Here is a 72,089-nt window from a genome sequence, read left to right on the forward strand (position 1 = left end):
TGTTCTATACTTTTGGTATTTACATCAGGACTAACCGAGCCTTCCTGCAGTTCCTCACAGCTGGGATCAGTCTCAGTTGTCCGTCCTGTGATATGTTGTAGGCCTCCAGGTCCAACACATCCAGAACCTCCTCTGACATCTCTAGCATGTAGCCCAGAGCTGAGCAGTGGATATCAGAGAGTTCATTCACTGATCTGTTCTCGGACTTCAGGAACTGTAAGATCTCCTGATGCACTGACTTGTCGTTCATCTCCACCAAACAGTGAAAGATGTTGGTGCTTTTGTCAGGAGAGGTATTGGATATGGCCATCTCCTTCAGGTTCCTGATGGCTCTCTGGATGCTGTCTGGTCTGCTCTCTGTCTGACCCAGCAGGCCTCGTAAGAGTCTCTGGCTGGACTCGACTGAGAGGCCATGAAGGAAGCGGACAAAGAGGTCCAGGTGTCCATTTTCACTCTTCAGGGATTTGTCCATGGCTGTCTTCAGGAAGACATCCAGGGATTGGTCATGGTGTTCAGATCTACCAAAACCGTTTCCCAGGAATGTCTTTAGTACCTCCTCATTGCTGTTTGTGTGACAGTGGAACATGTAGACAGCAGCCAGAAACTCCTGAAGGCTCAGATGGACAAAGCAGAATACCTTGTCACCTTGGTACAGCCCACACTCCTCTTTAAAGATCTCCGTGAACACTCCGGATGTCACTGAGGCTGCTGGTATATCAATGCCACACTCTGACAGGTCTGCTTCATAGAAGATCAGGTTGCCTTTCTCCAGCTGCTCAAAAGCCAGTTTTGCCAGAGCGAGCATCAACTTCCTATTATCTTTCTCAGTTCTCTCATACTTGACGTTCCCCCATTTGGACTGAACCACCAGCAAGTGGATGTACATCTCAGTCAGGGTCTTGGGCATCTTTACTTTCTCACTGGTTTTCAACAGATGCTCCAGAACTGTAGCAGTGATCCAGCAGAAGACTGGGATGTAGCACATGATGTAGAGGCTTCGTGAAGCCTTGATGTGGGAGATGATGTTGCTGGCCTGCTCATCTCTGACTTTCTTCCTGAAGTACTCCTCCTTTTGATCGTCAGTGAAGCCTCTCACCTCTGTCATCACGTCAACGTACTCAGGAGGGATCCGATTGGCTGCTGCAGGTCGTGTAGTTATCCAGCGGCGTGCAGCGGGAAGCAGATTCCCCTTGATGAGGTTTGTCAGCAGCCTGTCCACTGAGGTTGACTCTGTAACATCAGTCAGGATCTTGTTGTTCTGGAAGTCTAGAGGAAGTCGACACTCATCCAGACCATCAAAGATGAATACAAGCTGGAACTCGTCAAACCTGCAGATTCCTGCTTGTTTGATCTTATTAAAGAAGCAATGGATAAGTCCCACCAAGCTGTATTCCTCTTTCAGCAGATTCAGCTCTCGGAAAGGTAACGGAAATATGAACTGTATATCCTGGTTGGCTTTGTCTGCAGCCCAGTCCAGAGTGAACTTATGGGTTAAGACTGTTTTCCCAATGCCAGCCACTCCCATTGTCATCAATGTTTTGGTTGGTTTATTTCCAATAGGTTTAAAGATGTCTTCACATCTGATTGTTGTTTCTGATCTCTGGTTTCTGGATGCTGCTTCAATCTGTCTGACCTCATGTTCAAAATTTACCTGTTGACTCCTTCCCACCGTGAGGTAAAGCACTGTGTAGAAATCATTCAGAAGTGAGTTTCCTGCTCCACCAAGCCCCTCAGACACACACTGAACCTTCTCCTTCAGACTGGATTTGTGTTGATGTTGACACGCAGACAGAGTTTCTGAATTAACAAACAACAGATGAAATAAATGAGAGGTGAGTAAAGAATAATACAAACATTTCCTGATAATTGACACATTCCCAACTCCATGGACTCTATTCAGCTCATTACTGGTGGGTGGACAACCGGCTCATTTCCAATAGGCCTACATTTCCGGTATAATCCATTCTGCTTTATGATCACTGTTACAGTAACGTAAATCCACGGATTACAAGGTCCGGTGTTCTGCCAAAAAGTGAAATCTGACCAGTGACCATAACGTTAGCTGCAGCTAAATAGTGATCGCCATGAAGCAATAAAGTGATTCGTTCTCCACATTTCCTGTGGCTAACGTTATGGGACGATGACAGTGTAGTCAGTAAACTAGTGCCACGTTTTCAATGAGTTTTATCGGGGGTGCGTTATGGATAAGCGTGCATCTGTCTCGTGTCGTTACGGGAGCGCATCTCCACCAGTCAATTTTCGTGATGAGCTGGGAAACTTCCGGTTAAAACTTTAAAAATAATATTACTTAAACAAAAGTAAATAGCTTATTGATGCACGTTGGATGAGAAAAAGGTATTTCAACGAACAAAGCAGCAAACCTTGTATCAAAATACTCGTGATGTTAAGATTACGAGTGAAACTGTGGCTGTAAACTAAAGCATTACTCAAAATTAATATTAATGCCAATGTTACAATAAGGGTTTTATTTTGAAAGCCCTAAAGCAGATGAGATACTTTTACATTCTGGCTGACTTGACGCCCGTGCAGTTATGCCTGTCTGAAACACAGCCATGCGGATCCACATGTGACCAGCATGTGGCACATGACATGTCACATATCATGTGACATGACATGTCACCCCCACTGCGGGTGGGGGGTGTACCCGAACCCCCCCACCCCGTGGGGGGTGGGGCGAGTACCCGAACAGCGGAAACATTACTCGAGTACTGACGTTATGAACGAGTACTCGATTACCCGAGTACTCGCGCCCATCCCTAAGTCATAGGCGCCGAATCTGTGGGTGCTCCGGTGCCCGAGCACCCCCAGAAGAGCCAAAAGAAAGAGCCGAGTATGCAGAGAAGAGCCGAGCACCCACAGAAGAGCCGAAAGAAAGAGCTGAGCACCCACAGAAAGAGCCGAGCACCCACGATTCCTACTGTACTTATCACGATTCTTTTTCATATTTCATACAAGTACAACCAAACTAATTTTCTAGTGTATGTACACTGAGGCATATACTGTCAGGGTGTAAGGTCAGTCTCTCACAGGGGCGATACACCTGGCGTCACAACCAGGTGTTGAAATGTTTGGCAGCTGCAGTTGAGGAAAAGCGGCTAGAAGTAAATTCTCTAGTTGCTAGCAAAGAGACTAGACATATCAAATTTATACGTGAGGGAGAAAAGATTAGACCAATTAAGGTCAGGCACAAGTTAGGGCAGCTAAGTGTAGGTGGAGCCTGGGAAATGAGGGTTGACTTGAATGAACAGCTAGTCATCCCAGCATATATAGTTAGCACCCGGCTACGTCCGGACTTGTTACTGTGGTCTGAGGTAGAGAAGAGAGTTTATTTTATCGAACTCACAGTCCCGTGGGAAGATCGAGTTGAGGAGGCTTATGAGCGCAAGAAAGCTAGGTATGCTGAAATGGCAGCAGAGGCAGAGCAGCGAGGTTGGAGGGCTCGAGTGCGGCCTGTAGAGGTGGGCTGCCGTGGTTTTGTGGCAAAGTCCGTTATTGCCTTACTAACTGAGTTGGGCATTCGGGGACGGAGCCTGAAACTTGCGGTTAGCAACATGTCTCAGGCAGCAGAACGAGCAAGTGAATGGCTGTGGATAAGGAGGAAACATGCTAGCTGGGGAGCTCGCTAAGGTCAGATTGATTGTTTGTTGTTGGTCATGATTAACGGTCCGCATCAACAGGGCTGAATCATTGACAGTGGTGGTGTAGTTAGGGATTGTTTGTTGTTGGTCATGATTGACGGTCCGCATCAACAGGGCTGAATCATTGACAGTGGTGGTGTAGTCAGGAATATCATACCGAACCGACCTGGATAGCTAGGCTTAGATAGTGAGGTAATATGCAGTTGTGCGGTCGGTGGTAGCATGGAGGGAGGTGTTTCCAGGACGCTGGATTACACCGTTAAGCCTTCTTGAGGTGTCGTGGGCCTAACTTAACGAAACGTCGGTGAAGGAAGGTGCCCACTTGAAAACCCCAATGACATGCTTCATACTGCTGTTGGCTAGGTTAGGTAACTGGTGATTTGTGTCTTGTTTATTAGTTTGTTAGCCTGTTAGCTTGTTTTATTCTGGACTGGGCTTCTAAATGTGTTTTTCCTCGGATTTTGGCACAAGGGATAGTAACATCTTGTCCTGTGTATTAATTAATACAGGGTTCGTATGGCCATGAGAAACCTAGAAAAGTCATGGAAATTTAAAATACAACTTGTTTTATAAATATTTTCATGTCGTTCATTTACGCTGAGTTTCCAATAATTCATGTGCTAAAAAATAATGTTCACAAGCATGCAAACACTATATCTATCTCTTGGTTCATTGTTTTTTACAGTAGGGTTGGGCGATGGGACGAATACATATTGGCTATCTGCGATTGAGTTGCAGGATTGTCAATTTGCTAATTTAATGGAGAGAGAGAGTGACAGACAGAGAGAGAGCGTGGGGACAGAGCAGAGACATGCGGCTCAGCACACACACGCACGCACGCACGCACGCACACAAACACACACACACACACACACACACACACACACACACACACACACACACAGCGTTGAGCAGTGAGAGAGAGGCAGGGGGGAAGGAAAGAGAAGGTGGAGCAGAAACGCGCTCTCCTGAGAATACGAGGCAGCAGGATGAGGGCAGATTAGGAGCAAATATGCGTCCTCGCATTTAAAATAACTGACAAAGTCCGACTGAAGCAAATTAAACTCAAACTATCACAAAGAGCAGCCGAGATTAAGACACTTTTTGGGCAATGAGTTCCGCTCTATCTGCCTGTTTGTCTCTCTGTCAGTGCCCGCATGTCTGTTTAGTGTGCGTGTGTGTGTGTGGCATGTCATTTTTAACGCTGTTCATAACGAGCAGAGCGTGTGTTCAGGCTATCGTCCGGCTCCGTCCCCAAATTAATTTTCATCATCCCTGACGCTATTTTTAACGTCCCCGGGATGACGGGAGGTCCTTCGTGTCAAGGCAAGCCCTGGTTAAGTGTGTGTTTGTGTGTGTGTGTGTGTCTCTCAAACTAACTGCCCCTCCATGTTGTCTCCATGCTGCTGCACTTTGCAAAGTGAAAAGGGGGAGGGGAGGAAAACTTGGGAACCATCTTTCAGACATAGAAATGCAACTGATAGAATGTGCACTGCATGTAGTGTCAATGATGTAGCGCGATTCTAACGATCTGTCTGGAAAGGCAGATCGTGGAGCCATTCTGATCGTGAACGATCTAAGATCGTCATATCACCTACCCCTACGAGTACCCACAGGAGAGCTGAGCACCCACAGAAGAGTCGAGTACCCACAGAAGAGCTGAGCAGCCACAGAAGAGCTGAGCAGCCACAGAAGAGTCGAGTACCCACAGAAGAGCTGAGCAGCCACAGAAGAGCTGAGCACCCACAGAAGAGCTGAGCAGCCACAGAAGAGCTGAGCAACCACAGAAGAGCCGAGCAGCCACAGAAAGAGCCGAGCACCCACAGGGAAATGGGGGGGAGCGAGAGAGAGAGAGAATGTATACGCTGCATGTGCCTGGGTCCTGTCAAGATGTCAGCGCAGTTGCCAAACACACTGGAAGCGTCTGATTCTGATGCTGGTGTTTTGAAGTCCACCTGTTGTTTTAAACTGCTGAACACCATACTATATATATATATATACAGTATATATATATATATATATATATATATACGATTCAAAATACAATGCTACAGCATGCGCTGGGACGCGTCATCAGTGATGTTAACTGGGGTCGTAAGGTGTTTCGGGTCTATCGAACATCATACACCCTCGCCCAGTAGACCCAGCCGAGGCCGATTAAGACCCCGACCCTCGTCCCAGAAGCAGCCGCTCACGGATCAGCCTTCCTACTCTGTCTGCAACGTTGCCCGCAGAAGGGTTGATCATGCCCAATCCGCTGCAATAGAGCTAGTGCTACACCGCAGCATTGAAAGACCCTTCGGTGCATGGAGGGCTAAGGCTCTGTGGGTTAATCCTCCTTTGTCTCACCAGACCCTCCCAAAAGGCAATCCTACTATGCCGTACCATCATGGTGTACCATAGACAAAGAGGATATGCCTCAAGGAGGCCTGTGCGCTGCACGTCATTCCCCTGCGGCGAGCACCTCGCTCTAGCCTGAAGGACCCCAGGCCGCGCCGATCTTTATACAGCTTTTCAGGAGGCTAATCCGTAGCGTTTGTGGATTTCTCCCTCACGAGAGAGCCAGGCTGGGGTGCTAAACCCATCCCGTACTGGGTGCCGTCTCTCCGACCGTCAACTGTCTCTCCAGCTTGTCACCAAACTATACTTGGTTGTCACCTAGTCTATTCCTAAGTGTGACTGGCCAGGGGAGCCAGACTCATACGATTCAAAATACAATGCTACAGCATGCGCTGGGACGCGTCATCAGTGATGTTAACTGAGGTCGTAAGGTGTTTCGGGTCTATCGAACATCATACACCCTCGCCCAGTAGACCCAGCCGAGGCCGATTAAGAATATATATATATATATATATATATATATATATATATATATATATATATATATATATATATATATATATATATATATATATAATACACACACGAACATGCACTATAGAGGCACTAGACACACTCTCAGCCATACATCCATGATCCCCTCTCTCTCTGCAGCCACTCTTTTCATCCCCGTGTCTGTCTCCATGCTCCACAAACAAATCTCACTGCAGTTTAATAGCAAGCATGTCAAATATAACGCTACACTAGCCTATAGCAAAACTGTCTGAACAAAATGAGAATGCTCTTCTAATGCTATTTCGCCCCCGAGAAAACATGGCGGCCGCTAGGCTCGCCCCAGTACAAGCTCTGTTTTTGTCTCAGTCTCTTCTGTCAGTGTTGTTTATACGCAAATTGTCGTGTTTGCCCACATACACTCGTGAGGAACTACTCTCATTCCGTGATGGACTACAAGGATCATCAGATCCACCAAATATCGATGTTCCTGAGGAATTGTTGACTTCCTGGAGACCCGGGGTCTCGTACGCGCAGGTACCCCGAGTAGGCGGCAGGCGAGCCAGCGTCTTCTCCAGATGCAGGAGACGGCCATACCGGCCCCCTCTGCCAGCCATCCTCCTATCAAATGTTCAATCCCTCACAAACAAGATGGAAGGACTTCTGCTATTAACTCAGAAGAAGGATTACAAGGAATGCTCCGCTTTCTGTTTTACGGAAACCTGGCTCAACAACAACATCGATCCGCTAAGACGGGCGGCGGAGTATGTTTTATGATCAACCACCGAATATATCACCATAACATGCAGACCATTTTATCTCCCAAGAGAATTCGCCTCAATCGTGATTACCGGTGTTTATATACAGCCACGAGCTAACGCTACCAATGCTTTCAATGAGCTAGCTCGCCACATTTCCTCCACTGAACAATCTCATCCAGACTCCACAATAATAGTCCTGGGCGATTTTAATCACACAAACCTCTCCCGCGAGCTTCACAATTATAAGCAACAGGTAACATGCCCCACAAGAGGTACCAACACTCTCGATCACTGCTACAGCACAATCAAGTCTGCTTACCATGCGATCCCGAGAGCTCCACTTGGTAAATCTGACCATGCGTTGCTGCTCCTTATCCCTTCGTACAGACAAAAACTCAAAACAGTCAAATCCACTACAAAAACTTGTCTAGACTGGACCACCGATGCAGTCGAATCTCCGAAAGGTTGCCTGGACTGTACTCTGTGGGATAATTTGAAATCTGCATGCAGCTCACTAGACGAGTATGCATCGACAGTGACGTCATACATCCAGTTCTGTGTGTGGAGATGTGTATCCCCACTAAAACTGTTAGATCTTTTGGTAACAGTTACCCCTGGTTCAACAAGGATTTGGCAGAACTTCGCAAGAACAAGAACTCAGTCTGCTATAAGGAAGGCCAAATCAAACCACTCAACAAAACTGGAAGAACAATTCCAAGACAATAACACCAGAGAAGTATGGAAAAACATTCAACAACTGACAAATTATAAAAAACGCCCCCCCCCCCCCATCCGCAGATGAGGACCCTAACCTCCCTGATAAACTCAACCAATTCTATGCCAGATTTGACACCGACAACCACTCCACACACCCCCCTGCCCCCCTCCACCGCCCCCCCTCCTCCCTCCCCCATTCATCATCCAGGAAGACAAAGTAAGGACTGTGTTCAAACATTCCAATAAAAGAAAAGCTGCAGGACCTGACCATCTCTCCCCTGCTGTGCTCAGCTACTGTGCTGACCAGCTAGCCCATACATGGGCAAATTACGGCCCGCGGGCCGGATGCGGCCCGCGGGCGCCACCTGTGTGGCCCGCCATGGAATTGCAAAAAAAAATTTTTTTTTTTTTTTTTTTTTTTTACACAGTGCACCTGAACGCAACATGCAAGATACCCGCTGAATAAATGTCCAAATGTTCATGTCATTCTGGCCAATACTCCACTTCTGTTATAGCATTCAGTCTGGAATATGGAATATCTTTCAATAATCTTTATGACTAAAAGGCTACATTGAATTAGAAATTTAAATAATTAACTCATTGGTTTTGGAATTATTTAGCTTCAAGACTGCATTTTTGTTTGTGTGACCCTCAACACAGGCTTTGATTATCCCGGGCCACTTACTGATACTTATGCTTAAATTAACCCACTCATATTCTGATTTATTTCAAGAAAAACATTTTGGCTAGTGGAAATTCTAATTGGCTGGTAACTTTCAAATCTAGCAGCCATATTGGCAGGTGGTCAAAAAACTTAATTTCAAGCCCTGAGAGCAGGTGGTGACATAGGAGTGAGTGAGAAAAGGATGAAATATTGGTGGTTAAGACTGAATAATGACATCACAACTGTTAATTTAAAATGAGTTATTCCTCTAAACGTGGCTTCAAATGCACCAAATCTTTCACGCTGGCCCCGTTCGGCCCTCAGCAAAACCTGGTAGCGAATACATTTTTTGTGGCCCTCTCTATCATCAAAGTTACCCATCCATGGTTTACGGCATGACAATATTTGTTCGGCCCCCGGCAACAATCTGGGTTTCTCATGTGGCCCCCCATGAAAAATAATTGCCCACCCCTGAGCTAGCCCCTGTATTCACCGACATCTTCAACTCCTCACTACGCCAATGCTCAGTCCCACAATGCTTTAAACAGTCCACTATCATCCCAGTCCCCAAATCCACCAAAATAACATGTCTCAACGACTACCAGCCCATAGCTCTCACATCTGTTGCAATGAAATAATTTGAACATCTGGTCCTAGACTACCTCAAATCACTCACATCATCTCAACTCGACCCACACCAATTTGCCTACCGCGCCAACAGGTCAGTAGAAGATGCCATCAGCCTAGCATTACATCACACACTTCAACACCTAGAAACCACCAACACATATGCACGCATCCTATTCATCGACTTTAGCTCAGCTTTCAACACTATCTCCCCCCACAAACTATTCTTTAAACTGCAAGACATGAACATACACCCGGCCATAAATTACTGGATCCTAGACTTCCTCAGCAACAGAATCCAAACAGTCAAAATACACAACCGGATGTCCCACCCCCTGACCCTCAGCACTGGCGCCCCCCAGGGGTGCGTCCTTTCCTCCTGGTTCTTCTCCCTCTTCACTGATCAACTCACCTCCCTGGACAACTCAGTAAAAATTTGCAAATACGCAGACGACACCACCATCCTCGGCCTCATCACAAATAATAACGAATCAGCATACAGACGAGAAGTAGAGAGAGTTGCAACATGGTGCTCTATCAACAACCTCCTGCTCAACACCTCCAAAACCACCGAAATAGCCATAGACTTCAGGACTGCAAGAATGACACCCAAACTCCCACTGACAATATCCGACCAACCCATAACCCTCACAGATTCTTTCAAATTTCTCTGAACCCACATCAGCAATAACCTCAAATGGGACCACAACATCACCACCATCACCAAGAAAGCGCATCAAAGTCTATACTTCCTCAGGCAACTGAAGAGGTAAAGAATAAAACAACGCCTACTGCTCCGCTTCTACTCCGCCATCATTCAAAGCATTATCACCTCATCCATAATTGTCTGGTACGGTTCAGCTGATCAAATCTCCAAATCCAAATTACAGCGCATTATCAACAAAGCAGCTAAAATCATTGGTTGCGACCTCCCCACCCTGGACTCCATATACACCTCCCGAACCATCACCCGTGCCTGTAAGATCATTAAGGACCCCTCCCACCCAGCCCACCCCCTGTTCCAGCCCCTACCCTCAAGTAGAGCTGTCACGATTCCTCGAGTACCTCGAATAACTCGAATAATTAAAAAGATCAAGGCCAAAATGATCGCCTCGACACGGCATTTAGAGATTAGAGACTGTTTCTCACGGACGCTTACTGGTGTGGCACAGCGCTCTTCCGGTGTAAACACGCGAGGACACATGATCGCAGACAGACCAGAGAGCAGCTACGTGGCTACATAAGGTGGATACCACCTTATGTAGCCACGCCCATTTGACCCGGTTCTGTGGCCGTCCTACGACTTCCGGCTAAAAATAATAATAAAATAAAATAAAAAATGGCTGCGCTGCTCCAATATCATCTAACTCTGAATTAACTAATAATTTAGCCAATTGTATGTAACATACTGTAGCGTATCGGGTAATTACGTGTATTGGGGTGTTTCCGTGCTTGGCTAGGAACTGATATGTGTGGGTGTGTTCCTAGGGGGAAGGGGATATATGTGACCAGCGGCCGGGGCGGAGGCCAGTCAGGCTATGTGAGGGAGCTGACCGGGTGGTTGCAGAGCTAGCAGCGAAGCTAGCTGCTAGGAGCTATATTGTGAAGACAAGAATAAAAAGCCTGTACCAACTTCAAGTCTCCAGTTCCTTGGACAAATACCCACTTTGTTACAATACCAAATAAAAGCAAACGGCAATGTCTAAGAATGCAACGCCATGTAACTGGCTCGTTAAGTCTCACATTCCAGGGAATTACGTTAACGTCTGCGGGTCTTTATTGACGTTAATGGCTCGCGCTGCTATCGCGCTGCCTCGGAGGAGAGACAACTATCCGAAGCTTTCTTTGTTGGAGTCCAGGTATGTTTTACAAGAAAGTGCTCGTCATTGTCGACGATAACGCTATCTGACCTGGCTAACAGTGGATACTTGCTTGCTTGCTGTGTACCGGCTCAAAGTAGTAGGCTACGTTATTTATTTTACCCCTTCACTGTCGCGTGATTTCTAACCCCACATAGGATAAGCAATAACCACTCCCTGTGGCGCCGGGATTGGCCAGGAGCAACACTGGAGGGCACGCAGCCCAGCGATTTCATGAACCAACTGAATAGCTCTTGAGAACAGACAGCGATATTGAGAGCGGACATTGAAATGAATTATGGTCACCTACCTTCTATTATTGTTATTGCTTATCCTATGTGGGGTTAGAAATCACGCTTCACTGTCCGCTCCAAAAACAACTCTTTTATTTTGCGCCGTGACCGCCGGAAGTGTTAGGTGGACCCGGAAGAATTTGGTCCACTGTAAGGTCTGAACATAAGGTGAGCGAGCGGACCCCGCAAAATGGAACGAGGCGGCGGAGAAAGCAGACAGGAGGAGCCGGGAAGGGAAGAACCAGGGCCGAAAAAGCGACCGAAACTGTCTAAAGTGTGGGATCATTTCACGCTGAAAAAGGACACAAACTCAGTGGTGTGCAAGTACTGTAACGACACAAAGCTCAACCTAACGTTAACCTAACGTTAGCGGCTAATTTAACAGCTGTGTGTGTGTGTGTGTGTGTGTGTGTGTGTGTGTGTGTGTGTGTGTGTGTGTGTGTGTGTGTGTGTGTGTGTGTGTGTGTGTGTGTGTGTGTGTCCGCTCTTTGTACTCTTTTGAATCTGAATCTAAACACATCGGCTACCAAAATATATTTCCCTGCATGTCATGATGAGATTAGATCAGCAAAACTTTGGACAGACAGGAATGTTTCATTTTCTCATCCTCCCCTCAGTGCTGCTTTCTCCCCTCCACTCTGCATGACAGACAGGTAGGACGATTACAGCCTCGACTGACAGGGGCTCAAAACTACTAACAACTTTTTATTCTTTCATTGTGCCTGCCTACATATAAAGTGACCTTTTCCCTAAAATACTGATGCTTCTGTGCTATTGGTAGCCTATAGCTATTTGGTATCTGATGCCTGCCAGTGCGCTATAGGAGCAGAAATTGTGTTGTGTTGGGGGCGCAAGCATGCACCCACTGGCAGAAACATAAATCGGTGCCTATGTCCTGAGTCCTGAGACATATTACATTAAATTGGCCATTTACGGGCCACCGGGTTGGGTTGGGTTCAGCATTAACACACATTTTAACAGGACGGACTGGCTCTCTTAACGGGTTGGGTTGGTGCGGGCCTTAAGAAACCCTGATACCTGGCAGGGCGAGGGATCATAGTGCTCACTAAAACAAATTTAAACACATTTGTGAACAAAATGTGGGAGAAATAAGCCTTCTGTGTGGATAGAAAGTCTTAGATATTTTATTAAAAAAGAAAAAAGAGGAAATACTCAAGTAAAGTTTTAGAATGGGGATTTTGGTAAAATGCATGAAATAACGTCTGTGGTTATCAAACGTTTATGAGAGTGGTAATTTGTGTTCAGCAGGATAATCTCCACAAACCAAAAGTGGACCACTTTTATGGCTTTTGAAGTGTAAATGTGTTTTTAAACCCGATTTTCAGAAAACGTGTAAAAAGTCATAAGGTGGTCCTCATTTGTGAATATTATCCTCCTATTAGCCTCTCCCCCTATAAGAACCAACATGGTGGCGATTTCTGGTTAAGCCTACAAACATACGTCATCCCGGCGGTACTCAATTAGAGTATTAGCTCAATGGCTAACGTTATCATAAGCTGTGTTTCCATTACAGTTTTTCGCAAAATAATTGCGATATTTCTACAACTTCGACAATGTACAATTGCGACTTGTAGGCGTTTCCATTGAAGTTGAGTTTGAGTGACGGCGCACACCTGAACACAATTCCCCGTTGCAGCAGCTGCCACAGTGATTACGCACGGGGATCTGCCCCAAATCCCGTCCCCTGCATGCTCAAATCCAACCAATGGTCAATGCAAATCACCACATGAAGTTACAACGCATATAAACGAGCCTGATTATCAATTCAAAAGAAATGAGTGTCATACCCTGCCCCAACATGTTGCTGGATGCGATGAATGCAGTGAGCGTGAGAGGCAGAGGAAAAAAGGTAGCCTACAACTGCGCGCACACAGACAGGCAGCCTGTCACCATGGAGCGATTTCTGTCATTAAACATGATCTATTTTCCCCAGCTCCACTTTTGCACAACACTCGTCTTTCTGCTAGGTTGCTGCGGAGGTTTTGCCATGGCTTATCGAACCCTTTCTCCCTCATCTTCCTTTCATTTTCCGCTCCTTTTCCAAAGGAGAAGATGGGTCACATGACATGCAAATGCAAAAAATGTGTTTCCATTCCACTTTTGCGATAAACTGCTATATCGACACGTCTGAAAAACCACCTCATGAGAGCGCAAAAACGTTTTGCGATATTTGGGAGGTTTTTCGAAATTTACCTGTTTCCATTGCCCAATTTATATTGCGATATTTAGATTTTGCGCATTTCTGAGTTTAATGGAAACACAACTATAGATAGACACATTTCGTGCATATTAGTGAATGAACCGGGTAACGGATTTCAAAACGGGTGCCAGCGTGGAAAGAGCGTGACTTGAACTGGTTAACATAATATACTTTCAGTCATTCAGTGACGGTTTTAGCCCTTTTATTCAACAAGCTGTGGCCTACGTTAGTAGTAGCCTAGCCAGAGAGATAACAGCCAGAGAGAGGAATTAGTGCAGGGCAGGCCACCAATCACAGATGACCATACAGCGAGCTCCACCAATCAAAGACGTCAATGTTACATTGTAGAATTGTGGGTAGTGTAGTACTTCTCCATGAAATTGAATAAAAAATGTTTTAAAATAAAAACCGATGATATACAGATTTGTGGCTTCTACAGGAAGATATAACATTGTTTCACCACTAGATGGCCGTGGTAAGTCTAAATTGGGTGGTTATGAGAAATTGAGAATATAACTAATAATCATCGGGGCGGCTTTAGCTCAGGAGGTAGAGCGGGTCGGCCAATGACGCAAGGGTTGGTGGTTCGATCCCCGCTCCCTCCCAGCTGCTGTCGTTGTGTCCTTGGGCAAGACACTTAACCCTCCTTGCTCCCAATGGTGTGTAGGCACCCTGCGTGGCAGCCTGCCGCCATCGGTGTATGAATGGGTGAATGTAGACTACCTACTGATTGTAAAGCGCTTTGGATAAAAGCGCTATATAAATGCAGGACATTTTACATTTACATAACTAATAATCAAAATCTCAATGCAGAATATGAATCAGGAAATACCCCGCTGGAACCGTGACGTCACAGAACAGTCATGTGACTGTTGAGCTCTATGGCACCATAAGGAAACTAACCCTAACCCAAAATAAACAGACACAAATGTGAATACTGTCAATTACAGGCAAATATCAGTTTGATGTCATAATCATATTAATAACACCATTTACACAGTAAATAATTTTGTAAATAAATGTAGTATCTCATGGCTTCCTACCTGTTCTGCGTATGCATTTAGCAATGGGCGTTATGATGAGCAGCAACATGGTCACGACCATGAAGATGATGACTATTCTCCCTGGTCTCCGTTTCCATTCACCATCAGACTCTACAGGAAAATAACAGCAACAAGTCTGTTTACATGGACAAAGTATTATATCTATGTAGTTGAAAGCTTGACCCAATTCCAACCTTTTTGGGATTTGATTGTCTGTGTGTGTGTACACAAAATTCATCATCAGTGATGCGAAGTTGAGCAATTGTGTGCTGCGCATGCCAAGCACACAATTGCTCAACTTTGCATCACTGATGACATCACTCACTGATGACATCACAATTGCTCGAGTGACCATCACTGTAGAGCCCTGCGAGCGCCTGAAATTACGGGCCCCAGCCCGCCCCGGCCCGTGACATTCAGGCCCCACCCAGCCCGCTGCGAGGGCCCGAAGACAATATTATGATATAATGACACATCTCTCCCTCTCTCTGTTCCTCAGCTGCCCGTGTGCTGCGGTGCTGCAAAGACAGCGCCTGCGCTCTGCCTGTCTCTCTATAGAGACCCACAGGAATGAGTCTGGAAGTATACTTCTGGGTTCGTCAGCAAAAAAGTGAATGGGGTTTAGAATGGAGATTTCACTTAAATGCATCAAATAAGGTCTGTGGTGAACAAAAGTTTATGGGAACGTGAATTTGGGTTCAGCATGATAATCTTCACAAACGTGAATAACCTTTATGACTTTTGGAACGTAAATGTGTTTTTTTTATGTGTTTTTTTTTTAAACGCTTCAAAAGGCATACAAGTTATTCACGTTTGTGAAGATGATCATGCTGAACACAAACTCGCGTTCCCATAAACTTTTGTTCACCACAGACAGACCTTACAGTATTTTATGCATTTCAGTGAAATCCCCATTCTAAAACCCCATAGACGTTTCCACTGATGAACCAAAATGGGGCCGAGTTCTGGATAAAACCTACAAAAATACGTCATCCCTGCGGTCTCTCTCTCTCTCTCTCTCTCTCTCTCTCTCTCTCTCTCTCTGTCTCTCTCTCTCTCTCTCTCTCTCTCTCTCTCTCTCTCTCTCTCTCTCTATATATATATATATATATATATATATATATATATATAAATTGAGCACGCGTAGCGCGCAAGATCCCTAGTATATATATTTATATATCTATTTATGCCATTGCAGTACCTTATTATTTGGATTTACATGATTTTTGTGCCAAAAAAGGGGTTTTTGGGCCCCTGAGACCAAACGGCCCCGAGTTGAACCGTGTCCCTACACCTTGAGATGGCGTAGGTGTAGGATAACAGCAAATCATAGTGGAAGAAAAGGTAGCAGAAAACATCCTGAGGAGTGGGGCTGGCTCCCGGCCTAATAAGGGAGCTGGGGCTCTGTCTGTCTGTTTGTTTCTCTGTCTGTCTACTGATGACATCAGTGATGTCATAAATTCACTCACACACACACAAAGTCGGCCAGTGATGATGTCATAAATTGTGACATCATTGATGTCAGAGGCATCATCAGTGATGCACACATACACACACACAAGACACACACACACACACACACACACACACACACAAAGTGAGGTAACTCACTCGGGATGAGCGGGTTGCTGATGGGTTGGCTGACCTCCTCACTGACTGGGTTCTCCACCTTACAGCTGAACTCCGTATAGTTCAAATCCACCTATAAATCCGTGAAATAGAATTAGCTCAAAGTTCACAAACCAATCACAGTTTAATTTGAATACTGCTCACTTGATGTCTTCACCCTTTGGTTAAAGGAGATGTGAGGCTCAGCTGCAGAGCAGTTCCCTGAAGCTGGAAGGAGTTCAGTGTCTTGCTCAAGGACACTCCAGCAGCTTAAAGCATCAAGAAACATAAAGGTTTGACTTGCGGTGTGCGGCACAGCTGTGAACTGTGTACAGGTGTTCTGTTTCTCTCTTTGTTTTATGTTGAATGTCGTCTAATATGTTTATGTACAAGTGGTGGATTATTTGTCTTCTGGTATGGGGACTGTGGTTGCAAGTGCAACAGACACGCTGGAATATGGATTGGCGTGTGGAAAGAGACTGTCGACTGGGGGATATGCGCTCTGCATGCGCTCGTATACAGCAGAGAAACCTTGCTTGAATCAAGATATTCTGCAACTCAGGGGACTGCCTGCACAGGACTGTGGTCCATGCTGACACCAGGGCTCCTATCCACATCCCACCAGAGTTGATAAGACCAGGCCGGTGAAAGAAACAAGGAAGGAGAGGCGGAGACGACTGTGAGCAAGGCACACAAGGCCACCACTTCCATCTGTGATCCTCACAAACCTGCCGTCAATAAACAACAAAATGGACGAGATCCGCGCTCATATGAGGTACTGTTCAGACTTCCCTCCGGGAGGCATCATTGCTATGCTACACGGAAACTTACACTCTGCAATACCGGACTCCGCCTGTAAAATAGATGGCAATGTGATACTCCCAAAAAGGGTTTGGAGATATATGTTGTTTGTATGAAGGTCTTGTTTATTTCTTTAAGATGCACTTTATTTATTTTTGAGTCAAACTGGATATATAGGTTAAATGATACCTTGCACTTCTATGTTACACCAGTAGGCGGCAGCAGTGACTTTTCATGGCTACTCGTTTGGGACTTAACTCAGGACGCACTGACATCCGGGTCATAATCCACACGCTTTGGAGAAAGAAAGTCAACGCTTGTCCTGTCTCCTGTCTTTTCACACCTTATCCAGGTTTGTTGTCACCAAATATGGTCTAGAAAGCTAAAAAGGAGTGCTTGTGAGAAGTATGAACGTTTCTATATGCTGTATGTTTGTAACTAACCGAAACGGGACCTTAAACTAGTGATTTTCTTGTATTTGGTAATGGCGTTTTAGCCACAAGCTAATCTCCATTCTTTATTTCTTTTTGGTATCACTTTGGCTTCTGGGCATTACGAAATTGATTAGACTGAAAACCACAATGTGTATAAATGTGTATAAGTTAACAGTTTCAGGCTAAAGTAATTTACAGTGTTAGTAGCTAAATGTAGCTCTGGTTAGCTGAACACATCTTAGCCTCAGGGAGCTAACCATTGATCACCACGGTGCCAAGACACCTAGCGCCACTCAAGGGTACTGACCAGGTTTTCGTGGGCTACGTGTAAATGAGTTACGAGGTTATTGTCAATTGTCATTGGAATTTGTGTTGTGTTGATTGTGTTGATGGATCTCAAGTGCTAAAGTCTTTCTGTTACTGTCATGATATAATAGTCTATAAAATGGCACATTATTGTCGAAAATATATCCTTTTATAAGAAAGCTTATTTGATTAAGACTATGCTGTATGGAAAAGAAGACATGTAGATGGAAAAAGAGACATGCATGTAGAACTGAAAATGGTTTATTTTTGTAATTATACAAAACAGGATTTATTTTGAGAAACTTAAGAGAGTTTTGATGCTGAAGTATTTTGTATACTATGAACATGTTTTCTTGAAGAGAAGAATAGCTGGGTGCGACCAGTATAAACTTTTGAAAACATAACAGAAAAAAAGACAAAAGAAAGTAATGAGAAATAAAGATATAATCCACACGCTTTGGAGAAAGAAAGTCAACGCTTGTCCTGTCTCCTGTCTTTTCACACCTTATCCAGGTCGTAACCAAACAAGGTTTGGATTATAAATTAATTTGTCAACGGTACCAAGCCTGGGACCCGTTACAAATTCATGGGGGCTCGTCCGGGATCGGCGCCACCTTCTGGTCCGGAGCTGATCCAACCTGATGACATCTGGGACCGACCGACCGACCGATGCAGAGGCTGATGCGTACGGAGACCTGTGACCCTGAGTGAGCGGTGATCCTTGGCCCGTAGACTGTGCGACTGACCGTGAGCGAGAAGGAGGAGCTAAGATGGCGGACAGTGGGAGGAAGAGCCTAGTGTGGGACATTAGGAAATGCCTACTCACCATGTCAGCGGAAGAGCTCCACCAAATCACCCAGACGGTGGGTCCAGTGTCGGCATGGGAGGAGTCCGAGCCACAGGAGGGAGACCATGAGGGATGCTTCGACTATATCAGTTCGTATATGTACAGTGAGCACTTACTTAAGGCAGAGGACAGTGGTATGGGTGAATTACTGGTTTTGAAGTATGATATTGATGCAATTCTTAAGAACCGTGATGCAATGCTACTGTTAGGGGTAAGGGGTGATTCTGAATCACAGACCATGCACACAGACACTCAACCCATTCACACTCATGATGGCAATGCCACTCAAACAAGCCAAACTACAACCGAGACCGTTCAGATGTCCCCAGCTGATAATGTAGTTACTCTTGCTACAGCCGTCCCAACCAGTTTTGCTTTACCTAGCAATAGTACTGACAGTCTTAACACTAGTCCGGTGCCTATTGCCCCAGCATCAAGCTTAGCTAATGCTACAATGCCAAACACATCTGACACATCGAACACTGAGTTGCTTAAAATGCTCGCCAGCTATGAAGAGCTTAGCAAACAAATAATACAGTGCATTCCAGGATACCTACCTCCTACACACTTACCTGCTGTAAACTTACCTGCTACACAGTCACCAGTGTACTTACCTGCTACACAACCACCTGCTGTACACTTACCTGCCACACAGTCACCAGTGTACTTACCTCCTACACACTTACCTGCTGTACACTTACCTGCTACACAGTCACCAGTGTACTCACTTCCTACACACTTACCTGCTGTACACTTACCTGCCACACAGTCACCAGTGTACTTACCTGCTACACAGTCACTAGTGTACTCATCACCATCTCCAGCCTTGCCTAGCAAGCTTCACCGTGATACGCCAGACAGTAACCCATCTGGTGAATCTATCACTCAGCCAATCCCTGATAGGATGGTCTCCTTAAGAGAGCTCTCTTACCTCCAGAGGAGGGAGTTTAAGGTACAAGGGGGTCAAATCGGTGACAGCTCATCGGACATCACCTACAACAATGTCTGCAAGCAAGTTGAAGAAGGAATAAAGGAATGCTTCAGTGATCCAGAAATAGTCCGTGGTGTGCTCAAAATAATAAGACCTGGCAACTTCAAAGATATGCTCATAAATAAAGATGACATAACAGTGACTGAGCTCAAGGGGTTTCTCCAAGCCCACCTAAGAGAAAAAAACAGCACAGAATTATTCCAGGAGCTGATGTGCACAAAACAAGACGAGAACGAGACACCACAACAATTTCTCTACCGTGTAATTGGTTTAAAACAACGTATCCTCTTCACATCTAAACTGTCAGACGCAGGCATAAAATACTCTGCAGCGACAGTTCAAGACGTTTTCCTGCATACAGTGTACCAAGGCTTAGGACACAAACACACAGACATTCGCAGAGAACTGAAACCTCTCCTGTCAAGTGGCGAAGTCAGTGATGAAACAATCTTACGCCACGTGATGAGAATCACCAGTGAGGAAAGTGAGAGACAGAGGAGACTCGGCTCCTCCCGTCGTGAAACCGCAACAACTGCACACAGCGCACAGCTTGAGCTGAGTACAGTTAAGGGGTCTAACAACAAACAAGACCATATGGATCGCAACACCAAACCAGAACTGTATAAGGACCTTGTAGCCAAAGTAAATGACCTCACCAGAATGGTTGAGGCAATGAAGCAACAAAACCAACCAGGACCGGCACACGATGAATATCGGTATCCTCAAAATAGGATGCGACCAAGACGGGGAAGACCCTACGGTTGCCCAAAATGTGTCGAACAAAATCGTCAAGACTGCAACCATTGTTTCACATGTGGGGAGGAAGGACACCGTGCAACTGGCTGTCTACAGCGACAACAGAGTCAGGGAAACTTCAACCGGCCGCTGTCGAGGGACGAGCAGTGACCGGATCTGAAAAGAAGTCCCAACCTGAATGTTCCAGTAAAAGAAAATCTGATAGTAGTAAAACAAGCCTTGCCTCAGCCACCACTCAAAAAACAGCTAATACGCAAAATAACTGTAAACAAACATTGCCATCTCCTGAGCTACCACTCACAGCAAGGGGAGCCGTTGCTAACCTAATCGGAAGAAAAGCCTTAGTTAAATGTAATCTAAATGGTTTAGCAGCCACGTCATTGCTTGACACCGGGGCACAAGTTAGTATGGTGAGCCGTGCCTGGAAAGATGAATACATGCCTGACCTCAATATTCGTCCAGTGTCTGAAATAATTCAGGAAATAGATGATCTCAAGGTCTTTGCAGTAAATGGAGACCTTGTTCCATTCGATGGATGGATAGCCATAACGATAAACCTGCCAGGAAATGAGGACCCCAGTCTTTCCATCAATGTCCCATTCCTAGTCAGTAGTTTACCAATGGAGAGGCCTTTGCTTGGTTTTAATGTTTTAGAACAGCTCATCTCCAGTCAACCAGAACGATTAGGTCCTGTGCTAGTTCACTTGCTTTGTAACGCCATCTCTGTTCCCAGTGAAAAAGCTGAAGCCATCGTAAGCTTTATTCAGACAGCAAGGCCAGTCATGCGGCAGGGACGCCTGAGGACAGGTGCCCAGGATATCGTCATCCCAGCTGGTCAAGTGTCGTGGGTGCCGGTTTCCACCAAACATGGACGCTGCTGATCGTTTGGTGTTGTTTGAAACAGATGAAGACAGAGTGCCGTTGGAGCAGCTGGATGTAGGGCCAGGTCTGTTCAACATCCAAAACCCTGCAAAGCCCTATGTCACCATACCAGTCGGTAACAATACCAAACATGATGTTACCTTAACACGAAAGACAGCTTTAGGAATCCTGCAGCATGTTGAAAGTGTTGTGGAGGCTGACATTCCTGCCACACCACAATCTGAGGCAACAGTCAGTGAGGTCACCACCACTCAAACCAGTGAACCACCTCCACCACTCTGGCATCCACCTGTAAGCCTTGACCACTTGGAGGAAGAACAACAGGAGACTGCTAAACAAATGCTGTATGAGGAGTCCAAAGCCTTCGCAAGAGACGGAAATGACTTTGGGTGCATCCCAAACCTACAAATGGTGATAAATCTGAAGGATGATATCCCTGTGCAGAGAGCGTACACTTCCATTCCAAAGCCACTCTTTAGAGAAGTAAAGGAATATATCCAGGACCTCCTAGTAAAGGGATGGATCATGAAATCTAAGTCTCCCTATTCTGCCCCGGTCGTGTGTGTGCGAAAGAAGGATGGCACACTATGCCTCTGCATAGACTATCGCCTGTTAAATCAAAAGACAGTCCCTGATAGGCATCCACTGCCTCGGATTCAGGACTTGACGGACACTCTGGGAGGATTCTCATGGTTCAGCATCCTTGACCAAGGGAAGGCCTACCACCAGGGGTTTGTCGCAGAAGGTTCACGCCATCTCACAGCCTTCATCACCCCCTGGGGGCTTTATGAATGGGTGAGGATGCCATTTGGTTTATCCAACGCCCCCGCCGCTTTTCAGAGAAGCATGGAGGAGATGTTGAACTCCTTAAGGGATGAATGTTGCATTCCTTACCTGGATGACGTGCTGTGTTATTCCAAGTGCTTCAATGACCATGTGGAAGTGATCCGTAAAGTTCTTCAAGCTCTGCAGCATCATGGGGTGAAGCTTCGACCAGAGAAGTGTGAGGTGTTCCAGCGAGAGGTTCGGTACGTGGGGCGCCTGGTGTCCGCTGAGGGAGTTCGAATCGACCCCAAAGACTTTGAGGCTGTGCTGGCTTTGAAAGACAAGACACCACAAACAGTCGGTAACATCAGACAGGTCCTCGGCTTCCTAAGCTACTACAGGTCCTACATACAGGACTTCTCCAGGATAGCCAAGCCGCTATATGAGCTACTCCAAGTGAAGCACTCAATGCCACCAACCCATCACCGTCACTCTAAGACCAAAGGTCCACAGCTTTCATCTAGAGCACCGATTGACTGGACGGCAGACCACCAGAAGATATTGGAGAGGCTCATCCACATGCTAATCAACCCACCCATCTTAGCATATCCTAATTTCGAGCAGCCCTTCGTCCTGCATACAGATGCGTCGGAACAAGGGCTCGGCGCAGTCCTTTATCAGCAGCAAGAGGGAAAACTGCGCGTCATTGCCTATGGATCACGGACGCTGACGCCAGCCGAGAAGAACTACAACCTACATAGCGGAAAACTGGAGTTCCTCGCTCTAAAGTGGGCAGTGTGTGAAAAATTTAGAGACTATTTATTTTATGCTCCACACTTTACCATCTACACGGATAATAACCCACTGACCTACGTAATGAGCACCGCAAAACTCAACGCAGTCGGACACCGCTGGGTGGGAGAGTTATCAGATTTCCGCTTCAACATCAAATATAGACCTGGGAAAACCAATATTGACGCTGATACACTCTCCCGTCTCCCTCTCGATATTAACAGCTACGTGACAACATGCACTGAGGAGCTGTCGCAGGACGTGCTACAGGCAACCTGGGAAGGTAGTCAAGCAGCCCAGGGGAAAGATGTGGCATGGATAGCTGCCCTCTACACTTCCTCTCTTGATGTGATCCCACAGCCTCGTCTACTCCTCCCTGAGATCAGTCAAGATGAACTTGCAAAAGCCCAACAAGAGGACCCTGCTATTGGAGAAATAATAAGGCTCAAAAAGGCGAGTGGTGTCCTCACTGACGAAATACGGAGATCTGTGAATGGACTCACCCGAAAGCTCCTTCATGAGTGGAGTCGACTACACTTTGAAAATGGAATTCTATACAGACGCACACCAGAAAGAAAACAGTTAGTCCTCCCCGCCAAATACCAATCTGTTGCCCTGAAACACCTCCATGACAACATGGGACACGTGGGTACAGAGCGAGTGCTTCATCTCGCCAGAGAAAGGTTTTACTGGCCGTATATGAAAAAGTATATAGAGGACTATGTCACAAGAAAATGCTCTTGCATAAAACAAAAGAAACCCACAATACACGTGCGCGCACCTATGGGTGGCTTAAAATCTAACTTTCCCCTTGAATTGGTCTGCATAGATTACTTACATCTAGAGAAAAGCAAAGGAGGCTATGAGTACATTTTAGTGGTAATAGACCATTTTACCAGATTCGCTCAAGCCTACCCAACCAAAAATAAATCTGGCCATACTGCAGCAGAGCGCATCTACAATGATTACGTACCTCGTTTCGGCTATCCAAATAAACTCCACCATGACCAAGGACGCGAGTTCGAGAATGATCTCTTTCGAACATTAGGACGGCTGTCAGGGGTCGGTCATTCTCGAACATCCCCGTACCACCCCCAGTGTAACCCGGCTGAGCGTTTGAACCGCACAATTTTGCAAATGTTACGGACACTGACGGACAAGGAAAAGGAGAGATGGAAAGAACATCTTCCACAGGTTATACATGCGTATAACTGTACCCGCCACGAGTCAACCGGGTACTCGCCTCACTATCTGCTGTATGGGCAACACCCTCGCCTCCCTGTGGATCTTCTGTTTGGATTACTGGAGGAGACAGATCCAGTAACACACAGAGGATATGCAGAGAAATGGTCTAAAAGAATGACAGAAGCATACAAGATTGCGAACAAAAACAGTCTGTCATCTAGTGCAAGGGGCAAGTCCTATTATGATCAAAGGGTGCAGGGGGTAGTGCTTAAACCAGGAGATCGAGTGCTAGTGAAAAACCTAAGTGAACGGGGTGGGCCCGGGAAACTGCGCTCCTACTGGGAGAAAAGGATATATCTGGTAAAAGGACAAATCTCAGACAATCCTGTATATGTCATTCATCCAGAAGGAGAATATAATGGAAAAACCAGAACCCTGCACAGAAATCTGCTACTGCTAGTCAATGATTTGCCAGTTGACTCTCCACCACAACCTGTCAACACAGTTGTGAAACCAGCAAAAAGACTATGGGCTCTATTCTCCCACAGGCCATCGGCGCTATTACGGGCCTTAACCGCAAAAAAACGTGCCTTGCGCCTGTTTCGGCAAGATAGCAATAGGCTTTAGGCTGCCAAATGCGCTTTAGGCCGAATGGGCGTGGCGCAGTCCCAAAGTGGGCGTGTCGGCGCTAAATACCAGCCTAGTCATATCTTGGGAGCTGGCCTACATTTAGCGCTTTGCGCTTTTGAAAAGCAGGCCTATTCTTTGCCTTCACTGCTTCTTCTCTGTCACCCTTCTCTCTCTCTCTCTCTGAGTTCCCAGCATGCATTGTGTTTCTTCATTTCGCTACTAAATAGCCACCAAATGAGCCAAAATAGATATAAAAGGTAGTTCTAAATTAATGTGTAATGGTAACACAGCCTGCCATTGTCAACATTTCAATATTGGACCAAATAAAACCTCGAAATGAAAACACCACCCTATGTGAAACATATATGTCCTCCTGGGCATATATATACCCCTTGTCGAGTTAACGTGATTTAGAGAAGTAACAGCGGAACGCGCTTCGGAACGCGCTTCTAATGGCATCTGCTATACTGTGATGTCCGTCCAATAACTTGGCCCTATTTCACATTTAGTTTTACAATAAAAACACATTTATGCAATGACTTGACATAATGTAGGGTATATTTATGTGCATCATCCTTCCTGCAGCAGGCGAGAGAAAATGATATCTTTCTGGACAAACTTTCACCAATCTAATAGGCTATATTTTTCTAGCTGATGCATAGAACATTATTTTCACTTTGATCTTGCTATAGTGTAGCGTATTTACATGCTTGCAGTATTGAAACTGCAGTTAGATTGGTTTGAGAAGCATAATAATATGGAATAATAGCCTATAATGCAGACAGGCTGGATGAAGGGAGGGGGGGGGGGGGCAGAGCGTTTGGCTTTCGTCTGGTTTTGCGGGATCACTGGAATTGGAGCTAAAAAGGCAAGCGTGCGATTCGTTTATTGCACTTATCCAATGAGCATGACGGTGCATAATTTTACGCCTAAAAGGCGTGGTTGTAATGCTTTGGGCTGCATCTAGCGCCAGCACGACGATATCAAGTGCGCCTTTCCACGCCCACTGCTTTGATCTGCGCCTGCCGCTCGGCCTAGAAACTGCGCGATGCAACGATAGGGGCCAAAGAACCCCTCAGCTAAGAGCAAACCCTGAGGAAAACCAGGCTCACAGTGATGAGACAGACTCTGAAGATGAGTGGACAGGAGGTTACTGGTTGAGGACGCCTGTAAACAGGATCGAACAGAGAACTGGGCACGACAAACCGACAGTGTCACAGGGAAAGCAAACGCCAGTGTCGGAAGCACCATCTAATTCCTCACCTGCAAAGGTTACAGCTCTAACTCCTAAAAGACCTGCCATAGTCCAAAGAGAACATGTAAAAATAATACCTGTGAGAGAAACACAACCGATGATGACATACTCACCTGATGAAACACCTGAAAGTGACAATGAACAGATGGACAATCAAAACTCACCTAAAAGGATGGAGGATCAAAACTCACCTGAAAGAGAGGAGGATAATCAAAACTCACCTGGAAGGATGGAGGATCAAAACTCACCTGAAAGAGAGGACGATCAAAACTCACCTGGAAGGATGGACGACCAAAACTCACCTGAAAAAGAGGACAATCAATACTCACCACAGCTTGAGGATGAGCAAGATGTACACCCGCAACAAGGACAGGAAGAGAGACTGATTCCCCCCCCTGTAGTATCTAGTCCTGTAAGAGATGAACATGGAGGGATTAGACAATCAGCCCGGGAGAGAAGACCAAGACAGATACTTACATATGAGACACTTGGCCAACCCTCTCTATATGCCTACCCCACTATTGATACAGTTACTGCATACACAACACCTTCTCACTCACCTGTATTGAGTATGCCCCACCACATCCAGCCATTTCTCTCACCTGTGCCTTACACATCGCCGATGTACATGCCGTACACATATGTAACACCGGGCACATCACCGACATGCATGTCATATGCGCATCCATTCGCTTACATGCCGTGCACCACACCCGTTTACTGATGGAGAAAGGAGTATTTGATTTTTGATTTTGAAGAAATGCCAGAAGCCATTTTTGTTTGAAATGTCAGGAGCCATTTTTGTTTGTCGGGGTGAATGTGATACTCCCAAAAAGGGTTTGGAGATATATGTTGTTTGTATGAAGGTCTTGTTTATTTCTTTAAGATGCACTTTATTTATTTTTGAGTCAAACTGGATATATAGGTTAAATGATACCTTGCACTTCTATGTTACACCAGTAGGCGGCAGCAGTGGCTTTTCATGGCTACTCGTTTGGGACTTAACTCAGGACGCACCGACATCCGGGTCATAATCCACACGCTTTGGAGAAAGAAAGTCAACGCTTGTCCTGTCTCCTGTCTTTTCACACCTTATCCAGGTTTGTTGTCACCAAATATGGTCTAGAAAGCTAAAAAGGAGTGCTTGTGAGAAGTATGAACGTTTCTATATGCTGTATGTTTGTAACTAACCGAAACGGGACCTTAAACTAGTGATTTTCTTGTATTTGGTAATGGCGTTTTAGCCACAAGCTAATCTCCATTCTTTATTTCTTTTTGGTATCACTTTGGCTTCTGGGCATTACGAAATTGATTAGACTGAAAACCACAATGTGTATAAATGTGTATAAGTTAACAGTTTCAGGCTAAAGTAATTTACAGTGTTAGTAGCTAAATGTAGCTCTGGTTAGCTTAACACATCTTAGCCTCAGGGAGCTAACCATTGATCACCACAGTGCCAAGACACCTAGCGCCACTCAAGGGTACTGACCAGGTTTTCGTGGGCTACGTGTAAATGAGTTACGAGGTTATTGTCAATTGTCATTGGAATTTGTGTTGTGTTGATTGTGTTGATGGATCTCAAGTGCTAAAGTCTTTCTGTTACTGTCATGATATAATAGTCTATAAAATGGCACATTATTGTCGAAAATATATCCTTTTATAAGAAAGCTTATTTGATTAAGACTATGCTGTATGGAAAAGAAGACATGTAGATGGAAAAAGAGACATGCATGTAGAACTGAAAATGGTTTATTTTTGTAATTATACAAAACAGGATTTATTTTGAGAAACTTAAGAGAGTTTTGATGCTGAAGTATTTTGTATACTATGAACATGTTTTCTTGAAGAGAAGAATAGCTGGGTGCGACCAGTATAAACTTTTGAAAACATAACAGAAAAAAAGACAAAAGAAAGTAATGAGAAATAAAGATATAATCCACACGCTTTGGAGAAAGAAAGTCAACGCTTGTCCTGTCTCCTGTCTTTTCACACCTTATCCAGGTCGTAACCAAACAAGGTTTGGATTATAAATTAATTTGTCAACGGTACCAAGCCTGGGACCCGTTACATATGCTACACGGAAACTTACACTCTGCAATACCGGACTCCGCCTGTAAAATAGATGGCTTCACTTTAGTGAGAGCAGATGGAGAAACCAGCTCCTGTAAAAGCAGGGGTGGTGGGATCTGTGTATATATATATTAACGATCGGTGGTGCCGTCAGTACACCGTGAACAGCAGGTTTTGTGATAAAGACGTTGAGATCTTGTACCTGACTTTGAGACTCTTCTATTTGCAGAGGGAATTTGGATGCGTGCTGCTGTTTGTTGTCTACACACCTCCCAGTGGCAACGCGACGCGAGCAGCAGCTACTGTTGAACATGCTGCAGCAACAACATCCAGAGCCCCAGCAATTGTGGTTGGAGACATGAACCAATGCAAACTGGACATAACAGGATTTAAGCAGTATGTGAAGGGTGAAACAAGGAAGAATACACTTTTGGATAAATGCTTTGTAAACGTGGAGGGAGCATATAGGATAAGACCACCAATAGCTAACTCATAATGTGGTCCATCTTGTACCAACTTAAAAATCTAAACTGAAGAGCAACAAACCAGAGAGAAAAATGATCAGAGTGTGGTCACCTGACAGTTAGTCTCTCCCCAGACTCAAATATTACGTTGAATCGCTGCGCTCCACATACTACATATTGTGAGTCTGTGCCAGTTCACAGCCACTGCTGGTTTTTGAAGGCGGATTAAAATTGAATGAGTGACAAGTCGTAGCACAGATGAGAGAGCGGTTTGAAAAATGGGCTGCGCCTCCCGTGTTGTCTGATCGCAAAGTCGTTACTGATTGGGGAGGACTGAAGCCATCACTGGCATATCACTGGCCAAGTGAACGGTTCCCTCCCATAACCAACCCTCTGAGGGAAAGTGTCCCACACCCAGAGCTCTGCAGCATGCAGTAACATAGTGTATCAGCGTAAGAACTCTCATGGGTCTGGCGTTGAGACTACTTTTCCTTCTCTATATCAGATCTCTTGCCTATGTGATCTCTTCTCATGGCTTTTCTTATCACTGCTATGCTGATGACACCCAGCTTTTCCTTTCCTTCCCCCCCTCTGACACTCAAATCGAGGCTCGCATCTCTGCATGCCTCAAAGACATTGGCGACTGGATGTCTGCCCACCACCTCAAGCTCAACCTTGGTAAGACAGAGCTACTCTTCCTCCCAGGAAAAGACTGCCCTCTCGCAGATCTCTCCATCTCCATTGACAACACCACTGTACTTCCCTCCCAAACAGCTAAGAACCTTGGGGTGATCCTTGACAACCAGCTGTCTTGCTCTGCCAACATAGCTGCTACAGCACGCTCCTGTAGGTTCTCTCTCTACAACATCCGCAAAATCCGTCCCTTTCTCACAAGAGAAGCGACTCAACTCCTGGTCCAGTCTCTTGTCTCCTCCCGCCTGGACTACTGCAACGTGCTCCTGGCCGGCCTACCTGCCACCGACATCCGACCGCTTCAGCTCATTCAGAACGCTGCAGCCCGCCTGGTATTCAACCAACCCAAATTCTCTCACGTCACTCCCCTCTTCCAGGAGCTCCACTGGCTTCCCATCTCGGCCCGCATCAAATTCAAGACACTGGTACTGGCCTACAGGGCAGTACACCAGTCAGCTCCCCTGTACCTGCAATCCATGGCCAGGTTCCAAACCTCTCAGCGCTCCCTTCGCTCCTCCACCAGTGCAGGTCGCCTCGCCCCTCCTTCGCTACGGGGGCTCAAAAGTCGCTCATCCCGATCTCGACTCTTCTCGTCCCTGGCACCTCAATGGTGGAACGAGCTTCCACCTTCGGTCAGGACGGCGGAATCACTGCCGATCTTTCGGAAAAGACTAAAGACACACCTTTTCAGGCTCCATCTGGGCCCTTCTTGATCTAACTTCGTTCTCTCTCTTTCCCATCTGGGCCCTTCTTGATCTAACTTCGTTCTCTCTCTTTCCTTATTAAAAAAAAAAAAAAAAACTAACCTTGTACCACTAACCTAAACTTGTACCACTGTTCCTTCAGAAGTTGTAGTTGTCATAGACTGTGCTCCATAGTTGATTGCTCTATTGCTGACAAAAAATGTGTTATTGTAAGTCGCTTTGGATAAAAGCGTCTGCCAAATGACGTAATGTAATGTAATGTACCTGACAGTATATAATGTAGAAGAAATGAAGGCATGCTTTGACTGTACTATGTGGGAGGAGTTTCATCATGACTCCTTGGATGAGACATCTACAGTAACAACAGACTACATAGACTTTTGTGTACAGTCAGTGATACCAACCAAGAAGATAAAAATATATCCAAATAACAAGATGTACATAACTAATGAATGCTGAACAATGAAAATTGCCTTCAGGAACAAGGACATAGGAGAATTAATGTGTATAGATAAAGATTTAAAGGGGAAACTGCGAGATGCAAAGAGGCTACAACTAGAAAAGGTTTTTAAAAGCTAAAATAGTTATGGGACACCATGAAAAGCATGACTGGACTGTCAACCACCCGGAAAGCATTGGTGGCAGATACTGAGGCCGATTTTGCAAATCAGTTGAACAGTTTATTCGCTCGGTTTGATAAAGGGAACAATTCAGATCATGCTGGGAATATCATCAGCTCAGTCCTACCTGTGCTGTCTGATATAATTGATGTTTCAGTTGAGCAGGTGAGGAACACGTTTAGACATTTGAATCAGAGGAAAGCCACAGGACCAGATCATCTCAGTGCCTTTATTCTGAAAACCTTTGCAGCTCAGCTTGCACCCGTGTGGCAGCCTATTCTTCAGTGTTCCATGGACACTCATATAATTCCTACAAATTGGAAGACTTGACATATAACACCTCTTCCAAAGAAGAAAACGTGTCCTAAGGAACCTGCTGATTATCGTCCTGTGGCTTTAACTCCTATTGTTATGAAAGCCTTGGATTTTTTGTTAGTTTTAATCCACATTTGATTAATTGGTACCACTCATTTCTCACAAATACAGTACAGGTGGTTAAAGTCAACCAGACTTTTTCCACTTCCATTCTCACTAACATAGGATCACCACGAAAACCACGAGCTAGTGTAATGAATATGTGAAGCAAGCTGAACAAATCATTCTGTTTATTCCTGTAAAGTAATGCATTGTTTAGTCCACTGATATTACAAGTGGACATGAACTAACTCACACATGGACAGGAAGAGAGTTGGACCAACACTTCGTCACTACTGTACCTTTGTAATGATTTGCTCTCTGGGTGACTCAATCTTCTTCGTGTCGTCTTTCCACCAGGTGTAACTGACTGGTTCAGCATCTGTGATGATTGCGTTACACCAGAGAGTACAGGAGGACAAATCAGGTTTACAGCTTGTAGAGATGGTGGGTTTAGAGACAGCAGCTGTTGTTGATGGAGAGAAGAGGAGAAAAAGGCCGTTGCAGTCAGGATCAATCACATGCACTTTTTATTCTTGATTTCTCTGTCTCAATGCAGACAGCTAGAAAGAGAGACAGACAGTGAAACTCACAGACTGTTTTTCCACATAAGCCTAATGTGCACTTGACATGAACAAACTTGTAACATTATGTGACATGAAGGGGGGATTTGGGCACAACAATGTTAAAACAATACAGTGGTTTGACATCAGGGACCCAGGCCTGTTTCCGAGCAGGCACGTGCAGAGGGGGGTGCTAGGGGTGCCTGAGCACCTACCCGTTTTCCCCTGATGCCAAAAGTGCCCTTTTTGGGAGGGGAATTTATTTTTATTTTTATTTATTTTTTACAGTGAAGGCAAGAAGAACTTATAACAATAAATAGCGTCAAACATTGTTGATCCAATCACATTCGTTTGGCTATCGATCCTGCGTCTCGCCTTGTCTCCTGCGCCAATCAGAGGCAGAGATGGGCGGGTCATGCCTTCACCATCCTGCCCACTGCGTAGCTGCCGAGCTCCGACTGACAGGCGGGTAGGCAACAGTGAAACCCCCCCGTGCCCGTGTTGTACCCCTTTTAAACTTTTGAGCCCCTGCCCCTCTAAGGGTCTCTGCACGGCCCTGTTTCCAAGCACACTTGACCCCAGTATGACCCCAAACTCTGGTTCGTTTGATTAGTGTGAACATTGCGTTCTGTTCCCACATCCAATTAAAAAGGTGGTCTGCGGAACGGTTCAGGCGTGCGGACAGAACGCATGTGAACACAACTGTACCAAAACATGAAGTGGACTGCTATTTCTTTACAGTGTGATGAGCAGTTATATATATGGTCTGGACTTTTATGACCTTAAGAAGTAAATACGAGTTTGTGTATTGTTTTCTACTGTGACTAACATAAATGTTATAATGTAAAAGCAAGTTGTGTTGATGTTAGCATTAGCTTTGCTTTCACACTGTTAGCTTTGCAATTTTAAGTAGTTAAGACAAACTATTGCTAGATTAAGGAAATATAGTATGGACATAACATGTTAATGTTAGCCGATATCACACTGAATAGCCAACTCGTAAGCAGTCAAGTCGGTGAAAATTTTCAACTGGAGTGAACGGGCGATGAGGCGAAGATTCCGTCATTCACGCTGCAAAAAAACTCGTCTCTCGCCTCATGGGGCGAAATCTCATCTACTCACCCATTTGCATTGACTTTCTATGTAATCTGGTCACACGAATATGTGAAAATATGTACAGTAATGTCTAGCTAACTTATTATACCAATGCTAACGGCTATTCACTCAATGCTACTCACTATTAGCAACACAAATCACTTTTACACTACTAGCGGAATACCCGTCCCTGTGTGACTGGCCATGTAGTCAGGCATCGCTCACAGAGTTGGCATGCAGCCTCTCCTCTCTCCCCTCAGAGGGGTTTCATAGTCCTCTTCAGTGGCTGATTACAACTCAGCTCACCTGTGTGCTGCTCCAGAGTTCACTGGCTAATTCAAACTGCGCTCACCTGTGTGCTGCTCCACTCTGGAACAATCCATGGTGCTGAACCAGTGTTGATGCATTTTGGCCACTAATTAGCCATTTTTTCCCATTTAGTCATCCCTAATTAGCAACTTCAAAAATCTGTCTCTGTTAGGTCACCCTAACGGTGCTCGTTACACTTCAGCCTGATCGCATGTAAAATGGCAGAGCTGTGGGTAAACACAATTTTGCTCTCACATACACACACACACACACACACACACACACACACACTCTGCATTCTTATTATAGGTTAAGTTAGTCACAGAATAGAAAACACTACACGAACCCATATTTACCTCTTGTACATCACAAAAGTCCAACCATAGTTTAATAGTATACAGCTCGTCCACTTGGCAAGTGTACCTAAGGGGGTGGCCACACTGATCCGTGGTGTCTGTCCGTCTGCGTTCATTTCTCTGTTCACTTCCATTCATTTTAAAGACAGATGTCCGTCTGTCTGTCCAGCACTGATGAAGTGAACGTATCCAGCAAATTTGCATACGTTTTGATGGACAGAAAAGTTCAAGAGGGCTGAACTTTTTCTGCATGGATGTATCGGATGGACGGATAGTCGCCGTCCCTTTAACCAATCAGAGTCGAGGAGGCGTTCTCAGAGTGGAAATGGCTGAGCGGGGCAGCTCTATAACTTAATGTTATTTTACTGTTATAAATATCAACAACTAGCCAACAGATATCAAAGCCGGTGGGCTTCATGGAAACAGCATGACTCAAACTGGCTGACCATTACATCAATCTGGTCATTCAGTGGTGTTTTATTGCTACATAAGTAACGTAGTGCACAGAGCTAACAGCTAGCTAACGCCAGATTTATTCTTCTGCCGGTTTATAGGCGGGTCACTGACACCTTCAAGGCGCTTACCGCCACCTGCTGTACAAGTAGGTTACTTGTAAATGCAATGGACACCTTTATCTGTCTTCAATTCTTACTAATAACAATGCAAGTCATTATACCCGCTCACGGTCTCATATCAGATTGCTCATTCCACGTGGGAGAACTGAACTCGGAAAGACGGCATTTTCCTTCTTTGCCCCTAATAAATGGAACAGACTCCAGGATATTTTAAAACTGGAACTCTTCATCCCCCTAGAGTCCTTCAAAGCGCACATCGAGAGCACCACGCGCGAGGAGTGCGCATGTTTTAGGTAATGTACTTAAGTACAGTACAGTACTTAATCTTGTCTTGTCTGTCTGCAACTTTGTTTTTCCTGTATGTGTTTTGTTGTAACAGGGCGCCCTTGTAAATGAGAGCTCTCTCAAGAGCCCTCCCTGTATAAATAAAGGTAAAAAAAAATCTATCCATTTTATAATTCTGGCCATTTTCTGACTGATCAGTTTGGCCACACCTTAAATCTTCTTCTTTGCGTTTATTGTCGGATCACAAACCAACGCGGTGCATCTTTAGTCCCTTTTACACAGCCTGTGAAACCCGAGATCATTGTGGGATTATTACGCCTCGCCTCCTGTGTAAAAGTCACAGGGACGGAATAGTGAGTCATTTTGTTACGCCTTTCATTCCTCTAATGGAGGTAATATCAGCCCCGATACGCCACGGTAAGACGGGGATCTCAGCTCATTCATAAAAAAATGACAGGAGGACTGAGGGAAAACCACCTCCAGACTGAAGTTCTACTAAGTTAACCAAAGGATATATTGTGTGTATTTAAGAGCCACTTGAAACCGTTAATTACGTTCTTCATAATCGTCAATATTCACAACATCTTGCACTGCTTATGAACATTGCACATCGGGAAAACTACAACTCACCCTAGCGCAGTGGCGTGTGTTCAGGCTAAATATAGTCAATTTAACTGGAGGAAGCCTTTGCGTTCAACAAAGTTGAGTAGAAGCCTCTTGCGCAGTCATACATTGTCATATGGGCTGCGTTATCTTGTCTGGCTAAAACACATTTGCAATGCGATAGCACCAGGTCCTGCTATCCTGGCATCCACATGCCTGTGGACGCCAGGACGCCTGTCCAGTTGTTAACGTTATATGCGTTTTATCTGACACAGCCTACACACAACCATATTTTCATTTACTGGATCAAAATAATGCCGAAATGCACTGGTTTTAATTGCCATCTCCCTTTCTGCTCCTTTGACAACGGGATCATGTCTATGTTCCCCGGGTTCTATGTTCCCCGGGTTCTATATTCCCCGTTTTTCACTAACCTCTCCCAGCCCCCACGCCAAACCTAACCTCCCCCCATGCCTAAACCTAACCTCTCCCACCCCCACGCCTAAACCTAAGGTCGGCATTGCGGCTTCTATGTTCCCCGGTCCCACAAAAATGGGGAACATAGGACCCGGGGAACATAGGGATGACCCCTTGACAACTAACGTTACAGCCAATGGTCCACTCTCACTAACACATGCCTGGTTTGTTTACATCCGGGCATTAGAGGAGGAGGGTACAGTCTACAAGCCTCATTTACTTCGGTAAAGTTGGAAATATATTAACGGATTCGCACTTCCCGGATCAGTAGCTCATAAACAAAGCGTTTGTACTGCACACACGATGCCTCTTTCCCATCTTAGTAAGGTAGACAACAACGAGCTACAACCTCATTTTCACCTAAATGAGCGATCCTCCGAGCTGGACAAATAACATTGGTCTCTATGTTCTGCGGGCGGTGAGACGAGTGTTTAGGGACTGTATACAAAGTACAACACAGATTACAAAAATATTCTATAAATTCACTGTTGTACAGTGTAGCTTCACCAAAATCATGTCACACAGCAATGACCTCCTGCTGGTTATACTACACCACTAAGTTTGGAAAAATATGATTTTGCATAATTTTGGAGATTTTTGGGGGGGGGAAATCATTCAATAACTTCGCTCTCATACAGTGTAGTGTCACCAAAAACATGTCACACGTCAATTCCCTCCTGCTGGTTATACTACACCACTAAGTTTGGAAAAATATGATTTTGCATAATTTTGTGAATTTTTATTGGGGAAATCATATGTTGCTACAGTGTTTGTATTCATAAAATATTGCATGTGTTGTTATCAACTGTTATTGCCAACAAGCCTGGCTAGAGCTGACCCTGGCTGCTTTTTGGGTGCAACGTCATTCAACTGAGAAATTCCTAGATCAACTGGAATGCAGCATTACTTGCTTTTGGAGCCAGCCTCAAGTGGCCATTCAAGGAACTGCGTTATTAGCACTTCCACAATTGCACAATTTTTCTCTGATCGACGATGCCCCCTTGGACAGGGGCGTAACTTTGGTTTGAGAAGCGGGGCATGTGGACAACAAAGCCCCCCCCCTAAAAGTGTGTGTGTGTGTGGGGGGGGGGGGTCAATTTTTACGTTTTTTTTTTACCACTCAGGGATTGATGAAAATGCTCAGAATTCATGCATTTTTCGTTGATTGGCAAGCAATTAGGTTCTGGAAATGGTTAAAAACCCTCCTTATTGTCAATATACCTAGGAAGGCCATACATCCCATGAATGCCTGAGAGTTTGTAGTTATAGTTTCATGAGGCTGTGATTCTCCTCCTAGAAGTCACAATAGGTCTATGGAGACTAACATTATCACACATGAATACAATTGAATACACAAGAGTCTCCGCTTTCCAGTCATACCTAAATTATGCAATTCCAAGACGGTTTAGAGACCCCAGTATGCAGAAATATTAAAATAGAATAGGTGAAAAAATATAATTTATACTGCATGCAAAAAAACTGCATGCAAAAAAACTGCATGCAAAAAAACTGCATGCAAAAAAACTGCATGCTTTTTGTCAAAAGCTGAGTGTGATTAGCATAAAGTGGGGATATCTGTAAATGGGAGACTCGTGGGTACCCATGGAACCATTCTCATTCAGATATCTTGAGGTGAAAGGTCAAAGCGAGGTTTCCCTTGCCAAAATCTTGACTAACTTTAGAGCACGATTTAGCCCCCTTCCCGACAAGCTAGCATGACAGGGTACCAATGGATGCCTTATTCAGTGATTCCCAAACTAGTGGGCTGTGGAGGTACTGCAGGTGGGCCGCAAGTGGTCTGCCAACACTGCTGATTTTCGCGGGCCATCAAATGGCTGTAGCAGGGTCATTCTTAAAGCTACAGTGAAGATCCTGTTATCAGAAGAAACTAGAAGACCTAAGGCAGGCCTATTCAACTGGCGGCCCGCGGGCCGGATACGGCCCGTTTGAATTTTGATCCAGCCCGCCAGAGTTTGATATACATTTTTTTTTTTTTTTTTTTTTTTTTGGGTGGGGAACAAAGATCTATGACTGGCCCGGGAGAAGCTTTTTTTAGTTAATTTTTCCTTGTTTGTTACATTACAGTGTTTGATTTTCATCATAATCTGGTTTTCCATAATAATAATAATAAGTTCAGTGTTTATGCCTGTGTTGCTGTCTGTTGTAGTGTAAAACGACTAAAGGGAGAGCAGGTGGTTACATGAAAGTGAGTGGGAAAAGGAGAAGATACTGAATAATGACATCACAACAGTATAATCCTAATGTTAATTTAAAATTAAATATTCTTCTAAATATGGATAAAAGTCCAAAAAACATAACATTTTATTCGACGCTGCCCACGAGATTCCATTCCTTACAGCACCCCCTATTTAATAATAGTTCCAGCACGGCTGTGAAAATGTGGTGGCGGGTTGTGTCAAGTGTACATATGGCTTGGGGTCCGGCCCCCGGCCCCTTAGGTTTCTGACAATGTGGCCCCCTGAACAATTTAGTTGAATAGCCCTGACCTAAGGCATCCATTGGTACCAATGGTAGGTTAAACTTGACCTGTCAGCTGAGTTTATCTGAATGAAAATTGGTTCAACAAGTCTGCTCTTTACAGATAAGGAGTATTTTTCACAGCCTAAATAGCATTAATAGCTTGTGGATTGATTTATTCTGTTGTTGCTCATCACATTTTGTTTCAATAAATGTGTTATGCATGCAAATATTTTTGATGAGAAAGAGGGGAGAAAATGTTTGGCAATCTGGCTTTTGGGTATTTTGCCTCAATTTTTGTATTTGGATGGATTATTAATTTCCCTTATGACCAAGTTCACATGCTCTGTTAATGAAATAAAAATATATAGGGAAATACATCATCTTAGTCGTGTGTGCTGATCAGAGTTGTGATTAAAGGGTTGGGTGGGCCCCGGAAGATTTTCACATTTCAAAGTGGGCCATGGCATTCTTAACTTTGAGAATCCCTGCCTTAGCTCTTTTAGTTTCATATGATACCAGTTTTCTTACACTATCTTTAAAAGTGAACCTGCTACACCCTCTGAAAAACAGTAATGTCGGCTGACATCCACGATTTTTGCTGTTAAAATTGTTGTCCCTATGGAAATTTCACCATTGCTCTTGGTTAAAACCAAGTGGTGAATTCAGGGGAAAACAAGACACAAGTCCACATCACCCACTTAAAAAAATAAAACACTTACAGATGACTTTGAGTTGAATCTGTCTGTCTACTTTGACGTTGTTGATATGTGCTGTGTACAATCCACTGTCTCCTCTGGTCAATCCTCTGATCATCATCTCTCCAGTTGAAGTGTTCAGGTCACCACGATCTTCAAATATGCAATAACATAGTTAGGGGTAGCTAGCTATTTCTGTATTTTTCAACCTGCATCATACATCCCTTTTTTCATATTTGTTTATGTATAACTAAGTCATGTGAGCAGACATTTTTGAAATTGGTCCAGTATTGACCTAGATCACTTTTCCCACAAGATAATGTAAAGATGATCTTGCTGAACACAAACTTCACTGTTTCATACACTTTTCTTAACCACAGATGTGAAGTTCACACCATACGCCGAATCAACGCTCAACCTACACTGAACCCACAAGCCGTTCACATCAGCCGCGCGCATACCTTGCTCAAGCCTTGCTCATGCAATTGTTTAGAATTTAGTCCTATTTTCCAAGCGTAATTGGCCGCAACGCTCAACCTAAGCTCAACCTACGCTGAACCCACAAGTTTCATTTAGGCGTCCTTGTTAACAGGCGAAGCCGTTCACACCACACACGCGCCACGCTTGGAAAATAGGACTGAATCCTGAACGATCGCGTGAGCAAGACGTGAGCAAGACTTGAGCATGCCATGAGTGTGACATGCATGTGGCTGGTGTGAACGGCTTCGCCTGTTAACAAGGACGCCTAAATGAAACTTGTGGGTTCAGCGTAGGTTGAGTTTAGGTTGAGCGTTGCTTCAGCCTCCTGTGTGAATGGCCACTAATGCGTGAAGCTTGAAGCTGCCATGCATGAAGTAAATGGAGGGGGCCGGTGGAGCAGCTCTGAGCCCGGCACTGAGGAAAGGAGAGTGTCTGGTGTGAACGGAGGCGTGAGCTCACGTTCAGCGTGAGTCAAGCATCAACAAAGGTTTAGACTAATGTCAATCATGAAGGTTACCTCTGCAGCCAATGCCCTGCTCATCCACATCACACCATACTTTGTTATTCACGCCCCCTTTTCATTTATAGCCTACTTTTCCCATCCATTCACAGTCACCCACGCTTCCCCCCTCTAGTAATAGCCAATCAGCTCAAGCCAATCCCTTTCCCTCGCTTTTCTGCTGAGCCAATCATGGTTGAGTGTATTTGAAGTTATTGTTTTTACTCTGTTGTTAGGCTAACCACATTTGTGTTGTCGCCACAGTTGGCCATGATTGCCTTGAAGCACTTGTTTTACCCCACCTCCTCCCCTCCCACCACCGTCATGACTCCTGAAGAATTCCCTATGGGGGAATTTTCTAAATTATGCACTGCTGATGCCCTCCTCTTGCCATCTCAGGAGGGGCGGAGTCAGGGAGTCATATGCCAAACCTAAAATGTTTATTGTATCATTAAAGTGTATTTGAACCTTCTTACTAGTCTCTCATGATTTAACTTATTTCATGCATTCAACCGAGATCCCCACGCAAAAATCTCATTGCCTTTTACACCTACGAACCAGGAAGTGCAGTGACTTCTGGGTAAGTCTACAAAAATACATCATCCCTGCAGTACTCTATGGTCCCTTTTCCCTAGCCCCCCACCCCTTCCCTCACTCCCTGTGGGTGGTGGGAGGAGGAGTGACTAGGCTCTAGCCACTTCTCCTACCCACCCCTCGAATCAAGGCTCTCTACAACTTTCCTATCCCTAGCTATGGCCCCTTTTACCTACCCCCCCCTTCCTTGATGGAAGGATGGACGTGAGGTCACAGTGACCTTGAACTTTGACCACCAAAATCCACTCAGTTCCTCCTTGATTCCAAGAGGATGTTTGAGCCAAATTGGAAGAAATTCCGTCAAGGCGTTCCTGAGATATTGCATTAACGAGCAAGGAATGGATGTACATACAGACAGACGTACGTACAACCTGAAAACATCATGCATCCGGCCATGGCCATCACCGGCGCAGGCATAAAAACCACAGCACCATTCAGCATACATCTGAGAGAACAACATGTCCCTCCCTCCCCCTGTTAAATCTGAGCTTAAATCACCCTGTGTCTCAGTTTACCTGTGAATTGACGGTAGGAATATATCGGCTGATTCGGCCCATTCCACTGCATGGCGATGCCAGTTCCATGTTCCCACTCTACGGCAGCAATGGGACCAGTCACAGAGGACAAGTCTGGCTTGAGGACAACACTGCCCCCTAGTTTCCCGTAGAGTGTTTCTTCTGCAAAGACAAAACCAATGGAAGCTGTGAGATTTCAAATGTGAGCGTGTGTTTTGGCCGTGTCAGAGGGGGCGGAGCAGAACTAGTCACGTTAAAACAGGTTGACTTGCATTGGAAAAGTGAAGTCATCTCAACACATTGTAGATATTTCAAGGTATTAAAAAAATTACAATACTACTAATACATAATGCTATTTTGATACATAATACATCAGTATTTCTTAAAGGTTTTGTGCTGTCTACTCTTTTCTGTTATGTTCTACTGTTTTTATTGTATTTCCCTGTGAGTTATTGTCCTTTCCAGTACTTATTGAATGAAGTCGTGCTGTAGACCACTCCATCTCTGGTCTGAGCCTCCTACAGTAGACTACCTGCTGGTTTACTGTCTGTAGACCACTTCATCTCTGGTCTGAGCCTCCTACAGTAGGCTACCTGCTGGTTTACTGCCTGTAGACCACTTCATCTCTGGTCTGAGCCTCCTACAGTAGGCTACCTGCTGGTTTACTGCCTGTAGACCACTTCATCTCTGGTCTGAGCCTCCTACAGGAGGCTACCTGCTGGTTTACTGTCTGTAGACCACTTCATCTCTGGTCTGAGCCTCCTATAGGAGGCTACCTGCTGGTTTACTACCTGTAGACCACTTCATCTCTGGTCTGAGCCTCCTACAGTAGGCTACCTGCTGGTTTACTGTCTGTAGACCACTTCATCTCTGGTCTGAGCCTCCTACAGTAGTCTACCTGCTGGTTTACTGCCTGTAGACCACTTCATCTCTGGTCTGAGCCTCCTACAGGAGGATACCTGCTGGTTTACTGCCTGTAGACCACTTCATCTCTGGTCTGAGCCTCCTACAGGAGGCTACCTGCTGGTTTACTGTCTGTAGACCACTTCATCTCTGGTCTGAGCCTCCTACAGGAGGCTACCTGCTGGTTTACTGTCTGTAGGACTTCAGACCAGCTGTGGCAGCAACAGGAAAATGGACAATTATTAGGCTAAACTGCCACACTTCATATTGCATTCACCTGGAGGGAAATAGCCTTTTTTTTATTACTTTTCTCATAATTCATACTAAATGATGAGGATGTGTACATGTAGAGGCACATTTCACGTGCACACTGGTGGCCTATGAGTGTGTGAGGGGCACTTTAACAGCGTGCATGATTTTTAGTTGTGAGAAGTGCCTGACTGTGTCTTGAGTCACATGGACCAGCTTGAACACATTTCAGATGCAGAACCTGGAACAGTCTCAAATATGTTTGCAATGCTTTTGGAACATTGTTTGGTTGCAGTAACAGATTAGGTCACTGGGTGGTGCTGCTTGTTTATACTGAGACTGTGTTACAGCAACAGGTTGAGTCAGTAATTCATGCATTTTACCACAAAATGCAACCCAGTCTCCATTTATTTTTAAAGTAGAAACATTTGTCCACAGCCTAAAAACATTTCTATTTCACAATTTCGACTCTAAAATTGTTAAATGGAAAAGGGGTTTTGTGTGGATTTTTGGTTAGGTTTAAGGTTAGGGTCTGGATTAGGGTTAGGGTTAGAGGGTCTGAGGTGGTCGGGTCAGGGGGGTCGAGGACCCCTCCTCCACGCCCCACGCCTAACCCTAAAACCTAACCTCTCCCACCCCTCTCGAAACTCCCACCCCTCTAAAAACGGGAGCGTGTCTATGTTCCCCCAGCCCCATGTTCCCACAGCCATATATGTTCCCACAGCCCTATGTTCCCACAGCCATATATGTTCCCACAGCCCTATGTTCCCACATCTGTATGTTCCCACAGCCCGATATTCCCACAGCCCTATGTTCCCACAGCCCTATGTTCCCACAGCCCTATGTTCCCCCAGCCCTATGTTCCACCAGCCCTATGTTTCCACATCTGTATGTTCCCACAGCCCTATGTTCCCACAGCCCTATGTTCCCACATCTGTATGTTCCCACAGCCCTATGTTCCCACAGCCCTATGTTCCCACAGCCCTATGTTCCCACATCTGTATGTTCCCACAGCCCTATGTTCCCACAGCCCTATATTCACACATCTGTATGTTCCCACAGCCCTATGTTCCCACATCTGTATGTTCCCACAGCCCTATGTTCCCACAGCCCTATGTTCCCACAGCCCTATGTTCCCACATCTGTATGTTCCCACAGCCCGATATTCCCACAGCCCTATGTTCCCACAGCCATATATGTTCCCACAGCCCGATATTCCCACAGCCCTATGTTCCCCCAGCCCGATATTCCCACAGCCCTATATTCCCCCAGCCCTATGTTCCCCCAGCCATATATGTTCCCACAGCCCTATGTTCCCACAGCCATATATGTTCCCACAGCCCTATGTTCCCACAGCCCTATGTTCCCACAGCCCTATGTTCCCACAGCCCAATGTTCCCACATCCGTATGTTCCCACATCCGTATGTTCCCACAGCCCTATGTTCCCACAGCCCTATGTTCCCACAGCCCTATGTTCCCCCAGCCCTATGTTCCCACAGCCCTATGTTCCCATATATTTCTATTCCCATCTATTTTAAATAGATGTTAAATAGGCAGTGGATTTACATGAATTTACAGTCGGAGTTAAATAAGAGTTTACATTGAATGTACATGAAATTTACAGGCTAAGTTAAATAGGCATTAATGTGCAGGGAATTTACATGAATTTACAGTCCCAGTTAGACAGGCATTAAATTAGATACAGTATGAGTTCCAGTTTTATGGGGGGGGGGGGGGGTGGTGGTGTTCAGTTGAGTTTAGGAGGAGGTAGTGAGTTTGTGTGTGTGGGGGGGGGGGGGCGTTGTTGATGCGGTCCTTGGCGGAAGGGGTTTCCGGGCCTTGTTGGTGAGGCTGATGGCGGTTGGGAAGAAGCTGGTCTTGTGGCGGGTGGTTCTGGTCTTGGCAGACCTCAGTCTCTTGCCGTGGGGGAGTGTCTTAAAGAGTTTGTGGCCAGGGTGGGAGGGGTCGGCCATGAGCTTGCGAGACCGCTTCAGTGTCCTGGCTGCATGCAGGTCCTGGAGGGATGGCAGGTTGCATCTGACTCCAAGTCTAGGTTGCACAAGATCTACCCCTCTGTCTCACCACTATGTGATAGGTGTCAGGTGTTGAGGGTATACTATCCCATGCTTTTTGGTTTTGCCCTTCGCTATCTGGATTCTGGGCCAAAATGTTTGATACTGTAAGGCCTATAAAATAACTTGTCAGTCGGAGGCAGAACTCGCCATCTTCGGCTGCTCGGAATCTTCTCTGCTCCTCCCTAATGCTGTGCAACAGTCTCTGACACAGGGGATGACTGTCGCCAAGAGACTCATTCTGAAGGAGCGGAAGTCCCCCTCTCCACCTTCTTTTCAGCTGTGGCTGACGGACATGGTCTTGGTTATACGTTCCTGAGGACCAATTCGCTTAGGAAATTCTCAATCATTTGGGACCAGTTTCTGGTCTACTTAGACGAGGTTAGGAGCGGCAGGTGATTTGCCCGGCTGACTTTTTATGGAGCCCTTCCGTGGGATCCCACACACTACAAGCACACAAGCAGTTGATGCGGCTGCTTAGTGGCAACATTGGAATGTATGTTTTTGTTTTTTGTCTGAGCCTGTTTGTTCCCTATGTTCTGAAAATTGTACAAAAAAAAAAAAGCTTGAAAACAGTGGATTTATTTCCCAGGTGAATTCAATACGATTCCATACAGTTTATAGCCTTTATGTCAAATCAATCCAAACTCACGGGACATTGCGCTCTCTGCAGCCAGCAGGCAGGCCCACATCAACCAAGTCAGAATGACAGGAGGCGACATCCTCTTCTCTGGAACCTAAATTGCAGTATATATATTACAGTATATCACAGTATATATTACAGTATATCACAGTATATATTACAGTATATCACAGTATATATCACAGTATATATTACAGTATATCACAGTATATATCACAGTATATATTACAGTATATCACAGTATATATTACAGTATATGACAGTATATATTACAGTATATCACAGTATATATTACAGTATGTCACAGTATATATTACAGTATATGACAGTATATATTACAGTATATCACAGTATATATTACAGTATATCACAGTATATATCACAGTATATATTACAGTATATCACAGTATATATCACAGTATATATTACAGTATATCACAGTATATATTACAGTATATCACAGTATATATTACAGTATATCACAGTATATATTACAGTATGTCACAGTATATATTACAGTATATCACAGTATATATTACAGTATATCACAGTATATATTACAGTATATCACAGTATATATCACAGTATATATTACAGTATATCACAGTATATATCACAGTATATATTACAGTATATATTACAGTATATGACAGTATATAGTACAGTATATCACAGTATATATTACAGTATATCACAGTATATATTACAGTATGTCACAGTATATATTACAGTATATGACAGTATATATTACAGTATATCACAGTATATATTACAGTATATCACAGTATATATCACAGTATATATTACAGTATATATTACAGTATATCACAGTATATATCACAGTATATATTACAGTATATCACAGTATATATTACAGTATATCACAGTATATATCACAGTATATATTACAGTATATCACAGTATATATCACAGTATATATTACAGTATATCACAGTATATATTACAGTATATGACAGTATATATTACAGTATATTACAAATGATGTTTTGTACAAGAATAGACGCGGGCTAATGTCTTAACCCCTCTCTCGCGCGCCCTCACTCTTAACCCCGCATTTCTAAATAAGACGTAACGTTACTTGGTGTCGGCATACGGCTCTGGTGTCGGGCTTTGCAAAAATCTCTCAGCAAGCGCCAGGATTGGCCAATGTCGACTTCAGTCTCCAGAACGATCCAATCAAATCACCCGCACGTCTATCTTCTTGCTAGAGGTCCCGCCTTACAGTAGTGTTTCAACTGACTCTCAGAATACCATGCCAGTCGGACTTATAGTATTATTATTATTATTATTATATTATTATACTTGGAAACCGTTTTATAAAAGCAATATAGCACTCGAGCAGCGTGTGTTGTGGAATATCCCGCTGATAAGCTGTTATCCCACGAGGCCGCAGGCCGAGTGGGATAACAGCTTATCAGCGGGATATATTCACCACAACACACTTGCTCTCGTGATATATTGCTTAATTATAAAACGGCTCTCTCAAATCAAGCAATCTGATTGGTTCACAGCCATTGTATAATTCCAGTAACCGAGTTCAATAACCCATGGCCATGGGTTATTGGTTGCCATGGCAACTCTCTTACTAAGAGAGTAATAATAAGGCTTACCTCAAATGACAACGTAGAAAAAAAAATGGCGGAGACAGCTGTCAGATCCTTGTGAATCGATCTTCGCTTATAACTTTACTAATACTTCGCAGAAAATGATGTTTTGTACAAGAATAGATGCGGGCTAATGTCTTCTTTGCAAAAGAAAGGCTGTTAACCCCGCATTTAACCCCGTAACGTTAGTTGGTGTCGGCTTTGCAGAAAGCATTCAGCTTCTCAGCAAGCGCTGAGAATGCAGCGCTGCGGCTGGAGCTGCCTGTCGGGGATTCCAGAAAGCTCTCAGCTACTCAGCAAGCGCCAGGATTGGCCAATGTCAACTTCAGTCTCCAGAACGATCCAATCAAATCACCCGCATGTTCTTGCGGTCCCGCCTTACAGTAGTGTTTCAACTGACTCTATCAGAATGACATGCCAGTCGGAGTCGGACTTACAGTATTATTATTATTATTATATTATCATACTTGGAAACCGTTTTATAAAAGCAATATAGCACTCGAGCAGCGTGTGTTGTGGAATATATCCCGCTGATAAACTGTTATCCCACTCGGCCTGCGGCCTCGTGGGATAACAGTTTATCAGCGGGATATATTCACCACAACACACTTGCTCTCGTGATATATTGCTTAAGTATATCACAGTATATATTACAGTATATCACAGTATATATTACAGTATATCACAGTATATATTACAGTATATCACAGTATATATTACAGTATATCACAGTATATATTACAGTATATCACAGTATATATTACAGTATATCACAGTATATATTACAGTATGTCACAGTATATATTACAGTATATCACAGTATATATTACAGTATATCACAGTATATATTACAGTATATCACAGTATATATTACAGTATATCACAGTATATTACAGTATATCACAGTATATATTACAGTATATATTACAGTATATCACAGTATATATTACAGTATATTATATTATAGAAATGGAGGAAACATGTGAAGTATTTAAAAGTTGAAGGATTAGAAGCCATCTTTTCAGGACCTGCACACTACCATTATGCTGAAGCGGTCTTGGAAAATCACGGCTGACTCCTCCCACCCGGGACATAAACTGTTTGAGGCCCTCCCCCTTGGCAGGAGAGGTCTGGCAGTAGGCCAGAACCTCTCGTCACAAGGACAGCTTCTTCATATGTTACTTTAAAATACTGCAGTTTAAATGTGTGTGATTGTTGTCTATATAGCTTTGTCTTCTCCTATTGATGTGACCGCTGCAATGCATACTTGCACTAAGTATTCGGATTACTTACTGTGGCTATTAAAGTGAATCTTAAAGTGAAACTGTTGGCGTTTGGAGGACCTGACCTGTTTGACCTGTACCCAGGAGAGGACATAGACACAATGGACTCAGAGGATGAGCTGTGAGTAGAGAGTGGTCAACAGGATATCGCCATGTGCCGGTGAGTCTCAACATATGACCTAATAGTGTTGTGTGTCTCATGGGACGCTAACGAAGTGGAGTACAAGTGAACTTCCGGACTGTCTGAAGGATATAAAACACTTTGCGAACAATGGCCGGACTTACGTCTACTTGCGCGCAAAGAAGAGAACAGTACATCTACTTGCGTCAACAAGAACTACACCCACAGCTACACCCATATTCACAGTAATCACAGTATATCAAATGTATCCACAATATATAATATATAAATGGTAAATGGTCTGCATTTATATAGCGCTTTTATCCAAAGCGCTTTACAATCAGTAGATAGTCTACATTCACCCATTCATACACCGATGGCGGCAGGCTGCCACGCAGGGTGCCTACACACCATCGGGAGCAAGGAGGGTTAAGTGTCTTGCCCAAGGACACAACGACGGCAGCTGGGAGGGAGCGGGGATCGAACCGCCAACCCTTGCGTCATTGGCCGACCCGCTCTACCTCCTGAGCTAAAGCCGCCCCTTATATAAAGCCGCCCCTTATATATATCCTTTCTTCTTCTTATATCTCTCTATTTTTCTATCTTTTACATTTAGATGGCCAAACTCCCCTGAGGACACTCTTCTGTCCGTCACTCTCTAGCACACACTCTCTCTCTCTCTCTCTCTCTCTCTCTCTCTCTCTCTCTCTTTCTCTTTTTTTCTTCACATTCTCATATCACAAATCTCATATTGGTCCATATCATTTATGTTGATTATGTTTGTTATTCATGTCAAAGTGATATGTATAATCAAGTCATAGTTATATGCAGATGTGCATGTGATGGAGTTATTTTTCACATTTAGCTTTGAACTGATGGGCACATGGCCAGAATCAGCATATGTACTACGTCATGCACGTATCCTGATTCTGGTGATGATGAAGTCAGTATTATGTTTTTGGTATATGTGATGTCATTTCAGAGATATTGACTAAATCAACAAAGAGTGAAGACATTACTTGTTGATATGCTGAAGGAGTGTTGGGCGTCAAATGAGGTGACTTCAAAAATGTTTTGAATTATTGTGGCTTCAGAGTTCAGAGGGGTCTGAAGACCGAATGCAATATTGGAAAATTGATGAGGGTTTTGGTTTAGGACCTATATAAGAGGACCACGTAGGTATTAGTCATTTATCAACACATGTCATGTGTAGTTAGATGTAGTTTTAGTATAGGTACATAGACATAGGAATATACACAAATATATATACATACATATATACACATACTTACTCTATACACTCTATATATACTCAAACACTATACATCCTGATAATCATACATCTTTAAACAAGCCGAGCCTGCCTCGATGACATAACAAGGGCTGGTGAACACAGGAAATGAGGTTTGCTGAGTTCACCTCTGGTCTTTGCTAGCTGAGGTTGAAGTATACCATGGGGGACAGATGAATTAGAAAGGAACAGGATGTGCAGTTGTAATAAAATAAAATAACAACAATTTGAATTGGAAAAGCAAGGTTGATGGTGGGAGCTGTTGGTCAGCTATAGGCAATCATCGGGCTGAAGAGTGCGATGGTTGACCCCTATAGAACATTCCGGGGAGTAGGTCAGACTGGAGAGTGTGATGGTTAACTCCTATGGAACACTAATCCTAAACCTAACAGCCTGAAGCCAGAAAAACAACAACAACGACAAAACAATGGTGCATTGGCCGGAAAGTAGCTGTAACTGTTCCCTGAGTTAGCTGTCCTATCATGGGGATCGAACCAAGGACGCTTCATAGAGGTTTGTTTCAAAACACACACACACACACACACACACACACACACACACACACACACACACACACACACACACACACACACACACACACACATATACTAGACACACACAGGTGGTGTGCCATTATACCAGTATATAGGAATATATGTTATAACAGGGTGGTCTATATCTGAATATTTAATCAAAGACATCCTTATATATGTTTATTATTTTGACTTTTTCTTTTTTCTTTTTCTTTTTTTTTCTGTTTAAGTTTTGTAGTCTAAACCAAGGATTAAAAAGAGAGGTTAAGGGAGGCATTGGAAAAGAGGGGCCCATGTATTTTTGTTTTCATATCCTAGTATGTCATACATATTTGGGTATAGTAATGTAAGGTTCATGTTAATTTGAAGGAACAATTGCAATGCTTAAAGAACAATTGATCAGAAAAATATGTCTATAAGGGGGAGTGGATGAGGTTATAGAGATATTTCTCTGAAAAGATTGTGGTTTACTTTTATTTTCTACATTTCATCATGAAAAGAGTGTGGTTTTATTTTTTAAATTTCAAAATTTCATAATTTCATTTTTTGGTAGGTTATGTTATTATTTTGTCTTAAATGTAGCATATATTTTAAGGTCATGTATTCCAATATATAACTGTCATTTTTGTGCCATGAAAAGGAACTGCGGGGTCACTGTTTGATGCCTGTGTGCGCAAAAGATCTACGGCACAGGTTTGACCTTTGAAGGTCAAAAAGAGAGGATATGTGGTGGAATTTTGCTAGACGCACAGGCATGGAACAGTGAAATGGTTTCTCACAAGGAAGTTGTGAGCAGGTCTTATCTCGGGAAGCAGAGCAACAGGGTGGTCCCTGTGACTTCCTGACTGAGACTTGCGTGCTAGGAGGCCTATGAGCTGTGAACTTACAATAAAGCAGACCAACTATCTATTCCAGGACTGTGTGACTGTCTCTTTCTTAGAGGGTTTCTGAGGGTATCTGAGGGTTTTTCTTAGACTCGGTTTTTAACTTCCACAAAACAATAGAGAGAAACAGGCTGGACAGGCCAGAGGCTAATCGCAAAACTGAACGTGTACGGGTGTGTCTCCACCTCATAGTGAAAAATGCATCAAGTTGAATCAGCTCAGTATAAACTCACTGTTAGGACCACAGAAGCACTGAAGCAGGTTGTCCCTATAGGAACACTGTTAGCACCACAGAAGCACTGAAGCAGGTTGTCCCTATAGGAACACTGTTAGCACCACAGAAGCACTGAAGCAGGTTGTCCCTATAGGAACACTGTTAGCACCACAGAAGCACTGAAGCAGGTTGTCCCTATAGGAACACTGTTAGCACCACAGAAGCACTGAAGCAGGTTGTCCCTATAGGAACACTGTTAGCACCACAGAAGCACTGAAGCAGGTTGTCCCTATAGGAACACTGTTAGCACCACAGAAGCACTGAAGCAGGTTGTCCCTATAGGAACACTGTTAGCACCACAGAAGCACTGAAGCAGGTTGTCCCTATAGGAACACTGTTAGCACCACAGAAGCACTGAAGCAGGTTGTCCCTATAGGAACACTGTTAGCACCACAGAAGCACTGAAGCAGGTTGTCCCTATAGGAACACTGTTAGCACCACAGAAGCACTGAAGCAGGTTGTCCCTATAGGAACACTGTTAGCACCACAGAAGCACTGAAGCAGGTTGTCCCTATAGGAACACTGTTAGGAGCACAGAAGCACTGAAGCAGGTTGTCCCTATAGGAACACTGTTAGCACCACAGAAGCACTGAAGCAGGTTGTCCCTATAAGAACACTGTTAGCACCACAGAAGCACTGAAGCAGGTTGTCCCTATAGGAACACTGTTAGCACCACAGAAGCACTGAAGCAGGTTGTCCCTATAGGAACACTGTTAGCACCACAGAAGCAATGAAGCAGGTTGTCCCTATGGGAACAGGCCTGTTATAAATATGGAGTGATTTGTCATTCAGCAGCAGTAAATGATCTTGGACAAAGATGAGCTTGAGACACAAAAGGTGTCATCAGGATTCAAATCTGAATCTTGTAGATCTGTTGTGATCAAGTCACAGAGACATTCTGCCTTCATCTGACATTAAACAAGTCTAGTCTAGTCTGTCACCAAACCGGTCTAACAGAAACCAGCTCTGAGGCAGAGAAACCACAGGCACATGAAAACAACGTCATTCATGTTCAACTAGTGTGAACAAGCTTATTTTACACTGTGCTGTTTTTGTTAAGAAATGGTCACAAAAGCCTCCTGTTAGCATTGCTAGCCTCCTGTTAGCATCACTGGCTAGGGAGAGAGGGAGGGAGAGACAGACAGAGAGAGAGAGGGGGAAGTGTGAGGGAGGGAGGGAGAGACAGACAGACAGAGAGAGAGGGGGGAAGAGGGAGGGAGGGAGGGAGAGACCGACAGAGAGAGAGAGAGAGGGGGGGAAGCGTGAGGGAGGGAGGGAGAGACCGACAGAGAGAGAGAGAGAGAGGGGGGGGAGCGTGAGGGAGGGAGGGAGAGAGAGACCGACAGAGAGAGAGAGAGGGGAAGCGTGAGGGAAGGAGGGAGGGAGGGAGAGAGAGAGAGGGGGGGGGGGGAGCGTGAGGGAGGGAGGGAGAGACAGAGAGAGAGTGTGAGGGACTGAGGGAGGGAGAGAGAGACAGACAGACAGAGAGAGAGAGAGATTTCCTTATTGTTGTACTGTTAATATGTGTATTTGCTTTGGCAATAAGCACTGTCTTTTCATGCCAATAAAGCAATTTGAAATTTGAAAATTTGAATTTGAGAGAGGGCAGCAGAGAGAGAGAGGAAGTGTGTGGACTGGTTTTATCCAGAGCAATTTAGAGAGAGAGTGGCATCAGTGGAGGACCAAAATGCGTAACTCATTAGCCAATGAACAGCCAGGAAGGGGTCTCACGCTACTTTAGAATGCTAAAATAAAGCTGATAATGTAGGCTACAATTTCATTAAAAAAAAAAAAAAAACTTTCAAAGTACAACACAAACTGTCCATTTTGCTGCAACTCGACAGTGCTGCTTAATCCAGATTGAACCTTACTTCCTGGAACTCTTGAGAGTACAAAACTGGTCAGTTGGAGTTAATGGAGATGTCGCGACTCTTCTATATACATGACTCTGGTTTTATCCAGGAAATATCAATATCTCTGTTCCAGTTACTGGCTGCTAGTGAGAGTCAAAGGGAACTGAAAACTTTCCCATCAAACCTGGAGGCAGAAAGCATTCACAACTAATTACTACTTTTTACTTTTAGCAGATTTGCATTTGAACATGAACACACAACATGTTGGAAAACACTTAGAAGAGAGTTGAGTTTTGAAGTTATCACACAGCCACACCCTTAACAGCTCAGTCACAGACTCGTTCTTTTTCTAGTCTAAATATGCTAACAGCAGCCACAACAGAGATCTGCTGATAGAGTCAAGAAAGTAAAATAGACTGGAAACTGCCTCGAAAGTACTGATGGTACAATACCTTTAGCTGGAGTAGACTGGAGTGGAGACGATCGGCTGAGACACACGACAGAAAGTTATGGTGAGGGAGGAAGAGCGAGAGAGAGAGGAGAGGAGAGGGAGAGAGAGGGAGGAAGAGAGGAGAGGGGTGGACCTAATACCTAATACATGGACGCGTTAACCACCTCGGTTCTGGGAAAACCACGCCCTGTGCCCGCCTACGCAGCAGGCAAGCGGCGGGATTGGCCAGGAGCAAGTCTTTTGTCTTCTTTTGACAGCTGGAATCTCCCACACCACAAACACTGCAGGGCACGCAGCCCAGCGATTTCATGAACCAACTGAATTGCTCTTGATAGCAGACATTGAAATGAATTATGGTCACCTTCCTTAGTGTAATATATTAATGCTAATGAAAACGTAACACACAAGTACGGTGGCGTATTGCATTCACTTGAAAAAAAAACATTTGCCCTGTTTTTCTGAATTAATGATACATTTTAACACAAAAAACATTTTCAGCTCTGTTTTTCTGAATTAACGAGATATCGTTAATTCAGAAAAACAGCTAAAAATGTGATCCCCCTCTCCCCTCTCCCCTCTCCCCTCCTCTCCTCTCCCCCTCTCCCCCTCCTTTTCTCCCCCTCTCTCCTCTCCCCCTCTCCTCTCCTCTCCTCTCCCATCCTCCCCCTCTCTCCTCTCCCCCTCTCCTCTCCTCTCCTCTCCCATCCTCCCCCTCTCCTCTTCTCTCCCCCTCTCCTCTCCTCTCCTCTCCCATCCTCCCCCTCTCCCCTCCTCTTCTCTCCCCCTCTCCTCTCCTCCTCTCCTCTCCTCCCCTCTCCTCTCCCCCCTCCTCTTCTCTCCCCCTCTGCTCTCCTCTCCCCCTCTCAGTGTTGCCAGATGGCAAATGTTGAATTATCGTACCAGAGGGTCAAAATTATCGTTTTTGGAGTGAAATTATCGTACGCCCCCTCCCCAGCGCGGCGCGCCTTCGGCGCGCCAAAGTCTGGGGTACTGCGGCTGATCACAGGCTACTTTTTGGACTTGGCATGATCTTTCAACACTGTGATCTCAGCCTGGTTGCAACAACAACAAAACACCCTGCACGTATTGGCTGCAAATATGTTGTTTGAAGAGATGATTGTATAAACAGATAGAGTGATAGACGTAGGATTCGTCTAAGTGTCACAAAATGATGAAATTATCGTACATTTGGGGGATTTTGGGATTATTGATCGTACATCGTACAGAGGTCGAAATTATCGTACAAATACGATAATTATCGTACGTCTGGCAACGCTGCCCCCTCTGCTCTCCTCTCCTCTCCCCCTCTCCTCTCCCCCCTCCTCTCCTCTTCTCCCCTCCCCCCTCCTCCCCTCTCCTCTCCACTCTCTCCTCTCCTCTTCTCCCCCTCTCCTCCCCTCTCCCCCCTCCTCTCCTCTTCTCCTCTCCCCCTCTCCCCCCCCTCCTCTCCTCCTCTCCCCTCCTCCTCTCCCCCTCTCCTCTCCCCCTCTGCTCTCCTCTCCTCTCTCCTCTCCTCTCCCCCTCTGCTCTCCTCTCCTCCTCTCTCCCCTCCTCTCCCCCTCCCCTCCTCTCCTCTCCCCCTCTGCTCTCCTCTCCTCCTCTCTCCCCTCCTCTCCCCCTCTGCTCTCCTCTCCCCCTCTGCTCTCCTCTCTCCCCTCCTCTCCCCCTCCCCTCCTCTCCTCTCCTCTCCCCCTCTGCTCTCCCCTCCTCCTCTCTCCCCTCCTCTCCCCCTCCCCTCCTCTCCTCTCCCCCTCTGCTCTCCTCTCCTCTCCCCTCCTCTCCTCTCCTCCTCTCTCCCCCTCCCCTCCTCTCCTCCTCTCCTCTCCTCTCCCCCTCTGCTCTCCTCTCCTCCTCTCTCCCCTCCTCTCCCCCTCCCCTCCTCTCCTCTCCTCTCCCCCTCTGCTCTCCTCTCTCCCCTCCTCTCCCCCTCTTCTCTCCTCTGGTTCCCCCCACCCACCCCGGTCAGCAGTCGCCTTTTATACACGGTCCCAAACAGCACAGGACAACGCGATTGGCTAGCTCAGATTTGAACAGATCTGAGCCAGCCAATCGCGTTATCCTGTGATGACGTAATGTCCTGTGCCCCATGACCGGATGGACCATATATGGACTTCCTCCCCCCGAATGGCTCGTGCTATCATAGCTGCTGACTGTTACTGCACTATCTCTTTGCAATACCAACCCCGTGCAATCCATAAAGGTACATGGACGTTACTCTGCAGAAACTACAGTAACAAAATCACGAATTGCTCTGTTTTTGGAGCTCTGCATGTATGTGTTTGTCTAGTTAACGAGTTAATGTTAGCTAACGGCTAACATTCGCTAGTTAGCCAACCAACCAGCAGCTAACATTAGCTAGCTAGCTAGCTTACCGGAAGCGATTTTTTTTTCGGATGATGGCGAAGGCATAACCCACCCCTGGCCCTCTCTGCCTCTGATTAGTGGCAGCGTTATAAACCATAGATATGACTATATTAACACGTTCACTGCCAACGACGTATTACTCCGTCAAAAAAAATCCAACGGTTCACTGCCAATGACGTATTACTCCGTCAAAAAAATGATTTTTTTTTTTTGACCGTGGGATGTGCATCTAACCCTTTTACATCTCTTATATAATTATTGAAGCCACCGAACGTTTACAACCCATTCCACCGACCCACTAAGTGGCGACAGTGCTCTCCCAGACTAGAGGAAGGCAAGCAAAAAGCAGTTTCCTCGAAGCCATTCTCATGAAAATGGATTGGCGAAAACGCTTTCGTTTTCGCGCTGATTGCTGGCGGTGCGGGATTGCAAATTTGCATAATAGATTACGGGTGGAACACACTTTGAAACACGCAGCATAAATATGACCAGAATCGCAAAAGCTTCATCAAAGCTCTCAACCAAAACTCCAAGAAACGAGCGAGTCCATCCAGACTTCCTCAAAGAGCGGCCGCGCAGACAGGCACAGCAGCAGCAAAGCAGTGAGACTGGTGACGCGAGGTTACAGCAGCAGCAACGAGCTTGTGACACGGCCGCTGCAGCCAAGAAGACACACACGGAGGGAGGAGTTGGAAGCAGAGGGGGGTTTCCTGCCATTATGGAGGAAATTACTGTTCAAAACTATTGTTTAGATGTCTGACGTCTTACTGATGCCAAAAATGAATGGTTAAAGTGACTGTTCTATCGAATTTCACAAAAAGCCGTTTATCTCAGAATAATTTTTCTGACGCTGAAACCATGCTGTATTCAACTGCTAATGCTTACATAACTACTAACTCTACAAACTAACTCTTTTAGACAGAGAAAGCACACATTCTATTAGTTCTTTTGAGATATTGTGTGTTCACAAAATCTTAGCAGAAAAGAATCCTCGGGTCTTGAAAGATGAGCCAGAATCCTAAAAAAAAACCTCTGGCAGAACCTACCTACAGTAAAAAAAAAACGGCTGGCAGTGAATGTGTTAAAAACATAAACACACTGGCGTCTTTCATGCAGGCTAGCAAGCGTAACTGACTGCTGTCTGTCTGAGTCTGACCCACTGAGTCTGACGGTCTGACCACAGACTGTAACAGAGATGTAATGCAGGATAGCCAAGCGAATGTGTTTGGATGGAAGTTTGACGTTAGGCCAATCAGAGGCAGAGAGGGGCGGGTTATGCCTTCGCATAGCCTTCGCCATCATCCAAAAAAAATATCGCCTCCGGGACAACAACGCTTCCTACCCAGCGTGTGCACGTCTTTCCGACAGGGGTGGTTGTTATGGCAACTATCAACAACAACAACTACTACTAACTACTACAAGACATAAAGACCGAAATAGGCTACCTTGTTAATGTGTCTGTCGGAGACACGGCCTAACGTTAACATTTAATATGAGCCGAATATCAGGGTGTATTCACACCTGTAGGTCATTTGCTTTGTTCCGATTCAGGTACTTCTTAATTGATACAATTGTTGCATTTGTGCCTTGGTTCGTTTGTGTTCACACAGCCACAAATCAAACGATCCAAATAGTATTGCCAAACTTCCTGGATTGGCCAGCAGACACTCTGATAGGCTAATAGACTCTCGGGATGGAAAAAATAATTCCCAGAGATTTTCCTATATCATTATAAGAATGCGTTTTGTTAGACCTACATGCCCCGTGCTAGGAGAGAGAGAGAGAGAGAGAAAGAAAGAGGGAGGGATCGGGAGAGAGAGAGGGAGAAAGTTATTTATTTATTTATTTATTTATTTATTTATGTAGGCTATGTAGCCTATGTATTTATTTAGCCTATTTAGGCTATCGGGAATTTGGAGATAGAAGATCAAAGACCCTCGCAACTTCGATCTGCTATTACTATCATGGAGACTTCAGAGGATTAGCCTACACATAGGCTATATATAACACCTGTCCTGTCAGGAATAAAATATCAATAAATAATTTAATAATAGCCTACGGACATTTCGAGGAAGACATGCAATCAGTCTGATTGTCTGATTGAACCAGACAATCTTATCACAAAGAAGGCTGGCTCTGATTACCACGACTTGTTTTCATTTATTGAATGGAGACCAGAGGTTGATTGAGTTCAAACTGCTGATGTGATGATGCAAAAAAAAACAAAGTTTATCCATGCAAGTCACAAGTCGCCAAAAGAGGATCTGAATGAAGATGTTGTTTTTAAACAATAAAAATGCTTGTTCTTCAGGCAGGGGCGGAGCGACCCTATCAGCCCGGGGGGGCGAAGCTCTTAGGGGGCCCCCCCATCCCATTTCTTTTCCTTTTTTTCCCAATTAAGGCCGGCGGCGAAGAAAAATTTGCCTTTTTTGCATGTTTGAATCTGTTTTAGCCATATTTAGTGGAATATCTCATTTTAAACACACCAATGTGTAGTCTATTGATTGAATTGCTCTCACACTCAGGCCTGGCCTGGCCTGGCCTGGCATGCAAAAAAAAAATGGATGGGAGTGGGCCCGGGGCGGGCGCACCCTCTGCCCCGGTGTACGCTCCGCTACTGTCTTCAGGCCATTACGCACAACGCAGCTGACTACAGCAGCTGGTTTATCCAAAAATGCGTACTGTTTCCTGCAGTTGTGGCGGATGAGGTCGGATCACGTTCTCACCACAAACGAACCGCACCAGAGTTCGTTTGGAAGCGGACCGAGACCATCCTTTCTTGGCGATCTCGGTCCGCTTGTTTTGTCCCGCATCCGAGTGCGATTGCTGTGTTCACACTCCCCCAAATGAACCGCACCAAGGGGGAAAACGCTCTCTGTTTCGGAACAACTGCTCCAAATAAGATAGGTGTGAATACACCCACATGTCTGCGCTCAGCTACAGGAATTAAACCGGATATTCAGGTGGGTTGTGACGGTTATTATTGTTGTCAAGTTAAAACTGTCTATAGTGCCATCAAGCAGGAGCAGTGTGTTGCTGCCATCTACAGGCAGGAAGGAGAAGGGAAAAAGTTCAGTGAGGTGGACAGACACGATTTAAACACGATTTCAGACGGCAGCCCGTCTTTATTGTCACACGAACACACTACAACACATGCATGCGGCCACTACACACACTCATGCTGACGGTGGCCGGTGAAATATATCCTCTGCATTTGACCCATCCAGGCTTGTCCTTTACTCCAGGGGGCAGGCCAGGAGCAGTGGTCGCTTTTTCTTTCCAGCGCCCGGGGACCATCATTGGACCAACTTCAGATGTTGTCGTCACTGGTCGGATGACGATCTTCTGCATGTTTTTAGTGGGGGGTTATGTACGGAGGAACCCCCTGGGGAGTACGGGGAGAACATGCAAACTCCACACAGAAAGGCCCTTTCGACGAGATAGCCCACCAGGGCAGTAGGCACTGAAGATATGGGAGGGGGCACAACTCCAGCGCCCACAGCGTCCCAGGTGAGAATCGAACCCAGGACCTTCGAGCTGTGAGGCGACAGCGCTTACCACTGCTCCACCGTACCCCACACACACACACGCACATGCACACTCAGACCAAATCAACCATCCAATGAAAGTTAAATGTATGATCTTGGGATTTGCTATTTCTATTGTTTGTTAGAGCCTTCACACTCAAATGAGCCCACTTGTTTCCACTCCATAATAGCATCTAAAGCAGAAAACGTAGGCCTACCCAAACAAAGCAAATATACCCTACTAGAAATTGGATACAGGTGTTCGACTGATCTGCACCGAAAGGCCGATGAGAAGTGAAAGGCTATATGCACGTCGTGTTAAAGTTGTGTGAACTGTCGCAGTTACAGTATGTAAACAGAGTCAGCCGGCTAGAGTCAGACACTCAAGCCTCCCAAAGCTCAGGTTCATATGGGTTCCATTGCCGTTGCCACCAAAATGCTGCTTGGCTGATCCCTCCTATAGTAGGCTAACTCCTAGAATACATTCTAAACATAAGAAATGTTGAGTAAAATACTCATCTTACTCTGTCATTTGTCTGGTGGGATAAATGTATAATGACTTAGATGGCTGTAATCCATATCAGGCTGCGTGAATAGGTTGGCATAGTCGCATGGAGTGAAAAGTAGGCTACAGTTTTGATGCTCAGTGATGAAAATATTGAAACTACATAGCATGTCTGTAGTAAGGAGGATTACTGTCTAATTTTAATATAAAAAACAACATCCATCTGAATTTGGAACAATTTGGCACAGACATCATAGTTCTTTTCATTCAAATGTGGTATCTGTGCGCGCTCTTCAGGCAGGCAGAGGAACTGTCAGCTGTAAGATTTGACCCCTGTCAAACTCAGACTGGCAACACAAGCAGCTGACCCGACTGATCTGCTCTCCCCTGCAGCTGAAAGTGTTCCAGCCTGGAGAGCCAGCAGGGGGCAGACGTGGACTGACATAGTGAGAGCCCCGTGTTCATTCCCCCTGGAGGACCCAAACAAGTCACACACTGATGATGTCAATGACTGAAGCCGTCTCAAGTCACAATGCAGTGACAAATGAATACACTTCCTGAAAAGTAACTGTAACAGCACATTTAACCCTTATACTCGTATCAATATATATCTGCTTTAAAATGCATGTGCCTTTGAAATGATATAGTGCAATCTACTTTTCTACCACCAGATGGTGAATAACCATACAGGTTGGGACCATAGACGGGTTGGGACAGTTTTCAATAGGCAGTGAATAGAGATCATAAGTGGGTGTTTTGGTTAATTGTAATGCATGCATAGCATCCTACACCCAGTGTAGGAATTTGGCAGGGGCAAGGGCAAAAAATGCCCCAATAAATCTCATAATGCCCCTAAAAACCATAATCCAGGGGAAAAAATTGACCCCAATAGTTTGATAATTTAATTTTAATTTCCATTTCCATCTCTAACACACACTCAACACCTGCAAGCTGGTTGCCAGAAAAAGACGTGTTGTTCACACGCTTTAGCAACTTTATGCACTAATAAAACATTTTTTAAAGTGCCCCCAACATTTAGTAAATGCCCCCAGTTTTTAGACAGTGGGGGCAAAAGTTGCCTGCAAAATATTTTTAAGATTTCCTACACTGCCTCCATCCCATTCAGAATTGTTAAAATCACGTATAGCCTACACCTAATACAGGTTGTCATACAATATTTGATGCACATTGTTTCACATTGTATGAGGCTCAGAACTGGATTGTTCACCACAATGGCTGCTGGAACACTCAATGTTTTTTTTTACCAATACTTATCATGACAATATGATCAAAACATTCCATGGCAGCCATCCTGGTCTACCAGCCAAATGACCCTAACAGGGAAAGGAATCAGTTCAGTGTTGAATTGTGGTTATTTTCTCCTCATGAGCACCACTGGGCCTGTGTGGTTCTGCATTGGCAGAAGTAAACTCTTATCTCCTGGCTGCTATCAGGGTGAACATGCCACTGATAGTGATAATAACTAGGGCTGGGTATCGCCACTGACTTCCCGATACGATACGATTCCGATTCACAAGGTCCCAAGTCGATACAATTTCCGATACGATACGATTCAATATCGATATTTTAGTTACAATACCAGTTTTGCTTTGATAATGGAAGAGATTCTCAAAGAACTAATGCTGTAAATTGTACAAGGAACCCTCTAACCTGGTGCATTATTAAAAAATATTAATATTTACATTAAGAATTGACCATAAAGCAAGCAGTTACATCATGTAATTATTTTTTATTTAAACATGACCAACATAGTCATTCAACATCTTATCTTTCTTTACAGTCTTCTGTCTCTTTCTTTACAGTCTTCTGTGAGAAGCCAAACAAATTTAGATTTCCACTATACAACAGAATCATTGAACAGCAGCATGTTGTAAACAGTGTTTCATAAAGTATAAATGCTTTGTAAATAAAATTTAATAAAATTAAATACAGCTCATGAACATTTCCAGTTCACAAACATTATAGTGCAAACAGATTTGAGGTCTGTACATCTGGCTCATGGTGCCTGTGTAGCCTACAGTATTTATGTTTTTGTTTCAACTACAAACATAAATAAAAGTCAACTTGAAACTATGTTTTAACTACCACACACAGCCTATAATATTATAGCCTAATGTTTATAAAAAAAAAAAAAATGCATTTGAAAAGATCGATACTGGGATTTATGTATCGATACTTGTTCCTTCACATGAATATCGATTCAATATCGATATATCAATTTTTTGAACCCAGCCCTAATAATAAAGCAGCCATTCGAGAGTCCAAACAGAGTTGAGTTTGTTCTGAATGTGGCCTCCAGCTGGTTGAAGCAGGACTACGTCTGGGTATCAAATCAACTTTACACTGGTAGAGGTGGAGCTTAGAGTTTGCTCATATCGGAGCACATATCTTATATTGCTTTATATGGCCTTAGTTGTTGGCTACATGCTGCAGATGACTGTAGCGTGTCCAGGGACCAGGCAAGTGCATTAACAGCATGTCATCATAGTCTGAGATGTGAACTTCCTCCAGTACTGAGACCAATTCATTCATTTCCCCCAAATACAAATGTGTAAAGATGGTAGTGTGACAGACAGGATGGTCGTATCGAACCCTCTCAGGCCCACATTAAGACTTTTCCATTTCACCTTTGTGTTCTGCCTTATAGTTGCCTTTTTTGAGTTTGAAGTTTTCACATCCCCCCAGAATCAGCACAAAGCTCAGATAATGAGATATGCTACTCACTTAAAGCAGCTACGAGCAACTTTTTCGATTGTTATTAAACAGTATAAATTTAATATCAATGCATCACATCTTACCTCTAATAGTAGATGAGACCAACGCAGAGTAGTCTCGCTTGAACCCCGAGTGAATCGGCCAGTGTAGTCTGTCTGTGGCCAGGGAAGATCAGGAAGTGAAATGAAACGGTTTGCAGCAGCCACTTCGGCCATAACCACAAAATAACTTCCAAAAAACCTGTTAGAATATAACGAGAGATGTTCGCGAGAGTATGCGTGGCTTTCACATTGTTTATGTTATGTTGCTAGGCAGCGCGAACGGGGTAGGCAGGCAGCTGCGTTTCACTTCCGCGTTTCACTTCCGGGTTTAGCCGGTCCGGCGGTAAGGAGAGAGAGAGAGAGAGAGCCCCCTGTTGACGCGAGTTTAGACAGACACAGACTTAATAATCATCCAAGGGAGCAATCTCCGATTCACACGGCTTTGGTCTCAGCTACTATTATAGGTAAGATGTGATGCATCAATATTGTAATTATACTGTTTAATAACAATCGAAAAAGTTGCTCGTAGCTGCTTTAAGACTTCTATACACTATAATATGGGATATTACTGTAGCCTATAAAACAAAAACAAAAGACAAAGAAGGGAACTTGAATTTGATTGAAAACAGCAGTGTAAAGCGTAACAACGAAAACAAAAACTCAAGATAGAACATTGAACATGTCTTTGGTGTGTGCTAGAAGTGATTTGACGCTTCCAGCTTCCTCTGTTCATAAGTAATGCCCATTCTTGTGGGCAGTGTCCATGGACACACACGCACACATACACACACACACACACACACACACACACACACACACACACACACACCCGCACGCACACACACTTTGTGTATCTTATAATGGACAACAGCTTCATGGTTTTCTGTGTAAGGATGCTGCCAAAATGGCTTCAAATGTTTGAAAGGAAATTAAATATTAATTTGAGCTCATAACGCAAATTGTATCACACACACACATGTACACGCACACACACACACACACACACACACACACACACACACACACACACACACACACACACACACACAGTCTTACACACTGGGGTACACATTTGCGCAACAATGATGTGTTATGTCCTTCACAGTTCATATTGTAGAAACAATGTATTACATGTGGGGAAAACGATGAAATGAGAGCAGAGAGAATACGTGTGTTTGACAGTTAAGTATTATTAATATAATAATATAGTATCATGTACTGAATGTAACCTTCAAAGTTGGGATCACTTCAGAGGTGCTATAGATAACATTCCTGGAATGTAGATGATGTAGCCAGGCGTGGTCTCCCACTGTTACAGTTTGCAGCAACTGCTCCTGAACAGCTGACAGGATTTTTGGCTGCACACAATTCTCAAGCGAATTCATGAATGTATTTACCCTGCAAGTTAATGTTTTATCTTTCTGATTTGTTTTGAACATGTCTGCCTCTCTCTGTCTCGTCTGTGTTGGTTGTATTTCATTGGTCCATAGGGCTGCATCCTGCTACAGGCCATGACAGAGCTGTGAGCAGAGTGTCAGTAGTGGTTGATGACAGGAGGTCATCTGGCTCGTGCCTCGCTGTGCTAAGCATACCATAATGAGAGGTTAATTTGGGGTTATCGGTTATCGCCCAGTCACTTAGCTCTGCTAGCAGTAGGGAAGGAGTGTCAGGCCAGATGGAATTCTCTATTTGGGTCAGAATTTACAACTAGAGACCACCTTTGGAGATTTATGAAGATTTGGGAAAACAAGCAAGATTGAATAAATAAATAAATAAATCTAAAAAGTCTGAAGAGTCTGATTGCAATTAAATTGCAATGATTCTTGTAAGTTTCCCTATGCCAAGGTGCTGGAGAGGAGACTCCAGTCAAGATTGATTGTTGAGTGTATGATGTTTACTTGTTTCTGCTGTGTGTGGTTGCCATTTTTCCCTCTGCTGGCTGTGTGGTGCCAACACCTTCTACTGCTTCAGGGCAGGCCTCAGGCAAAAACTCCCTCTGCTGGCTGTGTGGTGCCAACACCTTCTACTGCTTCAGGGCAGGCTTCAGGCAAAACCTCCCTCTGCTGGCTGTGTGGTGCCAACACCTTCTACTGCTTCAGGGAAGGCTTCAGGCAAAAACTCCCTCTGCTGGCTGTGTGGTGCCAACACCTTCTACTGCTTCAGGCAAAAACTCCCTCTGCTGGCTGTGTGGTGCCAACACCTTCTACTGCTTCAGGCAAAAACTCCCTCTGCTGGCTGTGTGGTGGCAACACCTTCTACTGCTTCAGGGCAGGCCTCAGGCAAAAACGGCTCAATTTTTCTCACCCAGAAAGAATCGTCAAGTCATAGCTAGGTGTCCACATTTACCTATGGAGGTAGAATGAATAAGAGAACGAATCAATCAATCAATCAACCAATCAATTAATCAATCAATCAATCAATTAATGAGAGCAAAAAAAAGAAAAGTCAATGAATCTCAATGGAAAAAGGTTAATTTCTGACCCTTTTATTCATCTTGCTTCTGTACTCCTATTTGCTCCTCCCCACAGTGAATGGAATCCCATCTGTCTCTTGTCTCCATCCTATCTTGAGAGAGAGAAGATATCAGCACAGGACATGACAGCAAACGTGTGGGAGAACAGAGATAGAGAGGCTGTGTGCTGTGAGTCACAGAGGAGTTATCTGACAGGAGGTTCCAAAATAATCACATGATAACGACCTGAGAGGTAGAGACAGTCAAGTGTAGAGGTTCAGCCAGACACCCATGAGAGCCCTGTCACCTCAGAGTCTCAAGTGGCGCGAGTGACAGTGATGACCACACAGTGTGTGTGTGTGTGTGTGTGTGTGTGTGTGTGTGTGCGTGCGTGTGCTTGCGTGCGTGCATGTATGTGTGTGTGTGTGTGTGTGTGTGTGTGCGTGCGTGCGTGAGCGTGTGTGTGTGCATGTGTGTGTGTGTGTGTGTGTGTGTGCATGCGTGCGTGCGTGTGTGTGTGTGTGTGTGTGTGTGTGTGTGTGCATGCGTGTGCGCGTGTGCATGCGTGTGTGTGTGTGCATGCGTGTGTGTGTGTGTGTGTGTGTGTGTGTGTGTGAGGGGATGTCTGGATGCCATGTACCTGTTGGTGTGCCTGTATGTATGCCCCCCTGGCCTTGTAGGGCAGGGCAGAAGATGCTTATATATTTGATGCCAGCCTGCCCAGCAGCTCTAGCAGCTGAGCTCCTTCTTCACCTGGTGTAAGTCTGCTAAACTAGCCTCCGGCTCCATCACCTGTCTGCTTGTGTTTTGCGCTCACTGACTTATCTTTTTGCACAGTGTATCTTTGCATTGGTTAAAATGTAACAAATCAATGTGACAGGAGGTACAGAGTTGTTTCCACTTACGGTTAATTTAAAACCTAGCTGACAAGTAAAACAAGAGACCTGCTATCTCCATCAGTCACTCAGTGATTCTAACTAAATCAGACGTTTTACTATAACCTTCATCTCTTACTTACAGTGCTCCCTCCCTGCCCACTGCAGCTGTACTGAAGACACTGAAGTCTGAGTTGAAGCCATCGGTAAGTTCCAACAAGATTTTACAGTATCATATTATTCTGCTGTAATTATTTGGAGGGAATATTGCTGATGTGTTCTTATGTAGCACATGAAGACATATTAAAGGAGGATTTTGTGTGTTTGTTTTTTGGACTTATTTCCAGCTTTAAATGTGATTTTAAATCACCCTGAGAAGTTCGGTTTGATCAGCATCAGCAGAAACGATCATCAGTTTGGATTGCCAGCTAAAAACGAGGAATACGGGGGCGGGGCATGTGAAATGCTTATATTTACGTCCTATAAATTGTTTATTTTCCGACGCAGCGGCTCATATCCTTATTACTGTATATCATACAAATGAGGAAATTAACGATGTTGGTGCAGCTGGCTCCTCCTGCTCAGTTTGCTGTCCGTCACGTTGGTAGATAGCAGCTCCCGTTCCACCGTTGCTCATTTTCTAATCCATTATGATGTTATTCCATACGGGCGGCCATTGAAATCAAATGAATCGTCTGTATTTTCAAAAGCAGATAAATATCAGCAGTGTTTTACTATGTTAGCCTACATAACGGCTACAGAGCAAGTCACCTGGATGTGCTTCTTCTTCTTCTGTTCCGCCGTATTACCAAACAGAAGAAGAAGAAGCAGCACATCCAGGGCAGGTCATAGTTGACTTGCAGCCAGTTTGTTGTGTAGCTTAGCCTAGCCTAGCCTAGCCTAGCAGATATTTATCTGATTTCAAGATTATGGACGATTCATTTGAATTCAATGGTTGCACGTATTTATTTGAGCCGGTCCGGAATAAACGTCATTACAATCTGAGGAGCGGGGGAAACAGAGAACAGCAGAGCCAGGATGAACACACTGCACCAAGCTAATACATCGTTAATTTTCCCATTGTCTGTATGATATAATAAGGATATGAGCCGCTGCATCGGAAAATAAGCTATTCATAGGACGTAAATATAAGCATTTCACATGCCCCCGTATTCCTCGTTTTTAGCTGGCAATCAAAGCTGATTATCGTTTCTGCTGATGGTAATCAAACCGAATCCAGGTGGTAAAAAAAACAGAATTCTTCTTTAAAGGAGAACTTACCTCCAAAACACTTTTTTTCAGCTTTTAACCAATATATATGACTTTGGGGGTGATGTGTGAAGAATTCTGGTCAGAATTTCCACATTTGACACCAAACTGTTGCCATTTTACCATTTGTATCATTTTTCAGCAGCAAATCTGGCATAAGCGCCCTCTAAAGGTCGAACACTGCTTTTTTTTTTTTTCTCAAATGAATGGGAGATTTGGTACAACCTGACGTCAGGTTGTCCCCAAAGACTATGGGATTTCAAGATAATTACTCCCCTACCCCCCCTGTACCCTTTCGGCTCCTCAGAACTCCAAGCCTATTCCTGTTGAAGTTTGCTCTTAAAATACTGAACCAAACGTCGTCAAAGTTGGCACATGTCTTAATTATAGTTAGTTTCCCGCTGAATGTGTCACTACTTTATTAATATCTTACCTGGATAAGCTCGAATGATGATGTATATATTATCAGTCCGAGTTGGAAGCAGCTGTCTCCAGCCCAGGCAGGCAGGCGGGAGCGAGCGGGAGAGAGTCGTACTGTAAACCTCATGCACTAGCTCCAAGCTCCGCGGGCGCGCGCAGCAGAGCTGGGCTCTCTCGGACTCGGCCAGAGCAGAGAGAGCACAGTCTGACATTTTCGCGGCTATCAGTCCGACTTGGAAGCACTTTCTCTCGGCCAGTCAAACGGGAGAGGAAATGTCAGCAGAGTAGAGCGACTGGGGACTGGGGGGGGGGGGGGGGGGGGGGGGGGGGTTGACTCGCTGTGTGCGAGCACGAGCTGCTGTGTGCTCAGGCAGCGGGGACGCGCGGGCAGTGAGAGGCGGGGGCTTTGAAGAGGAGAAGAGCTCTGCGCTGCCTCTCCTGCGCCCTGAGAGGAAAAATGCTGCTGTCATGCTGTAACTTTCAACAAGAATCACGAAAAGCCCCAAAACGCAAATTAAAAACGGATTTCATTGCGCGGTTTATCTCTAGTTAGACGAGGGAATTACGTGGAGAAATCTCGCATTGTGTTACCCCAGAGCGAGAGGTTTGTCCTATTGTGGGTGTGCTGCTGTTAACGAGCCCATGTCACTTTGCTCCCGTAACGTAGTTTGAGTAGTTTCCATAGAGATACATGCAGAAAAATAATTAAATTTCTAGTTCGCCACTGAATTACCAAATTGATATAACTTAAAACCATTTTCAGATTTTCTGTTTCCATACAGACCAACAGCGTTGGCTAGTTGTTGATATTTATAGAGATATTGCCCCTCTCAAATAAATTATTTTTGAGGCAGTAGGCAAACTGTAATGGCGTCGATTTCCGAAAAAGAATCTCGACTTGAATACAGCCAAAGAGTCCAGTATAGACAAGAGCATATGTCATTTCTTGGTTTTTTCCATAGGTATTTTCAAATCACTGTTCTAATACATATCTAGGGGGTAAGTCCTCCTTTAAGGTCATATGGATCCTTGCAAAAGAAGCTTTAGAATAGATTTTAGATGTAGCTGGATTGATAAAAATCACACAAAATAACAATGATAAGAGGTCGTAAAATGATGTTTTCCCTCAGACCTTTAGTTTGCAACACCCAAAATGGGTGGAGAAGTTGCGATATCGTAGAGACAGAGTGAAGCCCTAAACCTCCGTACTGTGTCTATGTCACCTCAGTGCAGCCATGGGCGATGCAGAGATGTCTGTGTTCGGGCTAGCTACCCCGTACCTGAGGAAGTCCGATAAAGAGCGGATGGAGGCCTCAACTCGTTTCTTCGACATGAAGAAGGAATGCTTCGTCCCCGACGCAGTGTAAGAGTTTGTGAAGGCATCGGTCACCAGCCGAGAGGGAGACACGGTCACTGTGGAGACACAGAATGGGAAGGTCAGGATTTACCATTTACAATTCAGACATGTAGATTTCAGTGTTGACATCACATAACTGTTATGGCACCATCTTGAGGACCAATTTGAAACAACAAGATGCCCTGCACAATTGGAGCTTAGAGTGGAACATTACTGTCAAACAAATACAAGATGAATATATCAAAAGCTATAAAATCACATCACTTACAGTTTGACATTGTGAGTGAGAGCAGAGGTCGCTCAATGGTTTGATGTTATACCCATTCAGTCATTTGTGGTAACTGGGTTACCAGGGTCAGTCTGTGTTGTAGTGGGAGGGTCAGTCTGTGTTGTAGTGGGAGGGTCAGTCTGTGTTGTAGTGGGAGGGGCAGTCTGTGTTGTAGTGGGAGGTCAGTCTGTGTTGTAGTGGGAGGGTCAGTCTGTGTTGTAGTGGGAGGGTCAGTCTGTGTTGTAGTGGGAGGGTCAGTCTGTGTTGTAGTGGGAGGGTCAGTCTGTGTTGTAGTGGGAGGGGCAGTCTGTGTTGTAGTGGGAGGGTCAGTCTGTGTTGTAGTGGCAGCACACAGCATGTGACTTTGGGTGTCTGTGTTTGAGTCCTTGTCTGGATGGAAGTGTTAATCTAGGTGTAAATCTCTGTGTGTGATTTCAACCGTGTATCCTTGTGACTGTGAGTCTAAGTGGGCGCCAGAGTATGGGTGCAATTAAAGAGTCTCCAGTCAGTACATTAAACAGATGAGTGATGAAATTAGGCATTGGCGCCATCTAGCTATAAAAAGAAATATCTGGCACACTTTGTAACATTGGAGAAGCAATGTTGACCGCGTTAATAAGGTAACGCATGCAGGTAAAAATCTAATTACGTTATAATCATACATGGGACCATTACGCAGTAAACTCTGTTGAGTATGAAAAACAACAACAGTTTGTTTGAAAGATGAAACAGGAAACACTATTGGTTGTTGTGATGAACATGGAAGGAGAGGAAAATAAATCCTCAAATTTGTCCCTAGACGGTGACCGTCAAAGAGGCCCTGATTCTGCCACAGAATCCTCCAAAATTTGACAAGATTGAGGACATGGCGATGCTGACCTTCCTTCATGAGCCCGCTGTGCTGTTCAACCTCAAAGAGCGTTACGCAGCATGGATGATCTATGTGAGTACAATGTCGTAAAATATGCAATATTTAAAAAGAAAAGAAAAAAACTACACGGGAGCTCCAGTGGTGTGCGGATCCATTATTTCTCTTCTACAAGCCATCAAATAACAATAATGATCGTTTTAAACTATTCATCGACACTCGATTGCTGCTACTGAAATAATGAGAAATGTACCTGCCCCTGTATCTTATTGCCCCTGTATCTTATTGCCCCTGTATTTTATTGCCCCTGTATCTTATTGCCCCTGTATCTTATTACCCCTGTATCTTATTGCCCCTGCTGTACTTTGCATGGTTTGCTTTCTGCACTTCTCAGACCTACTCTGGGCTGTTCTGTGTGACGATCAACCCCTACAAGTGGCTGCCAGTCTATATATTATATATACTGCCCTGGAGACGTTTTCTCAATAAAACTGATTTAGGAGGAAAATGGCCTTCAGTCTGCATTTCTTATTACTGGAAAGTGAACAGCTATTGAAACGGTCCCAGATATAGGCAGGCAGTTTAAATAACGTGTTGACTAGCGTTTAAATAACGTGTTGATTGGTCTTTAAATAACATGTTGACTAGTGTTTAAATAACGTGTTGACTAGTGTTTAAATAACGTGTTGACTAGTGTTTAAATAATATGTTGACTAGTGTTTAAATAACGTGTTGACTAGTGTTTAAATAACATGTTGACTAGTGTTTAAATAACGTGTTGACTAGTGTTTAAATAACGTGTTGACTAGTGTTTAAATAACATGTTGACTAGTGTTTAAATAACGTGTTGACTAGTGTTTAAATAACATGTTGACTAGTGTTTAAATAACGTGTTGACTAGTGTTTAAATAACATGTTGACTAGTGTTTAAATAACGTGTTGACTAGTGTTTAAATAACGTGTTGACTGGTGTTTAAATAACGTGCTGACTAGTGTTTAAATAACGTGTTGACTGGTGTTTAGAATTTCAGGCACCACCAAGTTATGAAGAATGTTGATTAGCCACATGTTCTTCTCAAAGGGGCAGCATCTTGTCTCCAGGTGGTGTCGCTCAAACTGATCAGGCTCATAGAAGACACTGACAGAGAGACATGGATGTGTTCATGCATCAGCCATACTGTTTGTCCATCTTATTCTTTTACTTCTCGTTCATGTTTCCCATGAAAGTATTGGACTGCGATAGTTTTTCATCAGTCTTTCAAACATCGACCTTATCTGTTAAATAACTGTCCATCTTTGTATCTTTTAAATCTGTATGATGCCAGTATTCCTCGATTAACAGTGTTCCTGGAATTCTCCAGCCTGGGTTCTTCTTGAGATGTTTAGTCTCTAGGTCTACTACATCTTTCAAACCTGTCTCGTCATGTGGACAACCAGCAGAAACACCTGCCAGTGAGTAAAACCTTGGAGGACTAAGAGCATGGGTAAACAATGTTATGATGCACAGATGAATTTGTGAAAGTCCACCCGTCTCTGTCCATTTGTTCAACACAGGGTGACTGCTGTGAATATAAGCATTTAATCAATTCTTACACACTGCGTGCCTAGTTTAAGACACATTGAAAACTGCAAAACTTCACACATCTTGATGGCATCTTAGACTTCTTGATGGCATCTTAACCAATGAAGGAAAATATGTCCTCAGTTCATCTTTGTAATAGTTTTATTAGTTCCATCATTGTATCTGAGTAAAACGCTCCTATATTGCATCTCAATTGATTTCTGTGATCCGTTCAGTTCATGTCACTGATCTCGGCGCGCCTCCCCATCCTCCTCAGTTCCGGTGCCGCTCTTGGTGTTGAGCAGCCCCAGTCCGGGACGACCGGGGCAGTACCAGCTGGCACCCAGCCGGTAAAAGCCCTGGTACAGGCCCCTCCAGCTGAGGCACCCCAGAGCGCCCCCTAGCAGCTGTGTGGGGAACTGAGGGAAGTAAGCCAAGAGACAGAGCAGCAGAAACACCCAGAGGCCCAGCAAGAGGACGCAGAACAGGAAGAGGATGCGGAGAGGGGCGTCCGCCGTGCCGCCCAGACTCAGGTACGGGCCGAACACGGCCGTCTCCTCGGCCAGCAGCAGGCAGCAGAGACAGAGGAGGAAGACGTCTTGTGAGACCTCGTAGCCCCTCCACAGCATCCCGGCCCTCAGGCACTCGGACTTGCTGTCCCCTTCCCGCAGCAGCAGGAGAGACTGGCCGCCGGCGTCCTCCAGGGGTGCGGCTAACGGTTCGTAGCAGCATCCCGTGGCGTTCTCCATCAGGTCCAGGAGCCGGCGGAAAGCCAGCCACAGCCCGCCGGCCGCCCCGAGCCGGGAGAGGTGACGCAGGGAGAGGGAGATGGAGCGACGGATGGAGAAGGAGAGGAGGAAGACGAAGGAGCCCACGAAGAGGCACGTCCAGCCCCAGCCCGAGCGCAGGAACATCCTGGGTGTATAGGAGAGGAGGGTAGAGGAGAAAAGATGACAGAACAGTTAGGCCATGTTCACATTTACAGCCAGGCAAATCTGATTTGCTGCTGAAGTCATTAAAGGAACACTCCGGCCATTTTCAACCAGCTTTGTATCATTAGTAGTCAGAAAACTGTAAACAGTTTTGAAGTCTGTCATTTAATTTGACAGTTATTGAGTGTTAAATTGTGGACCAGTGACATCACTGGTCCACACTAACTCAAATTAATAACTCAGTAACTCAAATCAACTCTCAATAACTGTCAAACATTCTGTCATTCATCTAGTTTGACAGTTATTGAGAG

The 72,089-nt window shown here is 44.7% G+C and overlaps 2 protein-coding genes and 1 pseudogene across 3 annotated transcripts in view; all 3 read right to left on the reverse strand.

Annotated features, from left to right (window-relative positions):
* The window catches only part of LOC310797146 (NLR family CARD domain-containing protein 3-like), a 64,452-nt gene extending 62,704 nt beyond the window's left edge, over nucleotides 1-1,748 (reverse strand). Inside the window, exon 1 of the mRNA XM_083659456.1 lies at nucleotides 36-1,748. Coding sequence (XP_083515582.1) covers nucleotides 36-1,531 — 1,496 coding nt within the window. The 5' untranslated portion in view covers nucleotides 1,532-1,748. The remainder of the gene's footprint in view (nucleotides 1-35) is intronic.
* Nucleotides 1,749-14,662: 12,914 nt separating this feature from the next.
* Nucleotides 14,663-52,663, reverse strand: LOC310796689 (T-cell surface antigen CD2-like; the record flags this gene model as incomplete). The annotated part of the gene is made up of 7 exons (XM_083658935.1): nucleotides 52,605-52,663; nucleotides 44,298-44,382; nucleotides 40,421-40,582; nucleotides 38,357-38,485; nucleotides 31,196-31,359; nucleotides 16,288-16,378; nucleotides 14,663-14,787 (listed from the first exon to the last, which is right to left on the reverse strand). Exons 2-7 carry the CDS (start codon nucleotides 44,365-44,367, stop codon nucleotides 14,663-14,665), a joined length of 741 nt encoding a protein of 246 aa, XP_083515061.1. The 5' UTR covers nucleotides 44,368-44,382; nucleotides 52,605-52,663.
* An 18,425-nt stretch (nucleotides 52,664-71,088) lies between these two features.
* LOC310796690 (fat storage-inducing transmembrane protein 1 pseudogene) overlaps nucleotides 71,089-72,089 on the reverse strand; it is a 5,913-nt pseudogene continuing 4,912 nt past the window's right edge. Inside the window, exon 2 of the transcript in view lies at nucleotides 71,089-71,761. The product of the transcript in view is annotated as a fat storage-inducing transmembrane protein 1 pseudogene (transcript). The remainder of the gene's footprint in view (nucleotides 71,762-72,089) is intronic.

The sequence above is a fragment of the Poromitra crassiceps genome (assembly GCF_964638095.1).
Source record: "Poromitra crassiceps genome assembly, chromosome: 23".
Lineage (NCBI taxonomy): Eukaryota > Metazoa > Chordata > Actinopteri > Beryciformes > Melamphaidae > Poromitra > Poromitra crassiceps.